Here is a 72,089-nt window from a genome sequence, read left to right on the forward strand (position 1 = left end):
TACACTTAAAAGATAAAAGAGTCATCCATCATGACTCATGTCCTTTGTCCCTCCCAGCTTTTCTTCATTTGCTGCTGTCTGGGTTTTATTTGGTATAGCAGACTATTCAATGCTCTTTGTGTTTTCATAGATCATTTTAAATACTTCTACTCGAGAGGCTCTGAGATCTGAAAGTTCTCCTCTGCCTTTTCTTTCTAGATGTCTAGACGCCCCTTTTATATACTTATCTCTTTCTCTTGTGTTGTCATTCTGTTTTATCTATACAGTTATAAGACAGGAGCAAAATACATAAAAGATGAGGGCTAGAGCGATAAGGAGCCAGGAAAGAAGTGCCAATCAAACTATGAGTGCAAGCATTCAAATGTTGGAGGGTGCCTATTCATTGACAGATTGGCAAAGCTCAGTGCATGATCCAAATGTTTTGGAAGTCAAATGAGTCAAGGAAAAGGTCAAGCATAGGAAAGTTTGGCTGCATTCACTAGTGGCTGGATAGATGGTTTAGATGTTTTCATGCGTGGCTGTATTTAAAGATGCAAAATGAAATCATTAGCATCTTAACAGCTATGACAAAAAAAAGTTTCACATCTAAGAAACACCAGCCATAACGACACAGGAGGTCCTCTGAGCATACAGGGAAAAAAAATCTCTGCAGTCCTAACTGCTTACACATTGGAAGCTCGTGTTAGATAAAGATAAAAGTCAATTTATAGAGATTCATGTCAGTCAAGCTACCTCATTCAGAAGTGATATGATTTAAAGGGATTATTGATCGCAGGCTGAACCATTTCTATGTATCCTTGTATTGTAAAGATTAAGTAGGACATTGAAGCTGAAGATAAAATTAAGTACCTTTTATAACCTTTACAAATTGAAATTCAGAAAGTAGGTTATTTTGAAGGCAGATGCACGGGTTGTACCACAATCAGCATTTACCACCTATCCACAGATTTTTTTTTTCTGTATGGTCAGAGGGCCTTCTGTCTCGTCATAGCTGGTGTTTCTTAGACATGAAATATTAGTATTGTCATAGCCGTGATGCTAATGATTTATATTTTTCATCTTTAAATACATCCACGCATGAAAACATCCAAAGCATACAGGGAGTGCAGAATTATTAGGCAAGTTGTATTTTTGAGGATTAATTTTATTATTGAACAACAACCATGTTCTCAATGAACCCAAAAAACTCATTAATATCAAAGCTGAATATTTTTGGAAGTGGTTTTTACTTTGTTTTTAGTTTTAGCTATTTTAGGGGGATATCTGTGTGTGCAGGTGACTATTACTGTGCATAATTATTAGGCAACTTAACAAAAAACAAATATATACCCATTTCAATTATTTATTTTTACCAGTGAAACCAATATAACATCTCAACATTCACAAATATACATTTCTGACATTCAAAAACAAAACAAAAACAAATCAGTGACCAATATAGCCACCTTTCTTTGCAAGGACACTCAAAAGCCTGCCATCCATGGATTCTGTCAGTGTTTTGATCTGTTTACCATCAACATTGCGTGCAGCAGCAACCACAGCCTCCCAGACACTGTTCAGAGAGGTGTACTGTTTTCCCTCCTTGTAAATCTCACATTTGATGATGAACCATAGGTTCTCAATGGGGTTCAGATCAGGTGAACAAGGAGGCCATGTCATTAGATTTTCTTCTTTTATACCCTTTCTTGCCAGCCACGCTGTGGAGTACTTGGACGCATGTGATGGAGCATTGTCCTGCATGAAAATCATGTTTTTCTTGAAGGATGCAGACTTCTTCCTGTACCACTGCTTGAAGAAGGTGTCTTCCAGAAACTGGCAGTAGGACTGGGAGTTGAGCTTGACTCCATCCTCAACCCGAAAAGGCCCCACAAGCTCATCTTTGATGATACCAGCCCAAACCAGTACTCCACCTCCACCTTGCTGGCGTCTGAGTCGGACTGGAGCTCTCTGCCCTTTACCAATACAGCCACGGGCCCATCCATCTGGCCCATCAAGACTCACTCTCATTTCATCAGTCCATAAAACCTTAGAAAAATCAGTCTTGAGATATTTCTTGGCCCAGTCTTGACGTTTCAGCTTGTGTGTCTTGTTCAGTGGTGGTCGTCTTTCAGCCTTTCTTACCTTGGCCATGTCTCTGAGTATTGCACACCTTGTGCTTTTGGGCACTCCAGTGATGTTGCAGCTCTGAAATATGGCCAAACTGGTGGCAAGTGGCATCTTGGCAGCTGCACGCTTGACTTTTCTCAGTTCATGGGCAGTTATTTTGCGCCTTGGTTTTTCCACATGCTTCTTGCGACCCTGTTGACTATTTTGAATGAAACGCTTGATTGTTTGATGATCACGCTTCAGAAGCTTTGCAATTTTAAGAGTGCTGCATCCCTCTGCAAGATATCTCACTATTTTTGACTTTTCTGAGCCTGTCAAGTCCTTCTTTTGACCCATTTTGCCAAAGGAAAGGAAGTTGCCTAATAATTATGCACACCTGATATAGGGTGTTGATGTCATTAGACCACACCCCTTCTCATTACAGAGATGCACATCACCTAATATGCTTAATTGGTAGTAGGCTTTCGAGCCTATACAGCTTGGAGTAAGACAACATGCATAAAGAGGATGATGTGGTCAAAATACTAATTTGCCTAATAATTCTGCACTCCCTGTATATCCAGCAAGTAGTGAATGCTTTCCTTTGGCTGACCTTTTCCTTGATTCATTTGACTCCCAAAACATTTCAATTGTGCACTGAACTTTGCCAACCTATCAATGTCTGATCGCCAGGGGCACCACCCATCACTAAATCAGGGTTCCTAAACCCCTCTTCCATTCTTCTTCACGGTTCGGCCACAGTAAAGAGGAGTTTGAATGTAGCAGCCATGTGAGTATGCTTGCTATCACTCAAAATTTATGGGAATGACGAAGCCCTGTACTCAGCTATTTCACTCAATATATTGAACCTTCCTGGTACATTTGCATACTCTGTGCTCAAGAAGTCATCACATAATTTCAATTGGTGTAGCAGATTTAATTGACCTTAATCCCCAACTGCTTGTGATCCAAACCTTCCACAATTCACATATCCCCTAGCAGTAGAACTTTTGGTCCCTGGGACTTTTCCCATTTTCAGTTTATGAAATTGCTCATCAAGACATGAGAATGTGTAGCTGTAGAGTCCACCTTTTCACTCCCTAAAATAAACTTTATATCTAAATTAAATTTATGCATTGCAAAGAATTAAATGCACTTGGTAAAACATATCAAACATAGCATTTGTCCTCAGACAGCCAGCACCCTCTATACAATCTCTTATACTATTATTTATTATTATTTATTATTTAAGCGCTATTCATTTCATGGCACTGTACATATGATAAGGGGTATACATACATAATAGAGACAATTGCACTAAGCATGAACAAGACGAGTTACAGACTGGTACAGAAGGAGAGAGGGCCTTGCCCGTGAGGGCTTACAACCTACAAGGTATGGAGGAAGGACACACCACCATTATACAACCTCTTATATAGACAGCAACATTTTAACCAAAAAGTACATGTGCAAACATAGTGATCCACAAAAAGTCTCTACACAATTGTCCTTACATTTGTTATTTTGCCATTTCTCATATGAAACTGCACATTAACCTTCTGCCCCTACTAGTGTTGGACTGGGGTAACTCAAATCTACAAAAAAAGAAGTTTCAGAGGATCAACCGTCAATTTACACGGAACATCATAAACTATGCTTTTATCTTATTTCACAAAGGTCAAATCTTTATTAATCTCAGAAAGAATTATCCTCAGGATCAAAAGATCACCTTAAAGTTGTGTTGTCTGTGAAGGTTCTCATTTATCCAGGTCATGGTATATCTGTAAAGAATAAATCAAGGCAACTGGACTTACTGTAGATTTCTTGAAAACGTTTCACTCGTTCTTCCAACGAGCTTTCTCAATTCTGAGTGACTGTACAAGAATTCTCTGGGAATAAATATGTAACTGAATCAACATCTGGTAATTCAAAACAGAAGGAAGGAAAAGAAAGAGCACTAAGACTACCAGTGAGGGCGAGAAGCATGACCGACGCAAGAATATGGTTATCCCATATGTAGCTGGGGTGTCTGAGAAACTCAAAAGGATTTTTAATAAACATCACATCCCTGTCTGCTTTAAACCCAGAAACACACTGAGGCAACAACTGGTTCACCCAAAAGACCCAACGCCTAAACACAAGATGGACAACATTGTGTACGCAGTCCAGTGCAATGAGGAATGCTCAGAACTGTATATCGGCAAAACAAAACAACAACTACATCAGCGTATGGCTCAGCATAGAAGAGCCAAAACCTCTGGTCAAGATTCAGCCGTGTACTTACATCTAAAAGAAACAGGTCACACCTTTGAAGACAATCAAGTACGTGTTTTGGATAAGGAGGTCGATTGGTACAAACGAGGTGTGAAGGAGGCCATCTACGTAAAAATGGAGAAGCCAAGCTTGAATAGAGGCGGGGGGGTTAGACATCTATTGTCTGCCACATACAATGCTGTCTTGACACCTTTTTCTGGGAGGTCATTATCACCTACTGACTCCAATTTGAATAATGGAATCAACACCTTTGACCCCATGCTGGGTATAATGACCTCTGACCCCATGCTCGGTATAATTTCCATATGTTGATTCAGTTACATATTTATTCCCAGAGAATTCTTGTACAGTCACTCAGAATTGAGAAAGCTCGTTGGAAGAACGAGTGAAACGTTTTCAAGAAATCTACAGTAAGTCCAGTTGCCTTGATTTATTCTTTACAGATATTTAAAGTTGTGTTGTCTTTTACTGGAGCTTTAAAGCTCATGATTTTCCATTACCCTTCTTTTCACAGGTTTCCCACCATTGCACGTGAAAGAGAACCCAAGACTCTTCTAGGTGTCCAATACCACTCTTTTGACAAGGGAAGAAGCAGAGCAGTTCTGCCAAACTGGTGAGTACCAACTGCCTAAGGCAGGTTCATGCAAGGCATTGCTCCACCTGGAACAAATATTTTGTTTTTCTGACCTAGCTCTATATCTAAATACCTAGGCCAAGGCAAAATGGCTTGTTTATGCCATAGCCTAGCACTTAGCACCTGGAAGAACATGTCCCGACAGCACCAACCTTACTATGGTCCTGCCTTATGCCCTCTATTTTATTGTGTAACTCAGTAAATAAAAATGTAGATCACAGCAGCAAGGTAGCATACACCACAATAATAATGAATTTGTTTCTCTGTCCTAATGTACTATGTAGATAAAATGATATTTCCTCAAGTTACTATGAGTAACATTGCTGTATCTTATGCACTATTTCTATAAATGCCCAATTAATTTAGGAAACCTGCTTCCAATGACCATCTGTACTAAATCTTACAATGTAATTAGTAACAATTATCTGTCACAGTAAAATAATTGTAAAAATGCTAATATTACATTCACTATGGGATATGGCAATTATGCAGGTCGCAAGCCGGCATCCTTATTATAACAGAACTTGCTGCATTTCATAGGAAGGATGTCACATGATGTGCATTAGGATTGCTAGTCATTTCTCTGAATTAATAGGATGATGGACTGTACTTCTCATAAATGCTGTAAGCAGAAAAAGCAAACAACATTCACAAGGTACATGCTGTATGTATGATACCTGTATACATAAAATGAGCCAAATTCAGATGTTACATGTTATTCTTTCGGTGGTGGAATCATTTAATTTTTAAAAATTAAAGGGGTTAACCGGGAACTTGATATTGATGGATTATCTCTGTCAATATGAGATTGGCAGAGATCGACAACAGGGACCGATCAGCTGTTCAAAGAGGCCGCAGTCCTCTGTGAATGCTTAGGCCTCTTGCTAGGCCATTGACGTCACTGTACATTGGTCACATCGCCTAGTCGCAGCTCAGTCCCAACCAAGTGAATAGGGCTGAGCTGCAATACCAAGCACAGCCGCTATACAATGAACAGCGCTGTGCTTGGTAAACTGAGAATAGACCACAACACTCACTGGGGCTCCGGTGGGCGGAGTAGCTTCTTCAAACAGCTGATCAGTGAAGAATGCTAGAAGTCAGACCCCCGCAGATCTGATATTGATGATCTATCCTAAGGATAGGCCATCAATATCAAATTCCTGGAAAACCCTTTATTTTATTTTTTTGCAATTCACATTTTTATTATTAAGAACAAAAGAGAACATAACCAATAATCAAGTAATCGGGGCATGAAAAATACATAGTTCTGCCAGCCAACATGAGAAACAGTTCTTACACTTCTAGCAAAAGATAGGCTTGGGTTACTTCACCCTAGACATCACATAGGCAAAGAGCTGTGTTAGTAGGATAATAAAGAGAAATAAGGCCAAGATCTTCTGCAATTATGCCCTAAAGCGTGGAGACCTTTGTTAGGTAATGAGCAAGGAACTTGGGGGGGATACAGAACTAAGGTATATAATCTCTGTGGATCCATAGTAGGGGAAAAGGAGAAATTGTGGGTGAGAAGTCTTGAGGTCAAGCAGTGTCAGGTAGGGTGGATAATATGCTATTGTAAATGAATCATGGCTATGATAAGTTAAAAAAAAAAACTACTGTGTTTCCCCGAAAATAAGACAGTGTCTTATATTAATTTTTGCTCCCAAAGATTCGCTAGGTCTTATTTTCAGGGATGTCTTATTTTTCCATGAAGAAGAATGGCACAGGGGTATCAGGGTGGGGAGGGGGATCACTTAAAATGGCACAGGGGTATCAGGGTGGGGAGGGGGGTCACTTAAAATGGCACAGGGGTATCAGCGTGGGGAGGGGGATCACTTAAAATGGCACAGGGGTATCAGGGTGGGGAGGGGGATCACTTAAAATGGCACAGGGGTATCAGGGTGGGGAGGGTGATCACTTAAAATGGCACAGGGGTATCAGGGTGGGGAGGGGGATCACTTACAATGGCACAGGGGTATCAGGGTGGGGAGGGGGATCACTTAAAATGGCACAGGGGTATCAGGGTGGGGAGGGGATCACTTAAAATGGCACAGGGGTACCAGGGTGGGGAGGGGGATCACTTAAAATGGCACAGGGGTACCAGGGTGGGGAGGGGGATCACTTAAAATGGCACAGGGGGATCAGAAGGGGGAATCAAAATGGCACAGGAGAATCAGAGGGGGGGATTACCGTACCATTTTAGTACCCCCTTCTGATCCTCCTGTGTCATTTTGATTCCACCCTCTGATCCTCCTGTGTCATTTTAAATAACCCCCCTCCCCACCCTGATCTCCCTGTGTCATTTTAAATGATCCCCCTCCCTTGTGCCAGTGGACAGTGGATTACCGTATTTAGTCTCCCCCCCACCTTCACCAAACATCCCCCACCTTCCATCAGATATTCCCTCCCCCCCTACCTGTCACCCCTGTTTGTCCGTGCCAGCCAAGTTGTGAGTCAGCCAGACTCCGTCAGGGCAGATCGAGCAGCGGGCGGAAGAAGGCAGCAGCTTCTCCTTGCGGCGGCGTGGGCTCTCTGATTTAAAGAGACCTTGCACCGCCTGTTCTGCGGCCAATCAGTGAGCTGCGTGGCTGCGCCCGTAGGGTCCAGAGGAGTCAGATGCCTTACGGTACCGTAGCTTCGGGGGCCTTATATTCTGGTGTGGCTTTATTATCGGGGAGGCCTTATTTTCAGTGGATGTCTTATTATCGGGGAGGTCTTATTTTCAGGGGGATGCCTTATATTACAGCGAGAGGCAAAACTAGAGGTAGGTCTTATTTTCAGGGGATGTCTTATTTTCGGGGAAACACGGTAGTTAACAAGATTCCCATTAAACAGCTGTATATACCCCAGAAGGAATGTGAGGAAGAACCGCTGAATTCCTAATTTGATTTAGCCAGGGTTGCCAAATATGTAGAAAGGCTTCTCTATTCTTGTTTTACGACCTAGCCAGCTCCTCCATATGGCACAAATGTTGTAGCTTAGTATACCACATGGACATAGAAGTGAGCTCCGTGTCTCTCCTCTACAAGGGGATGAGTTTAGCAGCAGTAATCATATTAGTAGCCAAGCTAGTCTTGGAAGGCGTGAAACCCTTTTGGGGTAGCCAAAGAAGAACCAGGAAGGTTGTGAGAGTTAACGGAAGAGAGCAGACCTTACCAATCAAAGTTTCCACTTCTCTCCAAAATGAAAACATGATAGGGCAGGACAAACATATATGGGAAATGGTGCCTTTAGGGGTATTGCACCTCCAACAGTGGTCTGTGGGGAGGAGATTCATATGAAAGAGGAATTCAGAGGTCTTGTACGACCTTAATAATATTTTGTAGAAGTTGTCCTGAACCCCAACACACCTGAAGAAGCACAAAATCCTGTCCAGAAGGGGCAATGGAAATATTAAGCTCTTTCTCCCAGGCCTCCAAGAACAAGGGTTTTGGTGGTGCATACTCTAGTGATAGCTGTCTATAAGGAAAACCCCTTTTAAGACAAGGTTGATCGTTATTGAAAATATTATCTTCATTTATAATGCTATGCAATTTTATATCCATTTTATATTGTCTTAAATGTGCATTTTATGCCTACATTATACATAACTGTTCAGTCCCTAGCTCTGTTAGTATTTCCAATTGAATGTGATTGCATAGTTTTAGAAGAGCTGAATTTTTCATTTGACGTAACGTATTCTTGTTATATGTATTTTACAGAGGATTGCGAGTGAATCTATCGTATTATTTTAAAATGAGTTGAGATACATTGTAAATGCATTGATTTACTTATCTTGTACTGATTCTGTGTAACAGCCTGTAATACAGTCCCGAACTGCATTCGCAATTCCTCAGGCATCAGAGCTAAAACCTCCTGGGATTCCTTGAAGCTCAATGTCTACACAGAGCTTACTCTGATGATTAGTATTCTTCGGCTAACTTCACACTTGTGCCAAAGTTAACCGTTATCAGCTATCCTGCTGATGTTCTCTGGATCCGGCATAACCAAATAGTGTAACATTCCCGCCGGATCTCATGGACTAAAATGGCATCGAGAGGGGATCTGGCTATTCCCTGGCATAAATGCCGGGATTCGGCTGGACAGAAATCGCTGCATGCAACAGTATTTGTCTGTCCGAATTGCAGCATTAATGCCAGGAAGCAGCCATATCCTATTATAGCAAATGGGGTCTAGCAGGCATGTGGCAGTATCCAGCAATGCTGGATCCAGAGAACATCGGCAGGCTGTTCTCTGCCAGAACAGCCTGCTGAATAGCTCAGCATTAATAGTTAACCAAATATATCAGGCACTGTTCCTTAAAGGGGTTGTCTCATCATAGACAATGGGGGCATATCGCTAGGATATTCCCCCATTGTCTTATAGGTGGGGGTCCCACTGCTGGGACCCGCACATATATTGAGAACGGTGCCCCGCAAGGTGGTGGCTGGAGGACTAGCGCACATGAGCGGCCCCGGCTCCCATTAATTTCTATGGGGCCGACGGAAATAGCCAAGCCAGCGCTCAGCTATTTTTGCTGGCCCCATAGAAAATGAATGTAGGGTGGCTGCGCATGCGCATTGCACCCTCCTTCACTAGCGGGGCTCCGTTCTCGATATAGGTGCGGGTCCCAGCGGTGGGACCCGCACCTATAAGACAATGGGGGCATATCCTAGCGATATGCCCCCATTGTCCATGATGAGACAACCCCTTTAATCTACTGTAGGATGATATAAACAGAATATGTAGAAATCTGTATAAGAAGAAATAGACTCTTAGACTTTCTATATCAATTTTTTAAGGGAATGTATCACCTATAAAAAAAAATTCTGCCAGTTAAAACCAGATAGAGACACATATTCTTTTTTCTGATCTGTTTCTATTGTATGACAATAGACTTTTTATTCTATTTACTGAAAATTGTTATTGGGACAGCCATCTTGTCTGAATGGGATTCAGAGATATGCTTTACAGTAGTCACCATGGGCCACAGACAGAAAAGACTGGAGGGGATTCATTTAGGCATGCTTTGTGACCTGTGCAGAGGTCCGATATGAGGAAAGCATAGATAAGCTGCGACAATCACCCATTGTGATTGTATACAGAGGTTTTATTATCTGTCATTGTAATTCTGCATGTGATGAAAACAAGATGACTGCTAAAAAATAATCTGTGCAGATCAAGAAGCAACACTAATAACTAGGTTTAGTGGCCAGGATTTTAGGATTCTTTTTAAATATACAAAGAGAAAAATTAAAACTAACCACCAACATTTCTTTTAAAATATGTTTAACAAAGAGTTTTAATTAAACAATAGGTAATTTTCTGCTGACACATTGCCCTGATTTCTCATGCCTTCAGTCCAGAATTCTAGCTTCAAACAAATCGCTAAAATTCGGCTTTTGCAACTTTTGGGCTCACTTGCGCAGTAATTTTGCAATTTTTGGCATTTTCACCATGCTCACTCCAGTTTTTAAATACTGGTGGGAAAGTGGGTGTGGTTTGCTACGTTAATGAGTTTAAGTCCAGATTTATCATAGAGACTTGTTTAAAAAGTCACAAACAAGTCCCAATCTCACTCATTAGGAGGGTGGAGTAAGAAAACTAGAGTAGCTTTTCTATACAAAAGTGTTAGGTTTAAAGAAGCACTTCCACAAAAATTACCCCCTGGATAATATTTTATAGAAGTTGTCCTGAACCCCAACACACCTGGAGAAGCACAAAATCCTATCCAGAAGGGGCGAGGGGAATATTAAGCGCTTTCTCCCAGGCCTCCAAGAACAATGGTTTTGGTAATGCATGCTCTAGCGATAGCTGTCTATAAGGAAAACCCCTTTTAAGACAAGGTTGATGGTTATTGAAAATATTATCTGTATTTATAATGCTATGCGATTTTATATCCATTTTATATTGTCTTAAATGTACATTTTATGCCTAAGTTACACATAACTATTCAGTCTATAGCTCTGTTAGTATTTCCAATTGAACGGGATTGCATAGATTTTGAAAAGCTGAATTTTTCATTTGACGTAACGTATTCTTGTTATATGTCTTTTACCGAGGATTTCAAGTGAATCTATTGTATTATTTTAAAATGAGTTGAGATACTTTGTAAATACATTGATTTACTCATCTTGTACTGATTCTGTGTAACAGCCTGCATTGGTGAAAATGCACAAACATTTTTGTTCTCTGACCAGTTAGAAAGGTACATGATGTAATCTGTAGTGTAGGTGATCTTCTTCCCAGTAACTTTATTTGTGAGTTATAACCTCCCATCTGATTCTCAGATGAGTCATGTGACCAACACTCAGATTTCCAACTGACACAGGACAGGAAGTTTGTTATTTTTCTATTTATTCCTATATGAACAGTCCGATCCTTGTCCGTAATGTGGACAATAATAGTACATAGTCTTTTTTTTTTCTTTTTTTTGCAGAAAGGAGACATTTCTGTTTTTTTAACAGCCCCATTGATGTGAATGGTTCTGCATATGGGCTGCAAAAAAAAGCCTGGAACGGACTAAGAAAAAAAAAATACATTCGTATTCATGAGCCCTAAGAATGACATTGAGGTTCCTATAGGAATACATAGAGAAACTGGCTTCCTGTCCTCCCATAAGATGCTCTTTTATTTAGAAAGTCACAGAGTTGGTCACATGACACAGCTCAGGATCAGAAGGGAGGTTATAACTCACAAATACAGTCTCTGGTAAGGAAATTATCTTCACTACTGTTTACATCATGTACCTTTCTAACAGGTCAGAGAATATCATTTTTGTGGGAGTGCTTCTTTAAGGATAAGACAAATTTATCATACAACATGTAATATTTGATAAATGTAGCATAAAGTACGCCAAAGCAGACTCAAGCAGAACTGACTTCAAATATTCCCGTCATCATAAATTCTCCCGGTTCTCTTTAAAGTAAACCCATCAGGAGATTTATGGTTCCCAAAATGACTGGCAGCATGAAATCCCAACAGGCTCCCTGGTTACGGACAGCTATGAATCTCCTAGCAGGTTCCGTTTAATAGTACAATACAGCATGCTTTTAGGCAAAACAATGAAACTTTGGCTCCTAACTGTTAAGAACTAAATTGGTGAAAACATTGTGAATGTTTTGCTGTCTCTCTGTAGATATACTGTCACTTTACTGAATCAGGTTTTTGTTATAGTGTTACTATAAAGCCTTTTATAACAACAACAGATTCCCATTGCCTCATAAATTAATTGCTTTTGAACAAAAGCTTTAATTTGCAGCACTTTTATCCTCACCTTGCCTTAATAAACAGGCTCTATAAAGGTAGACACTCATCTTAAAATAAATAATGGACGCACAGCGGCACATTAATGATTCATTCTTTGTTGTGTGAGCAGAGTATGGCAGAGTAAAATATTGATGGCACCGAGGAAATGAGCTGTTTCTTAATTTAGTTTGGTTCTGGTAATGTGTAACTAATGTTTCTTTGCAGCAATATGCATTTAGTGACCCTTTCAAAACGTAATACTATACAAGAAAAGCAAATTAGCAGCCATACAATGGAAAATTTGAGCTTCATGTCAAAACAAAGCAGGTCCTAATTGCATATTTGATGAGTTTGATATGATTGCCATTTCTTACACGAAAATATGGTTTGTTGAGAAGTAGAGTAACAATCCATTTATTAAGTGTTCTTGCATGGCAAGACCACTTACTGTTATCTCACATATATATTCTTATTATAGCCAAATTTACCACCCTAACTCCTCCCACAGTATTTACACTACATAGACATAGACTAATATACCAAAACGTGCGGATTGTTCCCGATTGGTGGGCTATTACTTTGTGGAACGTTTTGCCGAATGGTTCACGAAATATCGCATTTTTGTAGCGAAATTGGTCCCTTAGGAATGAATGGCGAAATGTTCAAAACTAGAGTGGGAGCTGACAAAAGCTAGAGTGTGAGCTTAAAAATCAGGACATGATTTCTAAACTCCCACCACTCCCTCATTTTCAAGCCCACCTACACAAATCTTATATCAAAACGTTCAGCTATCCCTGCTGCCACTAAAAATGTCCACAGCTAAGCCATAGTCCTGATATTTTTTTTTACAATATGACCATTTGTTTGCAACTCACGCCGCCCATTGACATTCATTGAAACTCCACTCTAGCCACCTCAACACTTTCGGGATCCGGAGCCCCACAGCAGCATAGTGGAAATGGAGTTTTGTGACATTCGGGATCTGGAGCCCCACAGCAGTATAGTGGAAATGGAGGTTTGTGACATTCTGGATTCGGAGCCCCACAGCAGCATAGTGGAAATGGAGGTTTGTGACAGTATGTGTCCCCAGGAGGTACATAGTGATGTGGTGTCACACGCTTAGAGCCTGCATAAACGGGGCATGAGCGTTGCCAGGAAGCAGTGGTTGTGAACACTGATTATCATCAAACAGATAGCACACCTTCACCTCCATTCTACATCAAGATGCTGAGACCCCCCCAAATGCATGTGGTCATACCTTCATCTGCTAGGCTTGATAATGCTGCTAATGTTTTTATAAATGCAGATTTTAATGTAACTGTGAAGCACTTTGGGCAACAACATTGAAATTAAATGTGCTATATAAATAAATAAAAGTTTAAATGCATTTCTCACTCTATCAAGCTTGCCATGTGCACTAGTGTAATGTTTACTATCTTTACTCACTCCAAACACTCCACACAGTTACTCCTGCCACTCCATAAAGTTACTCTGCCCAGTCCAGCCTTTCCACAGTTATTCCAGCCACTAGGTCCCATAGGAATGAATAGCGGAATGTTCAAAACTACAGTGGGAGCTGACAAAAGCTAGAGTGTGAGCTGAAAAATCAGGATATGATTTCTAAACTGCCACCACTTCCTCATTTTCAAGCCCACCTAATAATTTTCAGAGACATACTATACATTAAAACTGTAGGTCTGGGTCTTGTGATTCTCACAATATAAAGCTCTTCGCTGTAGGATTTCTACAACCGTTTGAAGATGGCAACCGCCAGTAAAGTGAGCAGTTCGTTTTTAACCGCTCTTCTCTGCCCTTGCTGTAGAGTGAGTTGCCATAGGAACCCAGGTGTGTGAGCAGCCAGCAGAGTGAGAAAAGCTAGAGTGTGAGCTTAAAAATCAGGACATGATTTCTAAACTGCCACCACTTCCTCATTTTCAAGCCCACCTACACAAATCTTATATTAAAATGTTCAGCTATCCCTGCTGCCACTAAAAATGTACACGGTTAAGCCATAGTCCTGATAGTTTTCACAATACAAACATTTGTTTGCAACTCACGCCGCCCATTGACATTTATTGAAACTCCACTTTAGCCACCTCAAATTTGAAGGGCAATTTCTAAACTGCGACTGTGCCTTCATTTTTAATATTTCAGAGACATACTATACATTAAAACTGTAGGTCTGGGTCTTGTGATTCTCACAATATAAAGCTCTTCGCTGTAGGATTTCTACAACCGTTTGAAGATGGCAACCGCCAGTAAAGTGAGCAGTTCGTTTTTAACCGCTCTTCTCTGCCCTTGCTGTAGAGTGAGTTGCCATAGGAACCCAGGTGTGTGAGCAGCCAGCAGAGTGAGAAAAGCTAGAGTGTGAGCTTAAAAATCAGGACATGATTTCTAAACTGCCACCACTCCCTCATTTTCAAGCCCACCTACACAAATCGTCGGCTAATGTTTTTATAAATGCATGTTTTAATGTAACTGTGAAGCACTTTGGGCAACAACATTGCAATTAAATGTGCTATATAAATAAATAAAAGTTGAAATGCATTTCTCACTCTACAGTCGTGGCCAAAAGTTTTGAGAATGACACAAATATTAGTTTTCACAAAGTTTGCTGCTAAACTGCTTTTAGATCTTTGTTTCAGTTGTTTCTGTGATGTAGTGAAATGTAATTACACACACTTCATACGTTTCAAAGGCTTTTATCGACAATTACATGACATTTATGCAAAGAGTCAGTATTTGCAGTGTTGGCCTTTCTTTTTCAGGACCTCTGCAATTCGACTGGGCATGCTCTCAATCAACTTCTGGGTCAATTCCTGACTGATAGCAACCCATTCTTTCATAATCACTTCTTGGAGTTTGTCAGAATTAGTGGGTTTTTGTTTGTCCACCCGCCTCTTGAGGATTGACCACAAGTTCTCAATGGGATTAAGATCTGGGGAGTTTCCAGGCCATGGACCCAAAATGTCAACGTTTTGGTCCCCGAGCCACTTAGTTATCACTTTTGCCTTATGGCACGGTGCTCCATCGTGCTGGAAAATGCATTGTTCTTCACCAAACTGTTGTTGGATTGTTGAAAGAAGTTGCTGTTGGAGGGTGTTTTGGTACCATTCTTTATTCATGGCTGTGTTTTTGGGCAAAATTGTGAGTGAGCCCACTCCCTTGGATGACAAGCAACCCCACACATGAATGGTCTCAGGATGCTTTACTGTTGGCATGACACAGGACTGATGGTAGCACTCACCTAGAGGTGGGACGAATCCAATTTTTTTCGAATCCGAATCCGAATCCGAAAAGGTTCTCGAATATATCGAATCTTTCGAATCTCGAATCCTACGAATCCTGTACATAATTGTGTGAACGCACGGTGTAAGAAACAAAGTCAGACCGCATCAGTTTGTCTGAACCTCCACCTCCCAGTCACGGTCGCTCCCTATATGACGGCAATGACCCCTGCTATGACCCCTGCTCCTATCACTACAGAACATACAGGGTAATACAGCGCCACATACCTCTTACATCCAGTGACGTCTCCTTTGATGTAGATGTTCTCTTTCCTCATCTTCTCCTTTCAGACCTTCAGACCAGACACCATTTTTCGGCCATTTTTCCTCATAATGTGCCAGTATCATTGTGCCATCTCCCCTCATAATGTGCCAGTATCATAGTGCCTTACCCCCCCCCAATGTGCCAGTATCATAGTGCCTCTCACCTCTCCCCCTGGCATCCACAGATCCCCCATCCTATAACAGTGCCATCCACAGACCCCCCCATCCTATAACAGTGCCATCCACAGACCCCCCCACCCCATAACAGTGCCATCCACAGAGCCCCCCACCCCATAACAGTGCCATCCACAGACCCCCCCCACCCCATAACAGTGCCATCCACAGACCCCCCCACCCCATAACAGTGCCATCCACAGACTCCCCCGCCCCATAACAGTGCCATCCACAGACCCCCCCACCCCATAACAGTGCCATCCACAAACCCCCCCACCCCATAACAGTGCCATCCACAGACCCCCCCACCCCATAACAGTGCCATCCACAGACCCCCCCCACCCCATAACAGTGCCATCCACAGACCCCCCCCACCCAATAACAGTGTCATCCACAGATCCTCCACCCCATAACAGTGCCATCCACAGACCCCCCACCCCATAACAGTGCCATCCACAGACCCCCCCACCCCATAACAGTGCCATCCACACCCCATAACAGTGCCATCCACAGACCCCCCCACCCCATAACAGTACCATCCACAGACCTCCCCCCCACCCCTTAACAGTGTAATCCACAGACCCCCCATTGCCGCTCCAGTACAGTTATAAAGTGTGTAAATTAATTAATAATGAATGATTCATGCTGCCCCCTCTGTCTGTAGTACATTCAATATATCCGGCTTACAGGGCTACTGACATCGTAATGCAGGCCTGCCGTGCGGGCAGACGAGCGGCAGAGTGACTGACTGACGTCACTTGCCTGCGCCGCCTGCTTTATGAATGAAGCAGGTGGCGCAGGCAGGTGTCGTCAGTCAGTCACTCTGCCGCTCGTCTGCCCGGCCGGCCTGCATTACGATGTCAGTAGCCCTGTAAGTCGGATATATTGAATGTACTACAGACAGAGGGGGCAGCATGAATTATTATTAATAGAATACACATTTTATAACTGTACTGGAGCGGAGGGGCCAGAGCACAGTGAACGCACCGGCCCCCAGCTCCTCCTCCCAGTCCCTCCCACCGGATTCGTATCAGGTAAATTACGTCGGGATTCGAGTCCACGAATCCCACAAATCCAGCAAGATTTGAGGGATTCATGGATTCGACGAATCCCCCGTCCCATCTCTACACTCACCTTTTCTTCCCCCGGACAAGCCTTTTTCCAGATGCCCCAAACAATCGGAAAGAGGCTTCATTGAAGAATATGACGTTGCCCCAGTCCTCAGCAGTCCATTCACCATACTTTCTGCAGAAGATCAATCTGTCCCTGATGTTTTTTTTTTGGAGAGAAGTGGCTTCTTTGCTGCCCTTCTTGACACCAGGCCATCTTCCAAAAGTCTTCGCCTCACTGTGCGTGCAGATGCGCTCACACCTGCCTGCTGCCATTCCTGAGCAAGCTCTGCACTGGTGGCACTCCGATCCCGCAGCTGAATCCTCTTTAGGAGACTATCCTGGCGCTTGCTGGACTTTCTTGGATGCCCTGAAGACTTCTTAACAAGAATTGAACCTCTTTCCTTGAAGTTCTTGATGATCCTATAAATTGTTGATTGAGGTGCAATCTTAGTAGCCACAATATCCTTGCCTGTGAAGCCATTTTTATGCAATACAATGATGGCTGCATGCGTTTCTTTGCAGGTCACCATGGTTAACAATGGAAGAACAATGATTTCAAGCATCACCCTCCTTTTAACATGTCAAGTCTGCCATTTTAACCCAATCAGCCTGACATAATGATCTCCAGCCTTGTGCTCGTCAACATTCTCACCTGAGTTAACAAGACGATTACGAAATGATCTCAGCAGGTCCTTTAATGACAGCAATGAAATGCAGTGGAAAGGTTTTTTTTGGGATTAAGTTAATTTTCATGGCAAAGAAGGACTATGCAATTCATCTGATAACTCTTCATAACATTCTGGAGTATATGCAAATTGCTATTATAAAAACTTAAGCAGCAACTTTCCAATTTCTAATATTTATGTAATTCTCAAAACTTTTGGCCACGACTGCAGTGTAATGTTTACTATCTTTACTCACTCTAAACACTCCACACAGTTACTCTGACCACTCCATAAAGTTACTCTGCCCAGTCCAACCTTTCTACATTTTCTCAAGCCACTCCAACCACGCAACAGTTACTCAAGCCACTCCACCCAGTTACTCCGCCCACTCCAGTTGTAGACTACTGGTGGAGGCAAGAACACCACACAATTTCCCCAGAAATTGTAGCTTTTCTAGTTTTATTTATGTATATAGCATCAGTCAGAGGTGTAGCTGTAACTTGGCGGTACCAATACTCTTTGCAATGAATGTAAGAACCAACTGGTCCTACAGCATTCTGAGTTGGTGGGTTGGCATGATGTCTGCTGGAACCAGAACAAGGTTGCTGTGGTATTAGAGCAAAAAGAATCATCAGATAAGGAAGGGATGGTAACTGTCCCTGTTAAATCTCTAACAGAGGGTGCTGTGCTGGCCCTGTAAAACCGAGCCATTCCAATGGTATAATTCAATGGTAATCTAGAGCATTGCTTTCCCCTTAGTGCTACCAAAAGGTACTAATGCCCACCTTGTGCCCCATCACAGTACTAATGCCGACATTGTGCCCCCTCACAGTAGTAATATCCTCATTTGGCCCCCTTACAGCAGTCATATGCACATTGTGCTCCCTCACAGTAGTGATGCCCTCATTGTGGCCTCTCAAAGTACTAATGCCGTCATGGTGGCCTCTCACAGTTGATATCTCCAAATTTTGCCCCTTTCAGTTGTCCCTTCTCATTTGAATACTCACCTGTTTCCCCAATGATCGGACGCTTCCTGCACTCCCCAGCAGGCACGATGTACACAGTTCAGCATTATGATATGTGGCCTGCAGGAGACCACCGCAGCTAGGCTGAATGGTGAAGCAGGAAGCTAACAGCTCCCTGCTTCACCATGGCAATCAACTGCTTGGGTTCCCCGTCAAACATCTGCGCCTGGGGTACATGACCTGTTTGCCCCATCGCTACACCCCTGGCGCCAGTATATTTTGTAGTGTTGTACAGAGATTGTCATCACTCACTGTTCCAAATTGGCCTCACAATCTTAATTCCAAATTAACCTGTCAGTATGTTTTTGGAAAATGGGAGGAAACTGGAGTAGCCGGAGAAAATCTCACAAACACAGGGTGAATACGCAAACTTCAGCTACCTGTTGTCACGAGTTGGAGGTCCCAGGAGAGACCACCGTGTCGTCAAGCAATAAACGGAAATCAGGTACAGACACATAAGAGTTTATTGCACAAACAAAAATATGGGAAGGCAGCACAGACAAAACAAGAGCTCTATGTACCGTCAGCACAGTGGGAGAAAACCCCCACTGCACCACTGTCTAGTAATACTCCAGAGGGGTGTGACTAAGCAACTCCTGGTATTCACTAGAGCCCTAGATGGTGAGGGTTAGACTTTGCCGCAGGAAGTTGCCAGGGTCCACTCTGGAGCATGAACTAGACAGTGACAGCAGGAGCGAATGGACAACAGGTACCAGAAGGTACCGACGGCACATAGGCAAACATAACAGACAGGTTAATACAAAACAGGGCAAATAATAACACAAGCAGGAGTTCATGCAAGGGAGCAGGAGTGGCAATGAGCAGAGAAGGACTTGCTCCACCAGTAGTAAACTGCATGGCCTTGTCATGCCACTCTGCTGCAAAGGCTTGCTGAACACAGACATATGAATACAAAACAGGGGAACTAATAATACGAGCAGGAGTTCACGCAAGGGAGCAGGAGTGGCAATGAGCAGAGAAGGACTTGCTCCACCAGAAGTAAACTGCATGGCCTTGTCATGCCACTCTGCTGCAAAGGCTTGCTGAACACATACATCAGAATAAACACAAAGTAACTAAAACATAACTGGCAGAACAGAAAGACAGGAAAGAGGACAGGGAAAAGGACGCAAATGAACAAGTAGGGAAAACCCACAGAGCACAGACAGACAGACACGGATCCCATGGGTCAGCAGCATGGGAGAGAGTACAAACCAGGAACAGGACAGACAACACACACCAGGAGAGCTGACACAGAACTGAGGAAACCTCAGGCTTATATACAGGTTCCATGGGTGCAGCAGAGAGACCACACCCATGGAGCAGACAGAGGATTAACTCCTAATAGGAATACAGGGGAGTTAACCCATACAGAACCACAAATAATACAGAGGAACGGAGCTGCAGCGAGAGCATAGACAGAAGGTCACAGCCAGCAGTAATGACTGTGACACCTGTATCTTATGGTCAGATTTGAAACCAGGACTCTAACATTTCAAGGCTCAAGGATCAGCTCACTTATGAGATGCTGTACATATATTCTTTAACCCCTTCAGGACCCTGTAATTTTTCACCTTAAGAACCAGGCCATTTTTTGCAAAGCTGACGTGTCACTTTATATGGTGATAACTTTAAAACACTTTTACTTATCCAAGACATTCTGAGAATGTTTTCAAATCACATATTGTACTTCATGACAGTGGTAAACTTGAGTAAAATATTTCATTTTTATTTATAAAAAATACCAAATTCACCAAAAATATTGAAAAAATTTGCAATTTTCAAATTAACAATTTCTCTGCTTTTAAAACAGATAGCGATACCTCCTAAAATAGTTATTACTTTACATTTCCCATATGTCGACTTGTTTGTATCATTTTATAAATGACATTTTCTTTTATTTTTGGGACGTTATAAGGCTTAGAAGTTTAGAAGCAAATTTTTTAATTTAGAAGAAAATTTCCAAAACCCAATTTTTAAGGATCAGTTCAGGTCTGAAGTCACTTTGTGGGGCTTACATAATAAGAACCAGCCAATGACGACACTCCTAAAGGTATTCAAAACTGATTTTAGAAACTTTGTTAACCCTTTAGGTGTTTCACAAGAATTAAGGGAAAATGTAGATGACATTTCAGAATTTAACTTTTATGGCAAATTTTACATTTTTATAAATTTTTTCCAGTAAGAAAGCAAGGGTTAACAGCCAAAAAAATGCTATATTTATTACCCTGATTCTGTAGTTTACAGAAACACCCCATATGTGCTCGCAAATTGCTGTATGGGCACATGGCAGAGCGCAGAAGGAAAGGAACACCATATGGTTTTTGGAAGGCAGATTTCACTGGGATAATTTTAAGTGGCCATGTCATATTTGAAGACCCCCTGATGCACCCCTAGAGTAGAAACTCCAAAACAGTGACCCCATTTTGAAAACTGCTCCTCTCAATATATTCAAAACTGATTTTACAAACTTTGTTAACCCTTTAAGTGTTTCACAAGAATTAAAGGAAAATGTAGATGAAATTTCAGAATTTTACTTTTTTGGCAGATTTTCCATTTTAATCAATTTTTTACAGTAACAAAGCAAGGGTTAACAGCCAAACAAAACTCAATATTTATTACCGTGATTCTGTAGTTTACAGAAGCACCCCATATGTGGTTATAAACTGCTGTACGGGCACATGGCAAGGCGCAGAAGGAAAGGAACGCCATATGGTTTTTGGAAGGCAGATTTCACTGGGATAATTTTAAGTTGCCATTCCACATTTGAAGACCCCCTGATGCACCCCTAGAGTAGAAACTCATAAAAAAGTGGCCCCATTTTGGAAACTACCAGATAAGGTGGAAGTTTTGTTGGTACTATTTGAAGTTACATATGATTTTTGGTTGCTCTATATTACACTTTTTGTGAGGCAAGGTAACAAAAAGTAGCTGTAATGGCACTGTTTTTATTTTTAGTTTTTTACAATGTTCATCTGACACGATAGATCATGTACTATTTTTAAAGAGTAGGTTGTTACGGATGTGACAATACCAAATAGGACTACTTTTTTTGGTTGTTTGTTTCAGTTTTGCATAATAAAGCATATTTTATTTTTTGGGCGATTGTCTTATGTAGGATCTCATTTTTTGTGGGATGAGATGACAGTTTGATGGGTACTATTTTAGGGTGCATATGACTTTTTGATCGCTTAGTATTACACTTTTTGTGATGTAAGGTGACAAAAAATGGCTTTTTTGACTGTTTTTATTTTATTTTTTTTACGTTGTTCATCTGAGGGATTAAGACATGTGATCTTTTTATACAGGAGGTTGTTATGGACGTGGAAATACCTAATATGTATACTTTTTCTATTTAAGTTTTACACAATAAATGCATTTTTCAAACAAAATAAATCATGATTTAGAGTCTCCATAGTTTTTTTTAATTTTTTAGGCGATTGTCATAGGTAGGGTCTCATTTTTTGCAGGATGAGATGATGGTTTGATTGGTATGATTTTGGGGTGTGTATGAATTTTTGATTGCTTGGTATTACACTTTTTGTGATGTAAGGTGACAAAAAAATGGCTTTTTTGCACCTTTTTTTATGGTGTTTACCTGAGGGGTTAGTTCATGTTATATTTTTATACAGAAGGTTGTTACGGATGCAGCGATACCTAATATGTATACTTTTTTATTTACTTAAGTTTTACACAAACCATTTTTGAAACAAAAAAAAATAATGTTTTAGTGTCTCCATATTCTGAAAACCATATTTTTTTTATTTTTTGGACTAATACCTTAGAAAGGGTCTCATTTATTGTGGGATGAGATGACAGTTTAATAGGTACTATTTTGGGGTGCGCATGACTTTTTGATCGCTTGGTATTACACTTTTTGTGACACAAGGTGACAAAAAATGGCTTTTTGACACAGTTTATATATTTTTTTCTTACGGTGTTCCCCTGTGATATTTTAATAGACCTGGTTGTTACGGACATGGAAATACCTAATATGTCAACTTTTATTTTTTTCACTTTTAACACAATAAAAGCATTTTTGAAACAAAAAAAATCATGTTTTAGTGTCTCCATTAGAGATGTCCCGAACCATTGCTTGTTTGCGAACATATGCGATGTTCGGTCCGCCCCCTATTCGTCATCATTGTGTAAACTTTGACCCTGTACCTCACAGTCAGCAGACACATTCCAGCCAATCAGCATCATACCCTCCTTCCCAGACCCTCCCACCTCCTGGACAGCATCCATTTTAGATTCATTCGGAAGCTGCAGTGTCACAAATTTGACTAAGTTGTAATCGCAATGCGATTAATACAGGTTATATTAATCGCATTGCGAATTCAACTTAGAGCTGGATTCCTAATGGTTGTTGTATTGCTAGAATATAAGATAGTGCTATATTCGTTATATTCGTCAATTCTAGCAATACAACCATTAGGAACTCAGATCTAAGTTGTAATCGCAATGCGATTAATACAGGTTATATTAATCGCATTGCGATTTCAACTTAGAGCTGGGGTCCTAATGACTCTGTACCTCACAGTCAGCAGACACATTCCAGCCAATCAGCAGCAAACCCTCCCTCCCAGACCCTCCCACCTCCTGGACAGCATCTATTTTAGATTCGTTCGGAAGCTGCATTCTTAGTGAGAGGAGGGACAGTGTAGCTGCTGCTGATTTAATAGGGAAATCGATAGCTTGGCTAGTGTATTCAGTGTCCACTACAATCCTGAAAGACTCATCTGATCTCTGCTGTAAGGACAGCACCCCAATAAGCCCTTTTTAGGGCTAGAACATCAGTCTGCTTTTTTTTTTCCTGTGCAATCTAATTGCAGTTGCCTGCCTGCCAGCGTGTGTGTCAGGCTCACAGCGTATACTGTGCCCACTTGCCCAGTGCCACCACTCATAACTGGTGTCACAGTAGCTTGTTGTGGTGAAGGGGCTTGCGTATCACAATGAAGCGATCACCTCTATGAGTGTGTTGGCAATGGCAATGTTGGCACACCCCAGATGATAAGGTCGTTGCTTCATTGTGAACAGACCAAAAGCGATCGGCTGTATAATTTTTCATAGAAAAAACATAAATTTTCTTTGTGATCATCTAAGGTGATCATTAAAGCCTACTAGGCCAACAATGGGCCCACACTGCAGAATCATTGTTTTCTGGGTCACTTAACTGTGACTGAACTACCTCAGCACGACCATAGGCTTTGAAATACCGCCATCGCCTGCAATCTCCCGAACGTGCGCACGAGCACAGTCATCACTACACCAAGATTGACGCATAGAGGAATAAAATTTATGTCATGAGTGTGTCAACTATTGACAACTCTTTGCGGCTGTTTGCGGTGCGTTAAACGGGGAGTTTGGTTTGTCAGAGTTTGGTCTGTCACTGTGAAGCGGGCGTAACCCTTACACTACCTGATCGATGCAACATCATACCTGATCGTATACACACACTGGATGTGTTATTCCAAACAATTTAGAAATGTTAGGTGATTTATGCCCTTTATGGATTAAAACCCGACTCTGCGTCAACTACGTAATTTTCCATGGGAGTTTTGCCATGGATCCCCCTCCGGCATGCCACAATCCAGTTGTTAGTCACCTTGAAACAACTTTTCCATCACTATTGTGGCCAGAAAGAGTCCCTGTGGGTTTTAAAATTCGCCTGCCTATTGAAGTCTATGGTGGTTCGCGCGGTTCGCCCGTTCACGAACATTTGTGTAAAATTTTATGTTCGCGACATCTCTACATATCAGCTGCCATACTACCTTCAAGTACTACATTAAGTACAGTAAAGAGATATTGCAGGAGACTGAAGAGATTGAAGAGAGACTGCAAGAGATTGGCTTAGAATCTGCAACTGGCTCATCTGTGTTGTTTTTTCTGACCATTGCTTGAAAAGAGGTAAGGAATTTGGTCAGGTGTTTGCTATTGTGCGTTTGCTAATGAGCCTAGCTCACTAAGGTGTTACATTTGTTGCTGGGGGAGGAGCTTGGGGAAGGAGTGTGTGTATATATAGAGACAGACTCATTAGCTGGCCTAATTCATTAGCTGCAAGTACTACCTTCAAGTACTACATTAAGTACAGTAAAGAGATATTGCAGGAGACTGAAGAGATTGAAGAGAGACTGCAAGAGATTGGCTTAGAATCTGCAACTGGCTCATCTGTGTTGTTTTTTCTGACCATTGCTTGAAAAGAGGTAAGGAATTTGGTCAGGTGTTTGCTATTGTGCGTTTGCTAATGAGCCTAGCTCACTAAGGTGTTACATTTGTTGCTGGGGGAGGAGCTTGGGGAAGGAGTGTGTGTGTATATATAGAGACAGACTCATTAGCTGGCCTAATTCATTAGCTGCAAGTACTACCTTCAAGTACTACATTAAGTACAGTAAAGAGATATTGCAGGAGATAGTCAGGAGGTAGGCTGGAAGGTGGAAACAATACAAAAAAAAGGTAAGATTTGTTTGATTTGTTTGATTTAAATTTACAATTTTTTTTTTTTTTTCTCCTCTTTAAAATTGCAGACTTAGTTCAGTGCAGGAATTGTTGTGCATTTATTTCATGTTCCACTCTTTGGAGATTCGGATGCTGTCAGATCTGTAGACAGTTCTCCTTACTGCAGCAGGAAATTGCATTTTTGAAATCTGAAATATTTAAATTATCTGTTAAACAAACTCCAGCTAGGACTGCTGCAATGCCACTGCCACAGAGGACCCCCAGAAATGGCAGATGGGTTAATGTAGGTTCTGGAAGACTTAGAGTGGTGGATAGAAGACATGTCCCACAGTCAGTGGTTCTCCATAATTCATTTGCAGCACTCTCAGAATGTAAGGACAACATGGATATGGACTCAAGCACAGAAGGTGAGAAACCATCGACTCCTATGTCTAATGTATGCAACAAAAAAGATAAAGTGAAGTCTCAAAGGAAGCAGCTGTTGCTGGGTGATTCAATCATAAGAAGTGTGGAGCTTAAAGAAAATGGTTTTGTGAGATGTCTCCCTGGGGCTACTGCTAGAAGAGATAGAAGACGTATTATTAATATTGTTAAGCAAGCAAAGCAGGAAGGGGACGTGGATGTTCTTGTCCATCTAGGGACAAATGACCTGGCTTGCAATGAAGTGTTAGAGGTGAAAAAATCTTTTATCACACTTGGTAATGACGTACAGGATTTTGCATCCACCATTTCATTTTCTGAAGTTCTGCCTGTGCATAATGTTCAGAATGATAGGCAGAGGCGCATAAAGGAGTTCAACATATGGCTTGGTAAATGGTGTCAAGAGCAAGGATTTGGCTTTGTTTCTCATGATAGCTCTACTTGGAATAGAAAGGAACTGTACAAAAAAGATGGTTTGCATCTTTCTCTCAAAGGAACAAATGTACTTAGTGAACAACTCCAATAATTTGCGAAAAAGTATTTAAACTAGGAAGGGGGGGCAAAAGAGTGAAAATAAAAGAGTCCAATTGCCCCCCGAAACAATGCCAGAACAGGTCAGAAGCACAGAGGTTAAGAAATGATAAGCTCAGAGTCCTGTCTACAAATGCTCGCAGTTTAGGTAAAAAAATCAATGAACTTGGGTCAGTAATGGCATCTGAGAATGTAGATTTAGTGGCTGTTACGGAGACATGGTTTAATGAAAGAAATCACTGGGACATAACCATACCAGGGTACTCTTTATACAGAAGAGACAGAGAAGGCAAGAAAGGAGAAGGAGTGGCCCTGTATGTGAAAGATAGCATTAAATCTAACCTAATACAAGTTGGTGAGGCCAACATAGAGTCAGTTTGGGTTACGTTGCAGTTTGCTAACCATGCAGTAACTCGTGTAGGTGTGATATATAGACCACCTGGTCAAGTTAAAGAACTAGATGATCTACTAGTTGAAGAAATAGCTAAAATGACAATGAAAGGAGAAGTTATCATTATGGGAGATTTCAATCTTCCAGATATAAACTGGAAAACCAAAATAGCAAGTTCTACCAGGAGTACAGATATTCTAAATTCCCTACTGGGGTTAACTCTACAACAAGTGGTTGAGGAGCCAACCCGGAGGGAGGCCATTTTGGATTTGGTATTCACAAATAGGGATTCGGTATATGATGTCATTGTAGGCGAAACCTTGGGATCTAGTGATCAACAGTCAGTGTGGTTTAATATAAGAACTGTGAAAGAGTCCCACCACACAAAAACAAAAGTTTTAGATTTTAGAAAAACAGACTTTTCAAAAATGAAATTAGTCATAAATGAGTCCTTATCAGACTGGAACGGATTACATGGAGTCCGGGAGAAATGGGACTACTTAAAAGGTGCATTATTGAAGGCAACAGAAAATTGCATTAGACTTGTCAGTAAAAGCAAAAAAAGGAAGAGACCACTGTGGTACTCAGCAGAAGTGGCCCAAATCATTAAAAATAAAAAGCTAGCATTTTGTAATTATAAAAAAAACCAGAGCAATGAAGATAAGGAAATCTACAAGATTAGGCAGAGAGAGGCCAAGCAAGTTATAAGAACTTCTAAAGCGCAGGCAGAAGAAAAACTAGCTCAGTCTATGAAAAAAGGGGATAAGACATTCTTCAGATATATAAATGAAAAAAGGAAATTAAAACAAGGAATAACTAAATTAAAAACAAAGGACGGAAGGTATGTAGAAGAGAATAAAGGGCTAGCCGACTGCCTTAATGAATACTTCTGTTCAGTTTTTACAAAAGAAAAAGGAGAAGGACCTCCACTAGAAAGGATGACTAATAAATCATTTGATGCATGTATCTTTACAGAGGAAGATGTTCTAAGTTTGCTGTCTAAGGTGAAGACAAATAAGTCACAGGGGCCTGATGAGATACACCCAAAATTATTAAAAGAGCTTAGTGGTGAGCTGGCAAAACCGCTAACAGATTTATTTAACCAATCATTAGTAACAGGAGTCGTCCCGGAAGATTGGAAATTGGCAAATGTCGTGCCCATTCACAAGAAAGGTAGTAGGGAGGAATCGAGCAACTATAGACCAGTGAGTCTGACATCAATAGTAGGCAAATTAATGGAAACCCTATTAAAGGATAGGATTGTGGAACATCTAAAATCCCATGGATTGCAAGATGAAAAACAACATGGGTTTACTTCAGGGAGATCATGTCAAACAAATCTTATAGATTTTTTTGACTGGGTGACTAAAAAAATAGACGGTGGAGGTGCAGTAGACATCACATATCTAGATTTTAGTAAGGCTTTTGACACTGTCCCACATAGAAGACTTATCAATAAACTGCAGTCATTGAGCATGGACTCCCATATTGTTGAGTGGATTAGGCAGTGGCTGAGTGACAGACAGCAGAGGGTTGTAGTCAATGAAGAACATTCAAAACAAGGTCATGTTACCAGTGGGGTTCCACAGGGATCTGTACTGGAACCAATTTTGTTTAATATCTTCATAAGTGATATTGCAAAAGGCCTCGCTGGTAAGGTTTGTCTTTTTGCTGATGACACAAAGATATGTAACAGGGTTGATGTTCCTGGAGGGAAACGCCAAATGGAAAAGGATTTAGGAAAACTAGAAGAATGGTCAGAACTCTGGCAACTGAAATTTAATGTGGATAAGTGCAAGATAATGCACCTGGGGCGTAAAAACCCAAGGGCAAAATATAGAATATTTGACACAGTCCTGACCTCAGTATCTGAGGAAAGGGATTTAGGAGTAATTATTTCAGAAGACTTAAAGGTGGGAAGACAATGTAATAGAGCAGCACGAAATGCCAGCAGAATGCTTGGATGTATAGGGAGAGGTATAAGCAGTAGAAAGAGTGAAGTGCTTATGCCGCTGTACAGAACACTGGTGAGACCTCACTTGGAGTATTGTGCGCAGTACTGGAGGCCATATCTCCAGAAGGATATAGATACTCTAGAGAGAGTTTAGAGAAGAGCTACTAAACTAGTACATGGATTGCAGGATAAAACTTACCAGGAAAGGTTAAAGGACCTTAACATGTATAGCTTGGAAGAAAGAAGAGACAGAGGGGATATGATAGAAACTTTTAAATACATAAAGGGAATCAACTCGGTAAAGGAGGAGAGCATATTTAAAAGAATAAAAACTACCACAAGAGGACACAGTTTTAAATTAGAGGGGCAAAGGTTTAAAAGTAATATAAGGAAGTATTACTTTACTGAGAGAGTAGTGGATGCATGGAATAGCCTTCCTGCAGAAGTGGTAGCTGCAAATACAGTGAAGGGGTTTAAGCATGCATGGGATAGGCATAAGGCTATCCTTCATATAAGATAGGGCCATGGACTATTCATAGGATGCAGATATATTGGGCAGACTAGATGGGCCAAATGGTTCTTATCTGCCGACACATTCTATGTTTCTATGTTTCATATGCATGTTAATACTTTCTCCTAAGCTAATGAAAAGATCACTGAAATTATGTTAGCAGGTCATTTTGTGGCATGGCAGAAATGCAGTGGACATGTGTTTTTTGTGATTCAGTTAATTTTGTTGGCAAGGAATTACTTTGCAATTAATTAATTCATTAATTCCTCTAATCGCTCTTCTTAACAAGAGTTAATACAATTTGCCACCATAAAAACAGAATCAGCAAACTTTATGAAAACCAAAACTCTTGGCCATGACTGTACATTTATAAATGCAAATATGATAGCAAACTACTCTGAGACCATGCTGTCTATGCCCATGTGTTATACGAAATTAGAATATTTCTCAGTAACATAGTATAGCCGTTAATTCAAGACACTTTCTTCCTTCTACCTTCAGCACACTGCTATACAATATGAAGACAAGACCAGTCAGCATCAGACACTTGTTCAAAGATTTTTTTTAAAGCAAGTGACAAGAGGAACTGCTATTAGATGATAAAGACATTCCATGCCGAGCAAGACATGACTTCTAGTATTCCAGTCATGATGGATGAAACTTACTGAAATAACGTATCTGATATTTTAATACCCCTCACGAATTCCCCTACTTGCTACAGAACATTTCCAGAAACTTTGCCTGACTCTTACTGACCCAGATCACAATGCCAACCATTCATGAAATGGCATGGGATGCAACAGATGTTAAAATGATTCATTTTTAACTGTTAAATCTTTGAAACTATTGATATATCAACTTTACATCATAATAAAGGAACGTGCAGCACTTCCTACTCTGTGTCTGGCACTGTTCCATGGAATGATGAAATCATATAATGATTTAGAAGATGGTGCAGCAATTTTTTTTTGTTCATAAAGAGATAATCCAGCCTTTATTTAAATGAATTTAATACTAATACTCTCAGTGAAAGGGAAATAGCAATTTTGGAGCCACTTTATAGAATATATTGAGAAATGGTCTATAATCGTAATACTCATAATTTCTGAAAATACTCAATTCCCTCATGGCAGCATTCTGTTAATAAGGATTCATGAACAGAGGAAAACCATGTGAACTGATCCCCTGTGGTCCCCTCTTATGGAGCAGCTGGCACTCTTTGTGTCGCAATATGATATGGAATTGATTATTTTCTAGAAGCACCACATGCACAATATATATGTACAAACCGGATTCCAAAAAAGTTGGGACACTATACAAATCGTAAAATGCAAATGTGATCGCACACTACATCCAGCATTCTGCCCTCCATGCTGGATGAGACATTGGTGTACATCTTGGCCAAAGCGTAATAAGCCACTCACCGCGTCAAGGTCGTCTCATTTGAGTGGTCCCTAACTCTTGTTCCTACCCGTTTATGGGCCATGACAGCCACATAAAATCCAGGGAATGCAGGTCAGCATGCAAGCCAAGTACACTCTGCTTTTAACCCCGTCCGGTGCCATTACAGCTTTCATCGGATCCAGGGATGCAAGTACCAACATGCATGCTGAGCCCACCATATACTTCTCCTGGAGCCAAATGGCTAATGGTAGGTTCTTTATAAGCAGACTCAGTTTTATACTGACTTTAAAACCAGCCTCCAGGACAGATTGACTGGTCAGGTGTGCTTGACTCAAAGGAGATCGCCACGCCTCCAATATATGCTACAAAGAAAAAATGTGGGGGGTTGAGCCCGCACAACCTGCCTGTAGGTGCAGATCACTATGGCGAAATACTTATACAAACGGAAAATGCAAATGTGATCGCACACTACATCCAGCACTCTGCCCTCCATGCTGGATGAGACATTGGTGTACATCTTGGCCAAAGCGTAATAAGCCACTCACCGCGTCAAGGTCGTCTCATTTGAGTGGTCCCTAACTCTTGTTCCTACCCGTTTATGGGCCATGACAGCCACATAAAATCCAGGGAATGCAGGTCAGCATGCAAGCCAAGTACACTCTGCTTTTAACCCCGTCCGGTGCCATTACAGCTTTCATCGGATCCAGGGATGCAAGTACCAACATGCATGCTGAGCCCACCATATACTTCTCCTGGAGCCAAATGGCTAATGGTAGGTTCTTTATAAGCAGACTCAGTTTTATACTGACTTTAAAACCAGCCTCCAGGACAAATTGACTGGTCAGGTGTGCTTGACTCAAAGGAGATCGCCACGCCTCCAATATATGCTACAAAGAAAAAATGTGGGGGGTTGAGCCTGCACAACCTGCCTGTAGGTGCAGATCACTATGGCGAAATACATATACAAACGGAAAATGCAAATGTGATCGCACACTACATCCAGCACTCTGCCCTCCATGCTGGATGAGACATTGGTGTACATCTTGGCCAAAGCGTAATAAGCCACTCATCGCGTCAAGGTCGTCTCATTTGAGTGGTCCCTAACTCTTGTTCCTACCCGTTTATGGGCCATGACAGCCACATAAAATCCAGGGAATGCAGGTCAGCATGCAAGCCAAGTACACTCTGCTTTTAACCCCGTCCGGTGCCATTACAGCTTTCATCGGATCCAGGGATGCAAGTACCAACATGCATGCTGAGCCCATCATATACTTCTCCTGGAGCCAAATGGCTAATGGTAGGTTCTTTATAAGCAGACTCAGTTTTATACTGACTTTAAAACCAGCCTCCAGGACAGATTGACTGGTCAGGTGTGCTTGACTCAAAGGAGATCGCCACGCCTCCAATATATGCTACAAAGAAAAAATGTGGGGGGTTGAGCCCGCACAACCTGCCTGTAGGTGCAGATCACTATGGCGAAATACATATACAAACGGAAAATGCAAATGTGATCGCACACTACATCCAGCACTCTGCCCTCCATGCTGGATGAGACATTGGTGTACATCTTGGCCAAAGCGTAATAAGCCACTCACCGCGTCAAGGTCGTCTCATTTGAGTGGTCCCTAACTCTTGTTCCTACCCGTTTATGGGCCATGACAGCCACATAAAATCCAGGGAATGCAGGTCAGAATGCAAGCCAAGTACACTCTGCTTTTAACCCCGTCCAGTGCCATTACAGCTTTCATCGGATCCAGGGATGCAAGTACCAACATGCATGCTGAGCCCACCATATACTTCTCCTGGAGCCAAATGGCTAATGGTAGGTTCTTTATAAGCAGACTCAGTTTTATACTGACTTTAAAACCAGCCTCCAGGACAGATTGACTGGTCAGGTGTGCTTGACTCAAAGGAGATCGCCACGCCTCCAATATATGCTACAAAGAAAAAATGTGGGGGGTTGAGCCTGCACAACCTGCCTGTAGGTGCAGATCACTATGGCGAAATACATATACAAACGTAAAATGCAAATGTGATCGCACACTACATCCAGCACTCTGCCCTCCATGCTGGATGAGACATTGGTGTACATCTTGGCCAAAGCGTAATAAGCAACTCACCGCGTCAAGGTCGTCTCATTTGAGTGGTCCCTAACTCTTGTTCCTACCCGTTTATGGGCCATGACAGCCACATAAAATCCAGGGAATGCAGGTCACCATGCAAGCCAAGTACACTCTGCTTTTAACCCCGTCCGGTGCCATTACAGCTTTCATCGGATCCAGGGATGCAAGTACCAACATGCATGCTGAGCCCACCATATACTTCTCCTGGAGCCAAATGGCTAATGGTAGGTTCTTTATAAGCAGACTCAGTTTTATACTGACTTTAAAACCAGCCTCCAGGACAGCTTGACTGGTCAGGTGTGCTTGACTCAAAGGATATCGCCACGCCTCCAATATATGCTACAAAGAAAAAATGTGGGGGGTTGAGCCCGCACAACCTGCCTGTAGGTGCAGATCACTATGGCGAAATACATATACAAACGTAAAATGCAAATGTGATCGCACACTACATCCAGCACTCTGCCCTCCATGCTGGATGAGACATTGGTGTATATCTTGGCCAAAGCGTAATAAGCCGCTCACCGCGTCAAGGTCGTCTCATTTGAGTGGTCCCTAACTCTTGTTCCTACCTGTTTATGGGCCATGACAGCCACATAAAATCCAGGGAATGCAGGTCAGCATGCAAGCCAAGTACACTCTGCTTTTAACCCCGTCCGGTGCCATTACAGCTTTCATCGGATCCAGGGATGCAAGTACCAACATGCATGCTGAGCCCACCATATACTTCTCCTGGAGCCAAATGGCTAATGGTGCATGCACATGCACAATATATATGTACAAACCGGATTCCAAAAAAGTTGGGACACTATACAAATCGTGAATTAAAACTGAATGCAATGATGTGGAGGTGCCAACTTCTAATATTTTATTCAGAATAGAACATAAATCACGGAACAAAAGTTTAAACTGAGAAAATGTACCATTTTAAGGGAAAAATATGTTGAATCAGAATTTCATGGTGTCAACAAATTCCCAAAAAGTTGGGACAAGGCCATTTTCACCACTGTGTGGCATCTCCCCTTCTTCATACAACACTCAACAGACGTCTGGGGACCGAGGAGACCAGTTTCTCAAGTTTAGAAATAGGAATGCTCTCCCATTCTTGTCTAATACAGGCCTCTAACTGTTTAATCGTCTTGGGCCTTCTTTGTTGCACCTTCCTCTTTATGATGCGCCAAATGTTCTCTATATGTGAAAGATCTGGACTGCAGACTGGCCATTTCAGTACCCGGATCCTTCTCCTACGCAGCCATGATGTTGTGATTGATGCAGAATGTGGTCTGGCATTATCTTGTTGAAAAATGCAGGGTCTTCCCTGAAAGAGATGACGTCTGGATGGGAGCATATGTTGTTCTAGAACCTGAATATATTTTTCTGCATTGATGGTGCCTTTCCAGACATGCAAGCTGCCCATGTCACACGCACTCATGCAACCCCATACCATCAGAGATGCAGGCTTCTGAACTGAGCGTTGATAACAACTTGGGTTGTCCTTGTCCTCTTTGGTCCGGATGACATGGCGTCCCAGATTTCCAAAAAGAACTTTGAATCGTGACTCGTCTGACACAGAACAGTCTTCCATTTTGCCACACTCCATTTTAAATGATCCCTGGCCCAGTGAAAACGCCTGAGCTTGTGGATCTTGCTTAGAAATGGCTTCTTCTTTGCAATGTAGAGTTTCAGCTGGCAACGGCGGATGGCACGGTGGATTGTGTTCACTGAAAATGGTTTCTGGAAGTATTCCTGAGCCCATTCTGTGATTTCCTTTACAGTAGCATTCCTGTTTGTGGTGCAGTGTCGTTTAAGGGCCCGGAGATCACGGGCATCCAGTATGGTTTTACAGCCTTGACCCTTACGCACAGAGATTGTTCCAGATTCTCTAAATCTTCGGATGATGTTATGCACAGTTGATGATGATAGATGCAAAGTCTTTGCAATTTTTCGCTGGGTAACACCTTTCTGATATTGCTCCACTATCTTTCTGTGCAACATTGTGGGAATTGGTGATCCTCTACCCATCTTGGCTTCTGAGAGACACTGCCACTCTGAGAAGCTCTTTTTATACCCAATCATGTTGCCAATTGACCTAATTAGTGTTAATTGGTCTTCCAGCTCTTCGTTATGCTCAAATTTACTTTTACCAGCCTCTTATTGCTACTTGTCCCAACTTTTTGGGGATTTGTTGACACCGTGAAAATTGGAATCAACGTATTCTTCCTTTAAAATGATACATTTACTCGGATTAAACTTTTGATCTGTCATCTACGTTCTATTACAAATAAAATATTGACATTTGCCATCTCCACATCATTGCATTCAGTTTTTATTCACAATTTGTTTAGTGTCCCAACTTTTTTGGAATCCGGTTTGTAATACAGCATGCAATGGAAACACTACAACTTTTTTTCCTCACAGATTCCTTATGAATCAATGAGAAATAAACTGCTGTATTCCTATGTATGACATGAAAGAGGTAGAGTATGAAATATTTTATTTCTATAGTCACTGTATTACTGATTCATGCGACGTGGAGGTTTGTAATAGTCCTGTGACAATAAGACAGAATCTATTTTATGAAAGCCTGTCTTTTGCAATCTACTGTAAGCAATGAATTTAAAATATTTTGAAGTTAGACTTTTTTTTGTAAACGTACACATGTAGAGGCAGTATTCCCAATACCTTCAATTCGTTAAAGAATTGATAATAAAAAATATTGGTCAAATTCTCTACAAACTACAAAAAGACTACAAAATGATGAAAAACTAGACTAACAGATAGCCTAAAGTCGTAATTTACATATAAAATGCATTGAGAAAGTCTTCAGACCCTTTCACTTTTTTCACATTTTGTTATGTTGCGGCTTAGTGCAAAAATAAAAAAGCATTCAAGTTTTTCCCCATAAATCTGAACTCAATACACCGTAAAAAGTGAAAACAGAATGTTCGAAATCTTTGCATTTGAAATTTACTAAAAAGGAAAAAAAAAATCTTGCATTCACATAAGTATTCAGAGTAGAGATGAGCAAATCGATTCTGAATTATTCTGATTAGTTACGGATTTCACAAAAATCCACCTGACAAATGAATCCCAAGTTTTGACAAAATCCTTTTGGACAAATCCCGCAAAAATGATGGGTGCCATTTTACTGGGAAAATTGGTGGGGAAACAAGAAGGAGGATGAAGATGAAGAATCATATGACACTGGGAGCCTACTGCTTCAGAGACTGACAGACAGCCTGTCAGCCAATTCGGGGGCAGGATTCTGGCAAGTCCTCAGAAGGAAGAAATGTCATTCTTAAAATCTAGATTGTGAACATATGTGTTCTCTGTGTCTGCTGAAAAGCTATTACAGACACAAGCTAGCAATAAAGGTGTGATAGGGAGAATATAAAAATAGTATAGGGAGAGTATAGTGATATAATTAGGTAGATTTAAAGTGTTATCAAAGAATGCATAGAGAGTAAAGGACTGGTCACATACAGCAACACTAGCATCAATAGCATGCATTCTGCTGCAAAAGCTGAGAAATTGCCCCTTTTTATTCCTAAAAACCTGTTTCAATTTATTTACTGTTTGTATTCAATTTAAGCACATTTCAGTGCATCCACATACCTGTTTCAATTGACACAACTTTAAGCTACCATGCAGTCTTAGCACATGCATTTTACTACTATTACTTCAATACACCACATTGCACTACATTAATATAGCTGTTTCATTCAACGCATTATATTACCATTCTAAATTCTCAATACCAGTGTCCAGCATTTTTCAAGTAGGGGAGGGACATATATTTGCGACACTGTCTGTAAATTACAGAAAAAAAGACTTGTTATTTTGCTACTGTATAATGATTTGTGCACCAAACCTGTGACTTTACATTTATATCAGCCTCATAATAACATTTTTAGTAAATGGAAGAGTGGAAAACGATAGACCTAGCCCTCATAATCTGAGAGACAGAATGTGGGTGGCTGTAGTAGTACACTGCTCAAAAAAAATAAAGGGAACACTTAAACAACACAATGTAACTCCAAGTCAATCACACTTCTGTGAAATCAATCTGTCCACTTAGGAAGCAACACTGAGTGACAATCAATTTCACATGCTGTTGTGCAAATGGGATAGACAACAGGTGGAAATTGTAGGCAATTAGCAAGACACCCCCGATAAAGGAGTGGTTCTGCAGGTGGTGACCACAGACCGCTTCTCAGTTCCTATGCTTCCTGGCTGATGTTTTGGTCACTTTTGAATGTTGGCGGTGCTTTCACTCTAGTGGTAGCATGAGACGGAGTCTACAACCCACACAAGTGGCTCAGGTAGTGCAGCTTATCCAGGATGGCACATCAATGCGAGCTGTGGCAAGAAGGTTTGCTGTGTCTGTCAGCGTAGTGTCCAGAGCATGGAGGCGCTGCCAGGAGACAGGCCAGTACATCAGGAGACGTGGAGGAGGCCGTAGGAGGGCAACAACCCAGCAGCAAGACCGCTACCTCCGCCTTTGTGCAAGGAGGAACAGGAGGAGCATTGCCAGAGCCCTGCAAAATGACCTCCAGCAGGACACAAATGTGCATGTGTCTGCTCAAACGGTCAGAAACAGACTCCATGAGGGTTATATGAGGGCCCGACGTCCACAGGTGGGGGTTGTGCTTACAGCCCAACACCGTGCAGGACGTTTTGCATTTGCCAGAGAACACCAAGATTGGCAAATTCGCCACTGGCGCCCTGTGCTCTTCACAGATGAAAGCAGGTTCACACTGAGCACATGTGACAGACGTGACAGAGTCTGGAGACGACGTGGAGAACGTTCTGCTGCCTGCAACATCCTCCAGCATGACCGGTTTGGCATTGGGTCAGTAATGGTGTGGGGTGGCATTTTTTTGGAGGGCCGCACAGCCCTCCATGTGCTCGCCAGAGGTAGCCTGACTGCCATTAGGTACCGAGATGAGATTCTCAGACCCCTTGTGAGACCATATGCTGGTGCGGTTGGCCCTGGGTTCCTCCTAATGCAAGACAATGCTAGACCTCATGTGGCTGGAGTGTGTCAGCAGTTCCTGCAAGACGAAGGCATTGATGGTATGGACTGGCCCGCCCGTTCCCCAGACCTGAATCCAATTTAGCACATCTGGGACATCATGTCGCGCTCTATCCACCAACGTCACGTTGCACCACAGACTGTCCAGGAGTTGGCAGATGCTTTAGTCCAGGTCTTGGAGGAGATCCCTCAGGAGACCGTCTGCCACCTCATCAGGAGCATGCACAGGCGTTGTAGGGAGGTCATACAGACACGTGGAGGCCACACACACTACTGAGCCTGATTTTGACTAGTTTTAAGGACATTACATCAAAGTTGGATCAGCCTGTAGTGTGTTTTTCCACTTTAATTTTGAATGTGACTCCAAATCCAGACCTCCATGGGTTGAAAAATTTGATTTCCATTTTTTTATTTTTGTGTGATTTTGTTGTCAGCACATTCAACTATGTAAAGAACAAAGTATTTCAGAAGAATATTTAATTAATTCAGATCTAGGATGTGTTATTTTTGTGTTCCCTTTATTTTTTTGAGCAGTGTACAAAGAGCAGCAGTAGCAGCAGCAGGCCACAGTTCTCCCTGGCTTCCAATAGGTGATTTTATTGAAGACAAAGAGGATGACATTGTGAATTGAATGGTTCACTGCTCCTCTCAGTCACAACAGGATGATGTTGAGGTCTCTCCTGAGTCTGACTCTGTGCCTTGGATCAAGGGGTCACAGCATTCCTCCTGCTCCTCCTCCTTGAGGACCAAGAAAAGCCTTTCAGTTACATCCTCTCTGTCTTCACTGCCCCCTCCTAGTTGAGTGCGTTCTTTTTTTTTAAGAATATGCAACAAAACCCCATGTGCTTCCACCCTGCTGCCTCATGGGCACGCTTTTACCCTGCTGCCTTATAGGCATGCTGCCACCCTGCTGGCTCATTGACATACTGCCACCCTGCTGTCTCACGGGCACGCTTCCACCCTGCTGCCTCATGGGCACGCTTCCACCCTTCTGCCACACGGGCATGCTTCCACCTTGCTGCCTCATGGGCACACTCTCACCTTTGCCCCCTGATAATGATGCCCCCTCTTCACCTGGCTCCCACATGCGATCAGCTCATCATTATCTACAAATGTTTGGTTGTCACTTGTGTCACCTTCACCTGTCTCCTGTGCACATCCCGGACCTCTCACAACATGTGCTCCCACCCGACTGTCATTATCGGTAGTTGCATGCCACAGCTCTCCTCCAAGTCTGTGCTGGCCTGTAACTGCTGATTGCCCTCACAAAGCTCATCATCGCTGAAAAGCGGAGCAGAGCTATGGGCTATCATTACTTGGCTAGCAAAATCAGCAGCAAAAGCAAGAGGTAGGTTCAGGACACGTGAGGGCATAGAGGCAGTTCCTGGGCCATACCAACTAAGCTTAGTGTCAGAGGAACCCCATCGATTCCTGGCTGTGTGTATCTGTTGTCACTTGAAATGATGTTTAAGAGCGAGACAACCACTCCAGTACAGCTGGATTGTTGGTTAAAACACGTCCGCTGGATGACAGTGGCAGTTCTAGCCTGCTTCTGCGGTTGCGACCACCCCCCTTCTTCTGTTGCTACTTGATCCGGCTATAGCAACATTTTATCCACTCCCAGTTCTTTTGAAAGGGCCAGGCAACTGTCTGTTGGCCATAGTATATAACAATTGTATCACTAACAGAAGGGATTAGCTATGATAAATTTCACTCCACTGCACACTTATGTACAGGGCGATAAATTAGAGCTGCCTGTAATACGGACGCAACGTAATGCTACAGCTAACGGAGCAGATTAGCTATAAAGTCAGTGCACTGTACAGTGATGCACACTGCAATATATGACCCCTACCTTTAATACTGATGCACACTAGCTGTATCACAAAAATAACAAATTAACTCTGAATGTAGGTGCACTGCACAGTGATGCACATGGCAATATATAACACTGAGGTACACTAACTGTATCACTAAAATAAAAGAACTGGCCCAGTTTGACTGTCTTGACCAGCCTCCAGAGTCATCATCTCAGAGGGTTTTGATCATCTCAGAGGATTTCGCCATAGTGATCTGCACCTACAGGCAGGTTGTGCTGACCCAACCCCTTATTTTTTTCTTTGTAGTATATATTGGAGGCGTGGCGATCTCCTTGGAGTCATTGCACACCTGACCAGTTAATCTGTCCTTGAGGCTGGTTTTAAAGTCAGTATAAAACTGAGTCTGCTTGTATAGAACCTACCATTAGCCATCTGGCTCCAGGAGAAGTATGTGGTGGGTTCAGCATGCATGTTGGTACTTGCATCCCTGGATCCGATGAAAGCTGTAATGGCACCGGACGGGGTTACAAGCAAAGTGTACTTGGCTTGCATGCTGACCTGCATTCCCTGGATTTTATGTGGCTGTCATGGCCCATGAACAGGTAGGAACAAGAGTTAGGGACCACTCATGAGACAACCTTGACACGGTGAGTGGCTTACTATGCTTTGGCCAAAATATAAACCAATGTCTCATCCAGCATGGAGGGCAGAGTGCTGGATGTAGTGTGCGATCACATTTGCATTTTCCGTTTGTATATGTATTTCGCCATAGTGATCTGCACCTACAGGCAGGTTGTGCTGACCCAACCCCTTATTTTTTTCTTTGTAGTATATATTGGAGGCGTGGCGATCTCCTTGGAGTCATTGCACACCTGACCAGTTAATCTGTCCTTGAGGCTGGTTTTAAAGTCAGTATAAAACTGAGTCTGCTTGTATAGAACCTACCATTAGCCATCTGGCTCCAGGAGAAGTATGTGGTGGGTTCAGCATGCATGTTGGTACTTGCATCCCTGGATCCGATGAAAGCTGTAATGGCACCGGACGGGGTTACAAGCAAAGTGTACTTGGCTTGCATGCTGACCTGCATTCCCTGGATTTTATGTGGCTGTCATGGCCCATGAACAGGTAGGAACAAGAGTTAGGGACCACTCATGAGACAACCTTGACGCGGTGAGTGGCTTACTATGCTTTGGCCAAAATATAAACCAATGTCTCATCCAGCATGGAGGGCAGAGTGCTGGATGTAGTGTGCGATCACATTTGCATTTTCCGTTTGTATATGTATTTCGCCATAGTGATCTGCACCTACAGGCAGGTTGTGCTGACCCAACCCCTTATTTTTTTCTTTGTAGTATATATTGGAGGCGTGGCGATCTCCTTGGAGTCATTGCACACCTGACCAGTTAATCTGTCCTTGAGGCTGGTTTAAAGTCAGTATAAAACTGAGTCTGCTTGTATAGAACCTACCATTAGCCATCTGGCTCCAGGAGAAGTATGTGGTGGGTTCAGCATGCATGTTGGTACTTGCATCCCTGGATCCGATGAAAGCTGTAATGGCACCGGACGGGGTTACAAGCAAAGTGTACTTGGCTTGCATGCTGACCTGCATTCCCTGGATTTTATGTGGCTGTCATGGCCCATGAACAGGTAGGAACAAGAGTTAGGGACCACTCATGAGACAACCTTGACGCGGTGAGTGGCTTACTATGCTTTGGCCAAAATATAAACCAATGTCTCATCCAGCATGGAGGGCAGAGTGCTGGATGTAGTGTGCGATCACATTTGCATTTTCCGTTTGTATATGTATTTCGCCATAGTGATCTGCACCTACAGGCAGGTTGTGCTGACCCAACCCCTTATTTTTTTCTTTGTAGTATATATTGGAGGCGTGGCGATCTTCTTGGAGTCATTGCACACCTGACCAGTTAATCTGTCCTTGAGGCTGGTTTTAAAGTCAGTATAAAACTGAGTCTGCTTGTATAGAACCTACCATTAGCCATCTGGCTCCAGGAGAAGTATGTGGTGGGTTCAGCATGCATGTTGGTACTTGCATCCCTGGATCCGATGAAAGCTGTAATGGCACCGGACGGGGTTACAAGCAAAGTGTACTTGGCTTGCATGCTGACCTGCATTCCCTGGATTTTATGTGGCTGTCATGGCCCATGAACAGGTAGGAACAAGAGTTAGGGACCACTCATGAGACAACCTTGACGCGGTGAGTGGCTTACTATGCTTTGGCCAAAATATAAACCAATGTCTCATCCAGCATGGAGGGCAGAGTGCTGGATGTAGTGTGCGATCACATTTGCATTTTCCGTTTGTATATGTATTTCGCCATAGTGATCTGCACCTACAGGCAGGTTGTGCTGACCCAACCCCTTATTTTTTTCTTTGTAGTATATATTGGAGGCGTGGCGATCTCCTTGGAGTCATTGCACACCTGACCAGTTAATCTGTCCTTGAGGCTGGTTTTAAAGTCAGTATAAAACTGAGTCTGCTTGTATAGAACCTACCATTAGCCATCTGGCTCCAGGAGAAGTATGTGGTGGGTTCAGCATGCATGTTGGTACTTGCATCCCTGGATCCGATGAAAGCTGTAATGGCACCGGACGGGGTTACAAGCAAAGTGTACTTGGCTTGCATGCTGACCTGCATTCCCTGGATTTTATGTGGCTGTCATGGCCCATGAACAGGTAGGAACAAGAGTTAGGGACCACTCATGAGACAACCTTGACGCGGTGAGTGGCTTACTATGCTTTGGCCAAAATATAAACCAATGTCTCATCCAGCATGGAGGGCAGAGTGCTGGATGTAGTGTGCGATCACATTTGCATTTTCCGTTTGTATATGTATTTCGCCATAGTGATCTGCACCTACAGGCAGGTTGTGCTGACCCAACCCCTTATTTTTTTCTTTGTAGTATATATTGGAGGCGTGGCGATCTCCTTGGAGTCATTGCACACCTGACCAGTTAATCTGTCCTTGAGGCTGGTTTTAAAGTCAGTATAAAACTGAGTCTGCTTGTATAGAACCTACCATTAGCCATCTGGCTCCAGGAGAAGTATGTGGTGGGTTCAGCATGCATGTTGGTACTTGCATCCCTGGATCCGATGAAAGCTGTAATGGCACCGGACGGGGTTACAAGCAAAGTGTACTTGGCTTGCATGCTGACCTGCATTCCCTGGATTTTATGTGGCTGTCATGGCCCATGAACAGGTAGGAACAAGAGTTAGGGACCACTCATGAGACAACCTTGACGCGGTGAGTGGCTTACTATGCTTTGGCCAAAATATAAACCAATGTCTCATCCAGCATGGAGGGCAGAGTGCTGGATGTAGTGTGCGATCACATTTGCATTTTCCGTTTGTATATGTATTTCGCCATAGTGATCTGCACCTACAGGCAGGTTGTGCTGACCCAACCCCTTATTTTTTTCTTTGTAGTATATATTGGAGGCGTGGCGATCTCCTTGGAGTCATTGCACACCTGACCAGTTAATCTGTCCTTGAGGCTGGTTTTAAAGTCAGTATAAAACTGAGTCTGCTTGTATAGAACCTACCATTAGCCATCTGGCTCCAGGAGAAGTATGTGGTGGGTTCAGCATGCATGTTGGTACTTGCATCCCTGGATCCGATGAAAGCTGTAATGGCACCGGACGGGGTTACAAGCAAAGTGTACTTGGCTTGCATGCTGACCTGCATTCCCTGGATTTTATGTGGCTGTCATGGCCCATGAACAGGTAGGAACAAGAGTTAGGGACCACTCATGAGACAACCTTGACGCGGTGAGTGGCTTACTATGCTTTGGCCAAAATATAAACCAATGTCTCATCCAGCATGGAGGGCAGAGTGCTGGATGTAGTGTGCGATCACATTTGCATTTTCCGTTTGTATATGTATTTCGCCATAGTGATCTGCACCTACAGGCAGGTTGTGCTGACCCAACCCCTTATTTTTTTCTTTGTAGTATATATTGGAGGCGTGGCGATCTCCTTGGAGTCATTGCACACCTGACCAGTTAATCTGTCCTTGAGGCTGGTTTTAAAGTCAGTATAAAACTGAGTCTGCTTGTATAGAACCTACCATTAGCCATCTGGCTCCAGGAGAAGTATGTGGTGGGTTCAGCATGCATGTTGGTACTTGCATCCCTGGATCCGATGAAAGCTGTAATGGCACCGGACGGGGTTACAAGCAAAGTGTACTTGGCTTGCATGCTGACCTGCATTCCCTGGATTTTATGTGGCTGTCATGGCCCATGAACAGGTAGGAACAAGAGTTAGGGACCACTCATGAGACAACCTTGACGCGGTGAGTGGCTTACTATGCTTTGGCCAAAATATAAACCAATGTCTCATCCAGCATGGAGGGCAGAGTGCTGGATGTAGTGTGCGATCACATTTGCATTTTCCGTTTGTATATGTATTTCGCTATAGTGATCTGCACCTACAGGCAGGTTGTGCTGACCCAACCCCTTATTTTTTTCTTTGTAGTATATATTGGAGGCGTGGCGATCTCCTTGGAGTCATTGCACACCTGACCAGTTAATCTGTCCTTGAGGCTGGTTTTAAAGTCAGTATAAAACTGAGTCTGCTTGTATAGAACCTACCATTAGCCATCTGGCTCCAGGAGAAGTATATGGTGGGTTCAGCATGCATGTTGGTACTTGCATCCCTGGATCCGATGAAAGCTGTAATGGCACCGGACGGGGTTACAAGCAAAGTGTACTTGGCTTGCATGCTGACCTGCATTCCCTGGATTTTATGTGGCTGTCATGGCCCATGAACAGGTAGGAACAAGAGTTAGGGACCACTCATGAGACAACCTTGACGCGGTGAGTGGCTTACTATGCTTTGGCCAAAATATAAACCAATGTCTCATCCAGCATGGAGGGCAGAGTGCTGGATGTAGTGTGCGATCACATTTGCATTTTCCGTTTGTATATGTATTTCGCCATAGTGATCTGCACCTACAGGCAGGTTGTGCTGACCCAACCCCTTATTTTTTTCTTTGTAGTATATATTGGAGGCGTGGCGATCTCCTTGGAGTCATTGCACACCTGACCAGTTAATCTGTCCTTGAGGCTGGTTTTAAAGTCAGTATAAAACTGAGTCTGCTTGTATAGAACCTACCATTAGCCATCTGGCTCCAGGAGAAGTATGTGGTGGGTTCAGCATGCATGTTGGTACTTGCATCCCTGGATCCGATGAAAGCTGTAATGGCACCGGACGGGGTTACAAGCAAAGTGTACTTGGCTTGCATGCTGACCTGCATTCCCTGGATTTTATGTGGCTGTCATGGCCCATGAACAGGTAGGAACAAGAGTTAGGGACCACTCATGAGACAACCTTGACGCGGTGAGTGGCTTACTATGCTTTGGCCAAAATATAAACCAATGTCTCATCCAGCATGGAGGGCAGAGTGCTGGATGTAGTGTGCGATCACATTTGCATTTTCCGTTTGTATATGTATTTCGCCATAGTGATCTGCACCTACAGGCAGGTTGTGCTGACCCAACCCCTTATTTTTTTCTTTGTAGTATATATTGGAGGCGTGGCGATCTCCTTGGAGTCATTGCACACCTGACCAGTTAATCTGTCCTTGAGGCTGGTTTTAAAGTCAGTATAAAACTGAGTCTGCTTGTATAGAACCTACCATTAGCCATCTGGCTCCAGGAGAAGTATGTGGTGGGTTCAGCATGCATGTTGGTACTTGCATCCCTGGATCCGATGAAAGCTGTAATGGCACCGGACGGGGTTACAAGCAAAGTGTACTTGGCTTGCATGCTGACCTGCATTCCCTGGATTTTATGTGGCTGTCATGGCCCATGAACAGGTAGGAACAAGAGTTAGGGACCACTCATGAGACAACCTTGACGCGGTGAGTGGCTTACTATGCTTTGGCCAAAATATAAACCAATGTCTCATCCAGCATGGAGGGCAGAGTGCTGGATGTAGTGTGCGATCACATTTGCATTTTCCGTTTGTATATGTATTTCGCCATAGTGATCTGCACCTACAGGCAGGTTGTGCTGACCCAACCCCTTATTTTTTTCTTTGTAGTATATATTGGAGGCGTGGCGATCTCCTTGGAGTCATTGCACACCTGACCAGTTAATCTGTCCTTGAGGCTGGTTTTAAAGTCAGTATAAAACTGAGTCTGCTTGTATAGAACCTACCATTAGCCATCTGGCTCCAGGAGAAGTATGTGGTGGGTTCAGCATGCATGTTGGTACTTGCATCCCTGGATCCGATGAAAGCTGTAATGGCACCGGACGGGGTTACAAGCAAAGTGTACTTGGCTTGCATGCTGACCTGCATTCCCTGGATTTTATGTGGCTGTCATGGCCCATGAACAGGTAGGAACAAGAGTTAGGGACCACTCATGAGACAACCTTGACGTGGTGAGTGGCTTACTATGCTTTGGCCAAAATATAAACCAATGTCTCATCCAGCATGGAGGGCAGAGTGCTGGATGTAGTGTGCGATCACATTTGCATTTTCAGAGGGTTTTGAGTTTCGCAGATGGCATTGTAAGGCTACTTTCACACTAGCGTTCGGGGCTCCGCTTGTGAGCTCCGTTTGAAGGGGCTCACAAGCGGCCCCGAACGCATCCGTCCAGCCCTAATGCATTCTGAGTGGACGCGGATCCGCTCAGAATGCATCAGTCTGCCAGCGTTCAGCCTCCGCACCGCTCAGCAAGCGGACACCTGCAGCGTTCGGGTGTCCGCCTGGCCGTGCGGAGGCAAGCGGATCCGTCCAGACTTACAATGGAAGTCAATGGGGACGGATCCGCTTGAAGATGACACCATATGGCTCAATCTTCAAACGGATGCGTCCCCCATTGACTTTCAATGTAAAGTCTGGATGGATCCGTTCAGGCTACTTTCACACTTAGAATTTTTTTTAAACTATAATGCAGACGGATCCGTTCTGAACGGATCTAAACGTCTGCATTATAGGAGCAGATCCGTCTGAGCAGACATCAGACGGACCCGCTCTGAACGGCAGTGTGAAAGTAGCCTAACACTCAAAAAGACAAACTTGTCCTCTGCCAGTGTACAAAATATCACATCTGTCAAACTGAATGAGTCATGAATCCATGAAGATTTTCACACACCTCTAGCTGAGGCTGATAAATAGAACTGTCATCATGCAACTGGCGCTGTCTGTGTGCTTACTATCATGTTTAGTGATGAGCGGCATAGGCAATATTTGTTTTCGCAATATTTTGTGAACTTTTCACATAATATTCGCAATAAATTAGCTAATTCTAGAATTCGCAATCTCTAGTCATTATTTTCGCGATTGCGCAAATGTCTGAGTAGATATTACTGATTGGTGCACTAAGTATTGTTGTGAACTTGTGACATCACAGCACTATGTCTTTAGCATGCATGTATGGACAGAAGAACCTATCACACTACCTAACACCCTGCACTGGAACCAGCTACACTATATCACTATCTAACCTACACTGACTCCTACATCTCCCACTAACTATCTGTATTATACACTGCTCAAAAAAATAAAGGGAACACAAAAATAACACATCCTAGATCTGAATTAATTAAATATTCTTCTGAAATACTTTGTTCTTTACAATTTTCAACCCATGGAGGTCTGGATTTGGAGTCACACTCAAAATTAAAGTGGAAAAACACACTACAGGCTGATCCAACTTTGATGTAATGTCCTTAAAACTAGTCAAAATCAGGCTAAGTAGTGTGTGTGGCCTCCACGTGCCTGTGTGACCTCCCTACAACGCCTGTGCATGCTCCTGATGAGGTGGCGGACGGTCTCCTGAGGGATCTCCTCCAAGACCTGGACTAAAGCATCTGCCAACTCCTGGACAGTCTGTGGTGCAATGTGACGTTGGTGGATAGAGCGAGACATGATGTCCCAGATGTGCTAAATTGGATTCAGGTCTGGGGAACGGGCGGGCCAGTCCATAGCATCAATGCCTTCGTCTTGCAGGAACTGCTGACACACTCCAGCCACATGAGGTCTAGCATTGTCTTGCATTAGGAGGAACCCAGGGCCAACCGCACCAGCATATGGTCTCACAAGGGGTCTGAGGATTTCATCTCGGTACCTAGTGGCAGTCAGGCTACCTTTGGCGAGCACATGGAGGTCTGGATTTGGAGTCACACTCAAAATTAAAGTGGAAAAACACACTACAGGCTGATCCAACTTTGATGTAATGTCCTTAAAACTAGTCAAAATCAGGCTCAGTAGTGTGTGTGGCCTCCACGTGCCTGTGTGACCTCCCTACAACGCCTGTGCATGCTCCTGATGAGGTGGCGGACGGTCTCCTGAGGGATCTCCTCCAAGACCTGGACTAAAGCATCTGCCAACTCCTGGACAGTCTGTGGTGCAATGTGACGTTGGTGGATAGAGCGAGACATGATGTCCCAGATGTGCTCAATTGGATTCAGGTCTGGGGAACGGGAGGGGCAGTCCATAGCATCAATGCCTTCGTCTTGCAGGAACTGCTGACACACTCTAGCCACATGAGGTCTAGCATTGTCTTGCATTAGGAGGAACCCAGGGCCAACCGCACCAGCATATGGTCTCACAAGGGGTCTGAGGATTTCATCTCGGTACCTAGTGGCAGTCAGGCTACCTCTGGCGAGCACATGAAGGGCTGTGCGGCCCTCCAAAGAAATGCCACCCCACACCATTACTGACCCAATGCCAAACCAGTCAAGCTGGAGGATGTTGCAGGCAGCAGAACATTCTCCACGGCGTCTCAAGACTCTGTCACGTCTGTCACATGTGCTCAGTGTGAACCTGCTTTCATCTGTGAAGAGCACAGGGTGCCAGTGGCGAATTTGCCAATCTTGGTGTTCTCTGGCAAATGCCAAACGTCCTGCACGGTGTTGGGCTGTAAGAACAACCCCCACCTGTGGATGTCGGGCCCTCATATCACCCTCATGGAGTCTGTTTCTGACCATTTGAGCAGACACATGCACATTTGTGGCCTGCTGGAGGTCATTTTGCAGGGCTCTGGCAGTGCTCTTCCTGTTCCTCCTTGCACAAAGGCGGAGGTAGCGGTCCTGATGCTGGGTTGTTGCCCTCCTACGGCCTCCTCCACGTCTCCTGATGTACTGGCCTGTCTCCTGGTAGCGCCTCCATGCTCTGGACACTACGCTGACAGAGACATCAAACCTTCTTGCCACAGCTCGCATTGATGTGCCATCCTGGATAAGCTGCACTACCTGAGCCACTTGTTTGGATTGTAGACTCCGTCTCATGCTACCACTAGAGTGAAAGCACCGCCAGCATTTAAAAGTGACCAAAACATCAGCCAGGAAGCATAGGAACTGAGAAGTGGTCTGTGGCACCACCTGCAGAACCACTCCTTTATTGGGGGTGTCTTGCTAATTGCCTATAATTTCCACCTGTTGTCTATCCCATTAGCACAACAGCATGTGAAATTGATTGTCACTCAGTGTTGCTTCCTAAGTGGACAGTTTGATTTCACAGAAGTGTGATTGACTTGGAGTTACATTGTGTTGTTTAAGTGTTCCCTTTATTTTTTTGAGCAGTGTATACATATAAGCTAACTATCTAATGTAATTGGATAAGGAATAGGATCCAGGTGAAAGCACAGAGCACAGCAATGACACTGCTGTCTCTCTCAGAACTGCAAAAAAAACAGCAGAAAATGGCTGCTGGGAAGTTTCTTATATAGTACGGGGTAGGCAACTTTCCTATTGGTTGCTAGGGATGTTGCTAAGCTCTGACAAAGATATTGCAGCCTTCTCATTGGCCCACAAGCAAGAAGGGAGGTTGCTGATGAAAAAAAACTCTAGAATATTCGCGATTACGAATATATAGCACTATATTCTACATCTTTGCAAATTCTGGAAGTGCCGATATTCGCCATAAAAATTTGTGATTAGAATATTTGCAATTAACACTAATCATGTTCCATACTGTATGGTTGCTACTGCTACCGCCACAGGTGCCACTCCCCCTACTGCCACTACCATTAGTGTTACCCAGCCACCACTACTACTACTATTATCACATGACTTCTACTATTATCACCTGGTTTCCTCCATGTATGATGAGAGTGTTATATGTGCTTTTATGCAAACTCCAGACAGGCTTTCATGTGACTTTTACTAATGAGAGGCTTTGTTCTGGCAATTCCTGTATAAAGCCCAGATTGTCAGAACTCTGCAGTGTCACCCCCAGATGAAGGTTTTGCCAAAACGTGCTTTTGGGTGTGCGGTTCTCCTGAGGTGATCACTTTACTTATGGGTATGTAATGATTATTTTTACTTGTTTATTGTTTATTTTTGAGTCAGGGTTCCGTGCATTAGATACAATAGATATATGCTTTAACATTTGTACATTTATTGACCAGTATCTACCAATCCACTGTCTGCCATATACCGGACAGTTTAGTAGTGTATAGTCACTCTCTCCCCCTTGATAGTGATTGTATTCTCATAGCATCCGTCAGGCAAAGCCACACTTTAACATTGATGAGTTTCATCTCTATTTTTATCATTTTATGTATATGTATTTAATAAAGATCATTACTCTTTTGAGCCGGTTCAATCCTGATGGTGTCCGTGAACCTAATTTGAAAATCCAGAAGCACTCACGATTGAGCAGCTTTTTCTTATGATCACCGCCTCTGCTTGGTCTGTTAACCCTTTCTACTCCTTGTACTAACATGCTATCTGTATTACCATTATGAACCGCAGAAAAATGCAAACTTGCGGAAGAAACATTTTTTATTTTAGCATGGGTACATCAGAAATATGACGGCATATTCGAACTTTTAAACAGTTTGATATGCACCCCACGTATTGTAAGTTACACAGGGAACATGTTATACAATATACCACATATGTGGTGTTGCAATTAATGTATTGCTGGACAGTATGAGTGGTATGATTACTTGTGGACAAAATATGCGAGCCCATCCTCATATGTGAACAACATGTACATTTTTTGTGCCCACATTTAAAATTGCCTATGTGTCTCAGCCAGGTAGGCTGGGACCCAGGTTTATCCTGGTAAAGAGAGGGACTCACCATATTTGCCAAAGTGACAGCACGTCGGGCAACACATTTAACACCACTTTTTGCAACATCACCCCAGACTTGGTCATATTTGAGAAGATGAAAATGTTTTTTAACAATATTACATATTTGTGAAAATTCACATAGTTTGTGTTTGAGTTCAAGTCTGTGTTCGTATTAAGTGACTTTAGATTACGTGAGGGAGCATCTATGAGAGCTAAATTATTGCGTCAAGTCAGAGAAGTGTAGTCTAGTTTACACACTGTGACTTGCTTTTGCTGCCAGGTTTATTTCATAGCAGCTGAGAGTATACTGTGATTACATTTCTCTTCCTTCTCCAGGGTGTTGCACAGGTGAGTAATTAGGGTGTGGCTATCTAATTAGGAGAAGTTAAATAGCCAGTCTTGAGGGCATTTCAGTCCTTTGAATCCAGAGGAAAAAAAAGCAATCTGGTTTGAGACCTGCACTTATTCAAGCAGACAAACAAGGCGAGTTGGTGAGAATTCGCGTTTTTGAGTTCAAGTGTGTGTTTGTATTAAGTGTGTGACTTTAGATTACGTGACTTGAGATTCAGGGACTTTAGGAGGGGACTACAGTAAGTTAGATTCTTATCACTGCAGCATATTGTATTTTTTCTCTTTTCTTGCGTAATCCCCATTTAGTATGTGTTCCATTATTGATAACGCAGTCCAGTGCACATCTTGTCTAATATATGCAGTCCTGGAACAGCCGTTTGAGGGTGCATATCTTTGCTCAAAATTTGAGCAAATTGCCCGTTTGGAATTGCACATTGTGTATGTAACCGGGCGAGTCTCAACACTGAGAAGCATTGACAATTTGGAAAAGAGTTTGCTGCTCACTGATCAAGCACTCTATGGGGTAGATGTGGAGGAGGGTGGTAGTGAGGAGGCTCAGCGAAGTGAGGTAGCTAGCTGGATTTAGCCAACTAAGAGAGGCCATAGGTATCACGGGAAAGGAAGGTAGAGAGGAAGTGCACCCCCTTGACTGCCACCCTCAACCCTGTCCCTGCCTACTTGCACCACCCGCCCTAGGCGATGGGGTGCAACTGGGCGGCGGTCCCTGACCTACGTAAGTGCAAAGTAGAGAGGACAGAGACAGAGAGGGAACCAGAACGCAAAGGCAGAGAACGGCAAACGATACGTCTGCAGATGGATGGACAGAGAAGTAAACAAGACAAGGAACCCTCTGCTAGAGAAGGCAATGGTGGATCAACTAGCCGAGGTCAGTCCGGGAGGTCACGTCAAATACAAAGGGGAGAGACAGGAGACAAATCCGAGAACGAGCCGAGGTCAAATCCAAGAGGTAGTGTCAGAACAAAGGGAGCAGGCAGAAGGGAGGTCAGAAGACAGACACGGTCAAATTCCAGAAGTAAGTCACGATAGTAGCACACAATATACACAGCCCAAGCAATGAAATCACAGGCAACCTGTGGCAAGCAGGTTGCCTGTTTAAATCGTGCCTAGCTCGGTGCTCAGCCCCTCCCGGTTCCCATGGTGTGGGTAAGTAACTGGCTCATTGATAGAAAACAGAGGGGGGGTTATTAATGGTACAAACTCAGATTGGGCAATTGTCACTAGTGGAGTAACTTAGGGGCCAGTATTGGGCCCTATTCTCTTCAATATATGTATTAATGATCTTGTGGAAGTCTACAAGTAAAATATCAATTTTTGCTAAACTGTGTAAAGTAATTAACATGGAAGAGGATAGTATACTGCTATAGAGGGATCTGAATAGATTGGAGGCTTGGGCAGAGAAGTGGCAGATGGGGTTTAACACTTACAAATGTAAGGTTATGCACATGGTAAGGAATAATGCAAGTCACATACTAAATGGTAAAAAACAGGTAAAATTGGTACATACTAAATGGTAAAAAAATGGTAAAAAGCACTGACATGGAAAAGGACCTAGGAATTTTAGTGAAAAGCAAACTAAGCTGTAGAAACCAGTGTCAGGCAGCTGCTGCCAAGGCCAATAAGATAATGGGTTGCATCAAAAGGGGCATAGATGCCCGGCATGAGAACATAGTTCTACTACTTTTCAAATCACTATCAGACCACACATGGAGTATTGTGTACAGTTCTGGGCTCCTGTGAACAAGGCAGACATAGCAAAGCTGGAGATGGTTCAGAGGAGGGCAACTAAAGTAATAATTAGAATGGAGGGACTACAGTACCCTGAAAGATTATCAAAAATAGGGTTATTCACTTTAGAAAAAAGACGACTGAGGGGAGATCTAATAACTATGTATAAATATATCAGGGGTCATTACAGAGATCTTTCCCATCATCTATTTATCCCCAGGACTGTGACTGTGACAAGGGGACATCCTCTGCATCTGGAGGAAAGAAGATTTGTACACAAACATAGAAGAGGATTCTTTACGGTAAGAGCAGTGAGACTATGGAACTCTCTGCCTGAGGTGGTGGTGATGTTGAATTTACTAAAAGATCTCAAAAGGGGCCTGGATGTATTTCTGGAGTGTAATAATATTACAGGCTATAGCTACTAGAGAGGGGTCGTTGATCCAAGGAGTTATTCTGATTGCCTGATTGGAGTTGGGAAGGAATTTTTTTCCCCTTAAGCGGGGGGGGGGGGGGGGGGGGATTGCCTTCCTCTGGATCAACTTGCAGGATAACAGGCCAAACTAGATGCACAGATGTCTTTTTAATTATAAATTATGTTACTATGTTACTTCTTATCCTCCTCCTCTAAAACCTAGGTGCGTCTTATGGGCCAGTGTGTCTTATATGGCGAAAAATACGGTATATTGGCCAAACCCTTTTAGCATGAAGGAAGATCCTCCCTAAAAATACTGTGTCTGTGTTAATGTCTTGTGAAGAGATTCAGCTTACAAACTTGCAGAGTTACAAATAAACGGCAACCTTTGTTCATTTTCATACATTATATTTTCCAGCAAGTTTTTTTGCGATTGCTAGCCTGAATTAATATTGATTATATTACTGGGAGTTGTAGTTTTATAACAGCTGGAGGACCGCAGGTTGGGCATTAGGTCACTGGCCAATCTTAGGCTGCTTTCACACTTGCGTTTGGTGCGGATCCGTCATGGATCTGCACCAACGCATCCATTCAGATAATACAACTGCATGCATCCGTTCATAACAGATCAGTTTGTATTATCTTTAACATAGCCAAAACAGATCCGTCTTGAACACTATTGAAAGTCAATGGGGTACGGATCCATTTTCTATTGTGCCAGATTGTGTCAGTGAAAACGGATCCGTCCACATTGACTTACATTGTGTGTCAGGACCCGTCTGGCTCAGTTTCGTCAGACGAACACCAAAACGCTGCAAGCAGTGTTTTGGTGTCCGCCTCCGAAGCGGAATGGAGGCGGAACGGAGCCAAACTGAGCCAAACTGATGCATTCTGAGCGGATCCTTATCCATTCAGAATGCATTAAGGGCAAAACTGATCCGTTTTGGACTGTTTGTGAGATCCCTGAAAGGATCTCACAAACGGAAACCAAAACGCCAGTGTGAAAGTAGCCTTATAGAGATAAATTGTGTATTGGCTTGAGGAGAACAACATGAGTAAGGGAAAACTGGGTATCACTGTGGTGTCATATATAACTGTAAATGATAAAGTAATGATACTCTTTGTCATTTTAGCTACATAGTTGCTAGCAGTACGGATGGATGGAAGACATTGTTTGATCACAGGAGCAAAAATCTTCCACCAGCAAAACTGTTTTAAAACGGTTTGCTTGCATCTGATCCCATTCTTGGTAGTAAATACACAGCTCTATTATACTGCAGTTTTTCATAACAGACCTAAAACAAACAGTTCTGACACGTTGAATTTTCATGATTCCAGTGAGAAATAGTTATATTTAGAAATAAAACTTTTCATGTGAAATGCTTTCCCTTGTGCGTCTTACTAATCCTATAAGTTCTGTTTGATATAATTACAAAAGAAAAAGCCTTAGGCTGGGTTCACACCTGAGCGTATTCGATAAGCGCTTTTTACAGGCGTTTTTATCGGGCGTTTTTGAGGCGTATTTTGGGGCGTTTTTGTATTTTGGAAACGCGCGTAGTACGCACGTTTGTGTGATTAATCCAATGAAAAACTGCCACAATACACGCGACAATACGTCCCAAAGAAGCTCCTGTACTTCTTGGGGCGTAGGGCGTTTTACAGTGCGTTCGTAGGTGCTGTAAAACGCTCAGGTGAGAACCATGCCCATAGGGAAACATTGGTTTTTGCCTGTAACGCACTGTAAAACGCTCAGGTGTGAACCCAGCCTAAAATTCTGAATATTTTAGGAGTGTGTTGACAGGTTATTGTCGGTGATATTTAGAAAGTTACAGCAGGTTATATAGTTTTTTTGTTACATAAAGCTTGAATTAACATCATTTAACAAGCAAACATATAACAAATAAAATAACTTTGAAGAACTTGTAATTACCTTTAGTTAATAACTATGTTTCTTTTTAAAGTATTCAAGAGGGTAATAATTAATGTACAATTCATCAGACCTTTCTTTTCACTAAAAGGAAAAATAGATTCCACTTGAAGGATTAAATGATGAAATTGAATGGCTTGCTTTAATAGTTGGCTTTGTAAAATAATAAGTTTGATGAAATCTTTAACATCTCAATACACCACACACAGACAAAGGTAATCATTTTTCTAATCTGCACACGAAACCTAAAGAGCTATTACACACAACATTTTCACTTTAGTGGAAGTGGGAAAAGACACCCATTAATTGTTGAGAATAGCTTTGTCTAGACGCATTTGTAATCTCAAACAACAAGATGCATTTATTCAAGAGTCTCACATTAAGTGGCCATAAACTGGAGGACTCTTACTCCAAAACAGAGACATTTCTTGGGTGATGATGTCTGTTGAAAATTCATCCAATCCATTCATGAGAGAGTGCAAATATTCTTTATACATTAGTTAAGTTCTGGATGAGATCTAGAAATTGGTGTTTTATAACAGTTTTCAGAATTAACATAAAAATCTTATATTTATATCTACAGTGTGTATATATATATAAAATAGAAAAATGTGGCAGCACCAAAACATAACAATATATAACGGGTGCTATGTCCAGGGTTGTCACTGCTTACCCAAGGTATATAGATAGAAATGGACAGCACATCCAGTAGAAAAAATATTTCAAAGTTTATTCAGCCACAGGGGCACAAGAGGCGACGTTTCGGCTCAAAATCCTGAGCCTTTCTCAAGCATCAAAACATAAGTGAGGCATACTATATAAATAGGTGTACATAATTAGGGGGTGGAGTAATCAATTCATAAGAACAATGTGATCAAAGTATATGTGCAAACATAATTTCAATAATTCGTACAGACATATAAATGTTATGAGTGGTGATACACAGCTAGGTGTAATACATAATCAAAACTTATACAGTGAGATAACATAATACGCATGTAAGTGTAAATAACGCCGATTGCCATCAGCTGTTTCATATAAACATGATTACATTAATTTAAAAACATGAGGAGCACAAGATGGGAGGGATGACATACCGCATGTAGACAACGTATTACCCCATGTCCGCCATAGCCAACCTTGGCGTCTATCTCTGAGCAATGCGCAGGCGTCAGGGTGCGTCTCGGCAGAGTGACATCATGCTACAATCACGTAGCTCAGAGCGGATATCGACACACCGGAAGACTCGGTCAGTCCTCCAGCGCGCATGCCCACATGGAATCTAGTGTGGAAGCGCCATTTTAGAAACTGGCAGAGCGGCCCCAAAGTCGAAAATTACTGTAAATTATTATAAATCAGGCTCATGAGAGGCGAAACAGGGAGACGGACACCCCTGTCAGGGGGTTACAATATCCCTATGCTGGGCATGCAATATAAACATGATCGGCATTGCTATGTCAATCATGTGTACAAATGCCGCCCCAATCACACCTCCTTCTGATGCCTATGAAAGGGATTCTCCTCACAACTATGGGGTCAACACATATGTTGTAATTTCTTCTCTAGAAATCTAACGAGACACAACCTAAAACCAGATCACCATATTAGTAAAAAATAATCAACTATAATAAGGCGGTCATCAGGGTACCCCATAGTTGTGAGGAGAATCCCTTTCATAGGCATCAGAAGGAGGTGTGATTGGGGCGGCATTTGTACACATGATTGACATGGCAATGCCGATCATGTTTATATTGCATGCCCAGCATAGGGATATTGTAACCCCCTGACAGGGGTGTCTGTCTCCCTGTTTCGCCTCTCATGAGCCTGATTTATAATAATTTACAGTAATTTTCGACTTTGGGGCCGCTCTGCCAGTTTCTAAAATGGCGCTTCCACACTAGATTCCATGTGGGCATGCGCGCTGGAGGACTGACGAGTCTTCCGGTGTGTCGATATCCGCTCTGAGCTACGTGATTGTAGCATGATGTCACTCTGCCGAGACGCACCCTGACGCCTGCGCATTGCTCAGAGATAGACGCCAAGGTTGGCTATGGCGGACATGGGGTAATACGTTGTCTACATGCGGTATGTCATCCCTCCCATCTTGTGCTCCTCCTGTTTTTAAATTAATGTAATCATGTTTATATGAAACAGCTGATGGCAATCGGCGTTATTTACACTTACATGCGTATTATGTTATCTCACTGTATAAGTTTTGATTATGTATTACACCTAGCTGTGTATCACCACTCATAACATTTATATGTCTGTACGAATTATTGAAATTATGTTTGCACATATACTTTGATCACATTGTTCTTATGAATTGATTACTCCACCCCCTAATTATGTACACCTATTTATATGGTATGCCTCACTTATGTTTTGATGCTTGAGAAAGGCTCAGGATTTTGAGCCGAAACGTCGCCTCTTGTGCCACTGTGGCTGAATAAACTTTGAAATATTTTTTCTACTGGATGTGCTGTCCATTTCTATATATATATATATATATATATATATATATATATATATATATATTCAAAAAAGATTCATCTAGGTTGAAACCTTTTATCTGTTATCTAGGTTAAAAAGCTGGCCTTAGTAATTACTTTCCTTTTATAGATAAGTAAGATTGCTGCTTTTGTGCTCTAATATTGGCATACCCATTCACTGAGAACTTGTTTACTGAATGTACCATAGAAACCTCACGGCACGCATGGAGACATGTCATGTGGTCACATGTTGGTGATGACGGGAGGTCATGTGAATGTACTGCCGTGCCTTCTTTTTCGTAGATTGTTTTTTCCCGCAACGTAGTTGGCACCTGCACATAGTCATCGCGTGTATGCCTATGGGAGTTGAGGCTGATGTTATAAAGCTAGTAGCTGCCCTGGATCGACTGGCCGCACAAGTTATCATCTACTGGCGGAACCATCTGAGCCACTGTGCTCACATCAAGATAGAATCCCCTAAAGACCTATCACTGATTTAATAGGGGAAATGCGTTGAGACAGAATTTTCGGGACACCCCTTTTTTGCTAGGGAAGACATGGAAAAGTACCTCACTAATTGTAACACCCATCTGGACAAGCTAAGACATGACCTACAGTCCACAAAAAGGAAGAAATGGCAGAGGATATGGAGGACTTTACAACTGGATTTGTATACTGCTGGCAAGGAGAACAGAGAAATATTAAAAAAGGTTTTAGGAGAATGGAACGGGCCTCTCCTAAGAATAAAAGAATGGCATCATCAAATCAAAGGGACAATCTGGCTGGTCCAACAATGGATGCCCCCGTATATGTAGCTGCAACATCTATTGATAATGTCTTGACCTCCATTGCTCATTTTTTAGGCCGGGATCCGGATCCCACCGGACCAGACGAGGTGGCAGGAGGCAGCAGAAATGATGAAAGAGGAAAACAGATGAAACCGCAAAGAACCATGCGGAAGAGACAATAGTGGAAAATATCTCATCCACCACATTAACTCCTATACAGCTGTCTGTTCCGGAAAAAGGATTATCCTTTTGTCCAATTAGAAATATCTACTGGTTTCAGCTTGAGCTTGATTTGCATAAGTTTTTTAGAGCAATAAGTTTGAAATTATGGTTTGACAAGCAATCTACTGAGGTCACATCTGTAAGGCCTGTAAGTGGTTCAGAGCCCACACTTAACACTGTTCAGCTACATTTGAAAAGTGATTTTATACCACCTGTTAATCATGTTGCTCTTGACACGTTTATAAATGCAGTTAGACTAGACTTAGATGCCCTGAAAGCGTCTGGATATGATGGGATACGCTTGCAAAAGAAATATGACACCCAGTGAGACCAATGCCCTGAAGGAGCTTTCCAATAACCCTTGTCTGACCATTAAACCGGCAGACAAGGGTGGGGCAGTGGTTGTCATGGACACGACTATGTTGGCAAAATTTATCGCCAATTGAGTGATGGAGAGGTATATCGCAAACTAAGTTTGAATTTCTGAGAAGGGTTCGGACGGTCTTGGATTCTGCTTAGGATGAGGGTGTAATTAATGTCAAATTCTTTCTTTATGTGAACCCCGGTAATATATATATTGCCGAAAATCCACAAGTCACTCGTGTCCCCACCAGGCCACCCCATAGTGTTGGGCATTGGTTCCCTTTTAATCAGATTGCCATATTTTTGGACAGGATACTGTCACCGTACGTACAGGGGGCCAAGTTGTACATAAGGGATACCACACATTTCCTTAATGAAGTCGGCAAAATACATCTTCCAACACATGTAATTTTGGCATCTTTTGATGTGGTTAGTTTGTATACATCGATCTCACATGTCAGGGGCATTGATGCAGTAAGAGGTTGTCTAACCGTTTCATCTTACTCCATACAATGTAGGGAGTTTTTGATCACACTCCTACAGATTGTCCTCACGTGTAATTATTTTATGTTCCAGGATGAATATTTTATTCAATTACGCGGGACCGCAATGGGTTCAAATGTGGCGCCAAATTATGCCAACATTTTTATTACACACTTGGAGGAGAGATACGTCTATGTTAGCCACCACTTCCGACTAGTTCTGGGGTGGTGGCGGTACATAGACGATATCTTCCTCCTATGGACAGGCACTATGGGGGAATTACACCAATTTGGTGACTTCCTTAATAGTATTGACCCAGAGGTTAAGTTTACACTTGTTGCCTCAGATACGGACATCCAGTTTTTGGATGTGACAGTGAGCAGATCAGGTGATCATTGCATACTGATCTATACACTAAGGTAACTGATAAGAACACTCTGCTCAGGTATGACAGCTGTCACCCCAGGAGTATAGTTAGGTCACTGCCGTATAGCCAGCTGCTTAGAGTTAGGAGGATAGTACAAGGGGAAGAGGATGTTGTGGTTAGACTGACAGAGATATGAACTAAATTTGTCAGGAGGGGCTATCCTAGAAAACTTATTCAACAACATACAGCGAGGGCCCTATCGCAATCCAGAGAGTCCTTATTAGATAAAGAGGTAACAAAGGTAGATGATGTTAAATGTATTCCCTTTGTTACACGTTTTTCTCCGTTGAGCAATAGGATCAGTGGTATTTTGAAGAAACATTGGCCCATTTTAGGCAGCAATTTTAAACATATCCCTGAGCTGATTAATCCTCCTTTGATGTCTTACAGGCGCACATGTAACATTAAGGATCAGTTGGTGCCGGCAGACATCGGTACGAATAAGGTCTCATTCAGCACATATTGTGGCGCATCAAGGAAGGGTTGCTTCCCTTGTCATGGATGAGTGAATTGCCCCTTTATGTTGAGGGGTGCTAATTTCACACATCCACGGACAGGAGACCAATATGTGATCAAACATTATCTGACTTGTGACTCCTCGTACGTGGTGTATTCATTAGAATGCCCATGTCACCTTTTCTATGTGGGTGAGACCACATGGGATGTCAAAACAAGATTGAATCAGCACAGGTACACTATTAGGAAAAAGAAAATGAATTTACCAGTGTCAAAGCATTCCACGGAAGCAAAGCATACTGAGAGGGATTTATGTTTGAGGATCATTGACCAGGTTGCAATGCCACGCCGGGGTGGTTACAGGTCGATGATGCTGAAGCAACGTAAACTCTACTGGATTTACCAGTTACAGACCTTAAAACCCAATGGGTTAAATGTTGCGTTTAGGGTGGTATGATCATGGACGAGTGGGGTCCCTGCACTATATCTGATTGTGTATGTCAAGATTAGTGCTCTTAATTTACTGTTTCTCTTTTTATTTCAGGATATCTGGATGGAAACTATTGTCTTGAGCATGAGGACATTGCCTGACATGAAGCCTCCATGTGAATATGACCCACAAAAAGGACCCTTTAACCTGTTTCTCCGTTGTTCTCGTTTCTCTATTAGAATGGTATAAATTACCAGAACATTGGGGGATTCGACACTGATATATTATTACCATTGTGTGGTATGGCATGGGTATGTGAGCTTGGTTGGGGAGTTGTGCATTGGTTGTTGGATGAGGGAGCGGGGGAGAGGAGACGTGGAAGCGTACCTCCCCTCTGTTCCGCATTGGTGCTCGCATCCTTGATTGGACTGTGCGCACCGATGTGGAGCATTTACAACCCTGCACCACCCCCTTACTCCACGCGACATCAGTGATGTAGTGGCTGGGGACGGGGTCAATGAATTGCCTCTGGTCCCCGACGGGATTTGCGCTTAGGTTTTTGCCTAGTGCTGATCCCGTAACAGACATCCTTTGGTCCTGTGTAATTTCTCCCTGCCCCACATGATAATGGTTACCATGGTTATTTGATGATAACAATGTCGGATCCCTCGGCTGGACAAGCGCAGTGGTGTATACCGCATAAGCTGATATATTTAGAACGGACGGACAAGGTTATATGGGGCGCATGCGCGGGACGTGGGTTTTTTCTCGCGTTCCTAGGACATATGCCGGCGCATGCGCAGTACTCCACTTGGGGAGCATGCGGGGGACATGAGGAAATCTCGCGTTCCTATGATATATGCCGGCGCATGTGCAGTATCCAGTATGGGACACGGAGGTTATTATGAACATGTGAGGATTCATGATGTGGGTTTGTCCTTTTTTATTAATATATGATTGAGCACAGATGCACTTTATATATGAATTATTGGCAATTATGTACTTGACACGGAATTATAGATATGAGAGATTATTTAATGTAAATCATGATCATTTTGTAATAATGCTGTACTTTGTATACATGTAGCACATGGGAATTATGTTTTTAATCATGTTTCTCACTGTATATTCACATTTATTTATTGATGACTAATTATGTACCACTGATGAGATCTGCCTGTTTAAATATGTTGTAAGCACTATATTCACTAGCTTGACAAAGGCTCCATTGAGAGAGCTGAAATGCTGCATTGCTGTTGGGCGTAATAAAATCCACCTTTTTTCACCACAAGACCGGAGTGCTGCCCTCATTTCACCGATTTTATATATATACCGTACAGACCAAAAGTTTGGACACACCTTCTCATTCAAAGAGTTTTTTTATTTTCATGACTATGAAGGCATCAAAACTATGAATTAACACATGTGGAATTATATACATAACAAACAAGTGTGAAACAACTGAAAATATGTCATATTCTAGGTTCTTCAAAGTAGCCACCTTTTGCTTTGATTACTGCTTTGCACACTCTTGGCATTCTCTTGATGAGCTTCAAGAGGTAGTCCCCTGAAATGGTTTTCACTTCACAGGTGTGCCCTGTCAGGTTTAATAAGTGGGATTTCTTGCCTTATAAATGGGGTTGGGACCATCAGTTGCGTTGAGGAGAAGTCAGGTGGATACACAGCTGATAGTCCTACTGAATAGACTGTTAGAATTTGTATTATGGCAAGAAAAAAGCAGCTAAGTAAAGAAAAACGAGTGCCCATCATTACTTTAAGAAATGAAGGTCAGTCAGTCAGCCGAAAAATTGGGAAAACTTTGAAAGTAAGGGCTATTTGACCATGAAGAAGAGTGATGGGGTGCTGCGCCAGATGACCTGGCCTCCACAGTCACCGGACCTGAACCCAATCGAGATGGTTTGGGGTGAGCTGGACCGCAGAGTGAAGGCAAAAGGGCCAACAAGTGCTAAGCATCTCTGGGAACTTCTTCAAGACTGTTGGAAGACCATTTCAGGGGACTATCTCTTGAAGCTCATCAAGAGAATGCCAAGAGTGTGCAAAGCAGTAATCAAAGCAAAAGGTGGCTACTTTGAAGAACCTAGAATATGACATATTTTCAGTTGTTTCACACTTGTTTGTTATGTATATAATTCCACATGTGTTAATTCATAGTTTTGATGCCTTCAGTGTGAATCTACAATTTTCATTGTCATGAAAATAAAGAAAACTCTTTGAATGAGAAGGTGTGTCCAAACGTTTGGTCTGTACTGTATATATATATATATATATTTAAAAAAAATTCATCTAGGTTGAAACCTTTCATCTGTTATCTAGGTTAAAAAGCTGGCCTTAGTAATTACTTTCCTTTTTTAGATTAGTAAGATTGCTGCTTTCGTGCTCTAATATTGGCATACCCATTCACTGAGAACTTGTTTACTGAATGTACCATGGAAACCTCACGGCACGCATGGCGACATGTCATGTGGTCACATGTTGGTGATGACGGGAGGTCATGTGAATGTACTGCCGTGCCTTCTTTTTCGGGGATTGTTTTGTCCCGCAACGTAGTTGGCACCTGCACATAGTCATCGCGTGTATGCCTATGGGAGTTGAGGCTGATGTTATAAAGCTAGTAGCTGCCCTGGATCGACTGGCCGCACAAGTTATCATCTACAGGCGGAACCATCTGAGCCACTGTGCTCACATCAACATAGAATCCCCTAAAGACCTATCACTGATTTAATAGGGGAAATGCGTTGGGATAGAATTCGGGACACCCCTTTTTTGCTAGGGAGGGACAGTTATTTTTAGGGTAAGCCACCGATAAGTGGGGCTGCGCCTTTTGGGGCGATGACTCCGCTTTTAGGCAGAAACTGCCAGGATATTAGGGCAAGAGTCACACATTTTTTGTTTTGCCTATTAGCGGCCTCACTTTCAGCTTCCCACTATTAAAGATGCTACACTTGGACACCATCTAATGCTATCAACCTGAATGGGAAATTTGCACAACGTATGATTAGTATCCTGCCTCATCTTCACAGGTTTGACTACAAATTGTGAGTGGTAGTTGTGATTTCAGGAGTAGACTTAATTAATGTCCCTCCACACTGTATGTAGAAAATTCCCGATAATCATCAATACATATTTATCATTTTTGTTTGTTTAGTGGGATTATTTTAACATATGTTCATTAAAAGTTTTGTTTTAAGTAAGGTTTATTCTCTCAATGATAATATATAATTAAAAACCAAAAATAAGGCAGCACTCCAGATAAAATGAAGATGGGTGGTGGGCTACTTTATTCATCCCAGCGCAATGTTTCAGCCCAACTAAATGGGGCCTTTGTTAAACCAAGCTGTATGTATGTATGTATAATTGTATATCAATATACAGGGAGTGCAGAATTATTAGGCAAGTTGTATTTTTGAGGATTAATTTTATTATTGAACAACAACCATGTTCTCAATGAACCCAAAAAACTCATTAATATCAAAGCTGAATATTTTTGGAAGTAGTTTTTAGTTTGTTTTTAGTTTTAGCTATTTTAGGGGGATATCTGTGTGTGCAGGTGACTATTACTGTGCATAATTATTAGGCAACTTAACAAAAAACAAATATATACCCATTTCAATTATTTATTTTTACCAGTGAAACCAATATAACATCTCAACATTCCCAAATATACATTTCTGACATTCAAAAACAAAACAAAAACAAATCAGTGACCAATATAGCCACCTTTCTTTGCAAGGACACTCAAAATCCTGCCATCCATGGATTCTGTCAGTGTTTTGATCTGTTCACCATCAACATTGCGTACAGCAGCAACCACAGCCTCCCAGACACTGTTCAGAGAGGTGTACTGTTTTCCCTCCTTGTAAATCTCACATTTGTTGATGGACCACAGGTTCTCAATGGGGTTCAGATCAGGTGAACAAGGAGGCCATGTCTTAGATTTTCTTCTTTTATACCCTTTCTTGCCAGCCACGCTGTGGAGTACTTGGACGCGTGTGATGGAGCATTGTCCTGCATGAAAATCATGTTTTTCTTGAAGGATGCAGACTTCTTCCTGTACCACTGCTTGAAGAAGGTGTCTTCCAGAAACTGGCAGTAGGACTGGGAGTTGAGCTTGACTCCATCCTCAACCCGAAAAGGCCCCACAAGCTCATCTTTGATGATACCAGCCCAAACCAGTACTCCACCTCCACCTTGCTGGCGTCTGAGTCGGACTGGAGCTCTCTGCCCTTTACCAATCCAGCCACGGGCCCATCCATCTGGCCCATCAAGACTCACTCTCACTTCATCAGTCCATAAAACCTTAGAAAAATCAGTCTTGAGATATTTCTTGGCCCAGTCTTGACGTTGCAGCTTGTGTGTCTTGTTCAGTGGTGGTCGTCTTTCAGCCTTTCTTACCTTGGCCATGTCTCTGAGTATTGCACACCTTGTGCTTTTGGGCACTCCAGTGATGTTGCAGCTCTGAAATATGGCCAAACTGGTGGCAAGTGGCATCTTGGCAGCTGCACGCTTGACTTTTCTCAGTTCATGGGCAGTTATTTTGCGCCTTGGTTTTTCCACATGCTTCTTGCGACCCTGTTGACTATTTTGAATGAAACGCTTGATTGTTCGATGATCACGCTTCAGAAGCTTTGCAATTTTAAGAGTGCTGCATCCCTCTGGAAGATATCTCACTATTTTTGACTTTTCTGAGCCTGTCAAGTCCTTCTTTTGACCCATTTTGCCAAAGGAAAGGAAGTTGCCTAATAATTATGCACACCTAATATAGGGTGTTGATGTCATTAGACCACACCCCTTCTCATTACAGAGATGCACATCACCTAATATGCTTAATTGGTAGTAGGCTTTCGAGCCTATACAGCTTGGAGTAAGACAACATGCATAAAGAGGATGATGTGGTCAAAATACTAATTTGCCTAATAATTCTACACGCAGTGTATATATACAGTTGCAAGAAAAAGTATGTGAACCCTTTGGAATGATATGGATTTCTGCACAAATTGGTCATAAAATGTGATCTGATCTTCATCTAAGTCACAACAATAGACAATCACAGTTTGCTTAAACTAATAACACACAAAGAATTAAATGTTACCATGTTTTTATTGAACACACCATGTAAACATTCACAGTGCAGGTGGAAAAAGTATGCGAACCCTTGGATTTAATAACTGGTTGAACCTCCTTTGGCAGAAATAACTTCAACCAAACGTTTCCTGCAGTTGCACATCAGACGTGCACAACGGTCAGGAGTAATTCTTGACCATTCCTCTTTACAGAACTGTTTCAGTTCAGCAATATTCTTGGGATGTCTGGTGTGAATCACTTTCTTGAGGTCATGCCACAACATTTCAATCAGGTTGAGGTCAGGACTCTGACTGGGCCACTCCAGAAGGTGTATTTTCTTCTGTTTAAGCCATTCTGTTGTTAATTTACTTCTATGCTTTGGGTCGTTGTCCTGTTGCAACATCCATTTTCTGTTGAGCTTCAGCTGGTGGACAGATGGTCTTAAGTTCTCCTGAAAAATGTCTTGATAATCTTGGGAATTCATTTTTCCTTTGATGAGAGCAATCCGTCCAGGCCCTGACGCAGCAAAGCAGGCCCAAACCATGATGCCCCCACCACCATACTTCACAGTTGGGATGAGGTTTTGATGTTGGTGTGCTGTGCCTCTTTTTCTCCACACATAGTGTTGTGTGTTTCTTCCAAACAACTCAACTTTGGTTTTATCTGTCCACAGAATATTTTGCCAGTACTGCTGTGGAACATCCAGGTGCTCTTGTGCAAACTGTAAACGTGCAGCAATGTTATTTTTTTGGACAGCAGTGGCTTCGTCTGTGGTATCCTCCCATGAAATCCATTCTTGTTTAGTGTTTTATGTATCGTAGATTCGCTAACAGGGATGTTAGCATATGCCAGAGACTTTTGTAAGTCTTTAGCTGACACTTTAGGATTCTTCTTCACCTCATTGAGCAATCTGTGCTGTGCTCTTGCAGTCATCTTTACAGGACGGCCACTCCTAGGGAGAGTAGCAACAGTGCTGAACTTTCTCCATTTATAGACAATTAGTCTTACTGTGGACTGATGAACAGCAAGGTTTTTGGAGATACTTTTATAACCCTTTCCAGCTTTATGCAAGTCAACAATTCCTAATCGTAGGTCTTCTGAGAGCTCTTTTGTGCGAGGCATCATTCACATCAGGCAATGCTTCTTGTGAAAAGTAAACCCAGAACTGGTGTGTGTTTTTTATAGGGCAGGGCAGCTGTAACCAACACCTCCAATCTCATCTTATTGATTTGACTCCAGTTAGCTGACACCTCACTCCAAATAGCCCTTGGAAATGTCATTAGTCTAGGGGTTCACATACTTTTTCCACCTGCACTGTGAATGTTTACATGGTGTGTTCAATAAAAACATGGTAACATTTAATTCTTTGTGTGTTATTAGTTTAAGCAGACTGTGATTGATTATTGTTGTGAATTAGATGTAGAACAGATCACATTTTATGACCAATTTGTGCAAAAATCCATATCATTCCAAAGGGTTCACATACTTTTTCTTGCAACTGTATATATACATATATATATATATATATATATATATAGAGAGAGAGAGAGAGAGAGAGAGAGAGAGAGTGCTAAGAACACCTGTCTAGTGCAACATGAAGGTTCAATAACAGTAGAAAAACCCACATTCATAAGTTCGCCTGCATAAACAAACATGTAGAATAGGGGTGTGCAGCTATCCTTTATGCACCTTTGTAAGTATCTCTAACTCATATATGCATATGTCCATTGGAAAATATAATGTACTGATCTTTGCTTTCATTATTATTTGCAAATCAAACCTCCTGCAAAAAAAACTGTCTGCATCTAGTAAAAAAGCTATTTAATTGAATTCAATTTTCTAGTGATTTTAACAGGATATTGAAATGATAAAATATTACTGTTCTGCTTTGCTGAAGAAAACTGTATATGGCAAATATAACAAGAAAATAGTCTTAAAAGCTTGCTATGTCTTGTCATCTCTTCAGTTTGCCATTAAAGGGATATTCTGTTTTTTATAATTTATTTGTTTATTGAAGTGGAAATCATACATGCATTTAATATTCTGCTCAAATATATTTACTAAATATGTGCAGTAGTCAAAAAATAAATTATTGTATGGTCCAGATACTTCTGTGTAATGCATCTTTAGGATAACTGAATTGGACTAAATATGGCATCTGTCATGTGACCCTCTCACTGTACCTTATTCATTTAACACTGTACAGGTATATAACAGGCACAACTTATTACTACCTACTACAAAATCTCATCATGACTGTCAGTCACCTCAGGACCATCTCTTAACCCCTTAAGGACTCAGCCCTATTTCACCTTAAGGACTTGGCCATTTTTTGTAAATCTGACCAGTGTCACTTTAAGTGCTGATAACTTTAAAACGCTTTGACTTACACAGGCCGTTCTAAGATTGTTTTTTCGTCACATATTGTACTTCATGAAACTGCTAAAATTGGGTCAAAAAAGTTATTTTTGTTGCATAAAAAAATACCAGATTTAGCAAAAAATTTGAAAAATTTGCAAATTTCAAAGTTTCAGTTTCTCTACTTCTGTAATACATAGTAATACCCCCCAAAATTGTGATTACTTTACATTCCCCATATGTCTACTTGATGTCAGTAGCATTTTGGGAATGATATTTAATTTTTTGGGGATGTTACAAGGCTTAGAAGTTTAGAAGCAAATCTTGAAATTTTTCAGAAATTTACAAAAACCCAATTTTTAGGGACCACTACAGGTCTGAAGTCACTTTTTGAGGCTTACATAATAGAAACCGCCCCAAAAATTACCCCATTCTATAAACTACACCCCTCAAGGTATTCAAAACTGATTTTACAAACTTCGTTAACCCTTTAGGTGTTGCACAAGAGTTATTGGCAAATGGGGATGAAATTTGAGAATTTCATTTTTTTGCCTAATTTTCCATTTTAACCCATTTTTTCCACTAACAAAGCAAGGGTTAACAGCCAAACAAGACTGTATCTTTATTGCCCTGACTCTGCCGTTTACAGAAACACCCATATGTGGCCGTAAACTACTGTATGGGCACACAGTAGAGGGAAAGGTGCACCTTATAGTTTTTGGAAGCCAGATTTTGCTGGACTGGTTTTTTGACACCATGTCCCATTTGAAGCCCCCCTGATGCACCCCTAGAGTACAAACTCCATAAAAATGACCCCATCTAAGAAACTACACCCCTCAAGGTATTCAAAACTGATTTTACAAACGTCGTTAACCCTTTAGGTGTTCCACAAGAATTTCAAAATTTCACTTTTTTGGCAGATTTTCCATTTTAATAATTTTTTTTCAGTTACAAAGCAAGGGTTAACAGCCAAACCAAACTCAATATTTGTGGCACTGATTCTGTAGTTTACAGAAACACCCCATATGTGGTCTCAAACTGCTGTACGGACACATGGCAGGGCGCAGAAGGAATGGAATGCCATACGGTTTTTGGAAGGCAGGTTTTGCTGGACTGTTTTTTTTTACACCATGTCCCATTTAAAGCCCCCCCTGATGCACCCCTAGAGTAGAAACTCCATAAAAGTGACCCCATATAAGAAACTACACCCCTCAAGGTATTCAAAACTGATTTTGCTAACTTTGTTAACCCTTTAGGTGTTGCACAAGATTTAATGGAAAATAGAGATACAATTTCAAAATTTCACTTTTTTGGCAGATTTTCCAGTTACAAAGCAAGGGTTAACAGCCAAACAAAACTCATTATTTATGGCCCTGATTCTGTAGTTTACAGAAACACCCCATATGTGGTCGTAAACCGCTGTACGGGCACGCGGCAGGGCGCAGAAGGAAAGGAATGCCATACGGTTTTTGGAAGGCAGATTTTGCTGGACTGGTTTTTTTGACACCATGTCCCATTTGAAGCCCCCCTGATGCACCCCCAGAGTAGAAACTCCCAAAAAGTGACCCCATTTTAGAAACTACGGGATAGTGCGGCAAGGTAACAAGAAATAGATTTTTTGGCACGTTTTTTTTTTTGTTATTTACAACATTCATCTGACAGGTTAGATCATGTGGTCATTTTATAGAACAGGTTGTCACGGACGCGGCGCTACCTAATATGTATACAATTTTTTTTATTTATGTAAGTTTTACACAATGATTTCATTTTTAAAACAAAAAAAATGTTTTAGTGTCTCCATAGTCTAAGAGCCATAGTTTTTTCAGTTTTTTGGGTCTCATTTTTTGCGGGATGAGATTACGGTTTGATTGGCACTATTTTGGGGTGCATATGATCTCTTGCTATTACACTTTTTGTGACGTAAGATGACAAAAAATGGCTTTTTTTACACCGTTTTTATTTTTATTTTTTTACGGTGGTCACCTGAGGGGTTAGGTCATGTGATATTTTTATAGAGCCGGTCGATACGGACATGGCGATACTTAATATGTATACTTTTTTTTAATTTAATTACGTTTTACACAATGATTTCATTTTGAAACAAAAAAAATCATGTTTTAGTGTTTCCATAGTCTGAGAGCCATAGTTTGTTCAGTTTTTGGGCGATTATCTTGGGTAGGGTATGATTTTTGCAGGATGAGATGACGGTTTGATTGGTACTATTTTGACGTACATGCAACTTTTTTGACTTTTTTGATCCCAGCCCCCGATGGGAGAGGGAGGGAGCTCCCTCTTACTGTTAACTTTTTCCAAACAGCGGTCCGTACGGACCGCGGTATGGAAAGGGTTAAACGGCTGACATCTGCACAGATGTCAGCCGTTTATACCAGGCTGACATCTGCAATGTGCTGACACCCTGGTATACCCACTGGCCACCAACGAATTTTCAAGAGGAGGCGGGCGGGGGATCGCGATCCCGCCTGCCGCACCGCCCGCCTCCCGCACCGCCCCCACCGCCCACAACCCCCCCCCCCCCCTGCACCACCCGCCGGCAAAAAATCATGCAGGGGTGCAGGGGGGGTGGAAAATCTATGTTTGAGGGACACTAAAGTTTCTGATCAGAAACTGCAGAAAGCGCAGCAAACCGCAGGTCTGAATTGACCTGCGGTTTGCGGCGATCGCCGATAGGGGGGGTCACATGACCCCCCCTGGCGTTGTGACAGGATGCCGGCTGAATGATTTCAGCCAGCATCCCATTCCCATTCACCCCCGCGGCGCCGGAATCTTCATTTAAAGTTAGGATATACCGGTACGCCCTGAGTCCTTAAGGGGTTAAAGAGGACCTGTCACCACTCCTGACATGCCTGTTTTAATAGCTTCCTGCATTCTCCATGTAATAACAATTCTGGAGCATCTATTCTTATGACTCTATGTTGTGCCGTTCCTGTATTATCTCTTCTCGAAGTTATACATGAATTGCTAGGGGTGTGTACCTGCACAGTCTGAAAACTCCAGCGCTGATTGTATAGAGTGAGTCTGTGCAGGTACACACCACCAACTGGTAACACCCCTCTGTACCCTTACTGCAGACTGCCAGCAATTCATTCCTAACTTGTAGTTGAAATCATAAAGGAATAGCACAACATAGAGGCATAAGAATAGATGATCCAGAACTGTTATTACATGGATATAGCTATTTAAACAGGCATGTCAGAAGCAGTGAAAGGTCCTCTTTAAAGGGAATCCATCACCAGTTTTATGATGTCCTAACTAAGGGCAGCATAAACTAGTGATGGGTCTCCTTAGCAAATTGATGGGTTATTGAGGCAGGTGAGTGGGGAGAGCCATGAGCTCATGAATATAAGAACTAATTGGCATACACTGGAGCTGTAAAGATTTAAAGGTGAGGACAGCATAAAACTGGGGACAGATTCCCTTTAAGGTTCCAGTATGCTTGGTTCAGCCAAACATATATGTGTTTTTAATGGGAAGAGAGAAGTAAACCACTGTCAGACTTTTGGTGCTAGCTAACCTCCTGAGAAAGCAATAGGATTGAGTGTTGAACATGTTGAATCCTTCTCTCCCTGACATCATCTGTTGGGGAAGAGTCAGGAGCTCCCCACATACAGGTCCTTCTCAAAAAATTAGCATATTGTGATAAAGTTCATTATTTTCTGTAATGTACTGATAAACATTAGACTTTCATATATTTTAGATTCATTACACACAACTGAAGTAGTTCAAGTAGTTTTCTTGTTTTAATATTGATGATTTTGGCATACAGCTCATGAAAACCCAAAATTCCTATCTCAAAAAATTAGCATATCATGAAAAAGTTCTCTAAACGAGCTATTAATCTAATCATCTGAATCAACTAATTAATCCAAACACCTGCAAAAGATTTAAGGCTTTTAAAAACTCCCAGCCTGGTTCATTACTCAAAACCACAATCATGGGTAAGACTGCCGACCTGACTGCTGTCCAGAAGGCCATCATTGACACCCTCAAGCAAGAGGGTAAGACACAGAAAGAAATTTCTGAACGAATAGGCTGTTCCCAGAGTGCTGTATCAAGGCACCTCAGTAGGAAGTCTGTGGGAAGGAAAAAGTGTGGCA

Source organism: Bufo bufo, chromosome 1 (assembly GCF_905171765.1).
Source record: "Bufo bufo chromosome 1, aBufBuf1.1, whole genome shotgun sequence".
Taxonomy (NCBI): domain Eukaryota; kingdom Metazoa; phylum Chordata; class Amphibia; order Anura; family Bufonidae; genus Bufo; species Bufo bufo.